The sequence below is a fragment of the Peromyscus maniculatus genome, chromosome 22, assembly GCF_049852395.1.
Source record: "Peromyscus maniculatus bairdii isolate BWxNUB_F1_BW_parent chromosome 22, HU_Pman_BW_mat_3.1, whole genome shotgun sequence".
NCBI classification, from domain to species: domain Eukaryota; kingdom Metazoa; phylum Chordata; class Mammalia; order Rodentia; family Cricetidae; genus Peromyscus; species Peromyscus maniculatus.
The window spans coordinates 36,283,051-36,352,566 of record NC_134873.1 but is presented as its reverse complement, the minus strand read 5'-3'; the positions used below and the strand labels follow the sequence as shown (position 1 = coordinate 36,352,566).

General features: G+C 49.0%; 3 protein-coding genes across 7 annotated transcripts in view; 2 read left to right on the top strand and 1 right to left on the bottom strand.

The window, feature by feature from the left end:
• Nucleotides 1-9,248, bottom strand: part of Rnaseh1 (ribonuclease H1) — an 11,596-nt gene extending 2,348 nt beyond the window's left edge. Inside the window, exons 1-7 of one of the 2 annotated variants that reach the window (XM_006989792.4) lie at nt 9,046-9,248; nt 6,396-6,511; nt 5,360-5,527; nt 3,329-3,428; nt 1,983-2,037; nt 788-872; nt 263-387 (exon numbers count right to left, since the gene is read on the bottom strand). In XM_006989792.4, the coding sequence (XP_006989854.1) occupies nt 263-387; nt 788-872; nt 1,983-2,037; nt 3,329-3,428; nt 5,360-5,527; nt 6,396-6,511; nt 9,046-9,173 (777 nt within the window). In that variant the 5' untranslated portion in view covers nt 9,174-9,248. The remainder of the gene's footprint in view (nt 1-262; nt 388-787; nt 873-1,982; nt 2,038-3,328; nt 3,429-5,359; nt 5,528-6,395; nt 6,512-9,045) is intronic. The other variant, XM_076559678.1, reaches the window with a different exon arrangement.
• A 14,518-nt stretch (nt 9,249-23,766) lies between these two features.
• Nucleotides 23,767-28,449, top strand: Rps7 (ribosomal protein S7). The gene is made up of 7 exons (XM_042267087.2): nt 23,767-23,838; nt 24,040-24,123; nt 24,215-24,286; nt 25,439-25,582; nt 25,942-26,006; nt 27,989-28,139; nt 28,339-28,449. The coding sequence occupies exons 2-7, from the start codon at nt 24,049-24,051 to the stop codon at nt 28,414-28,416; spliced, it is 585 nt and encodes a 194-aa protein (XP_042123021.1). The 5' UTR covers nt 23,767-23,838; nt 24,040-24,048; the 3' UTR covers nt 28,417-28,449.
• Nucleotides 28,450-34,377: 5,928 nt separating this feature from the next.
• Colec11 (collectin subfamily member 11) lies at nt 34,378-68,991 on the top strand. 4 transcript variants are annotated; one of them, XM_042267111.2, is made up of 7 exons: nt 34,378-34,400; nt 42,646-42,801; nt 46,959-47,030; nt 63,534-63,605; nt 66,464-66,517; nt 67,779-67,874; nt 68,048-68,991. In XM_042267111.2, the coding sequence occupies exons 2-7, from the start codon at nt 42,669-42,671 to the stop codon at nt 68,455-68,457; spliced, it is 837 nt and encodes a 278-aa protein (XP_042123045.1). In that variant the 5' UTR covers nt 34,378-34,400; nt 42,646-42,668; the 3' UTR covers nt 68,458-68,991. The 4 variants fall into 4 exon arrangements, with proteins under 4 accessions (XP_042123045.1, XP_006989856.1, XP_006989857.1 ...); XM_006989794.4 differs by lacking the exon at nt 34,378-34,400 and adding an exon at nt 36,304-36,466; XM_006989795.4 differs by lacking the exon at nt 34,378-34,400 and adding an exon at nt 36,305-36,466 and having other exon boundaries at nt 68,066-68,991.
• The last annotated feature ends 525 nt before the right edge of the window (nt 68,992-69,516 follow it).

Here is a 69,516-nt window from a genome sequence, read left to right as displayed (position 1 = left end):
AAACAACCACTCATAATCCTGTAAGCACCCAACTAAACATACTGCATCACAGGAAACAAAACCATGAAAGGAGGGGATGAGGAGGGGGGCAGATATGCCCAAAGTATGGTGTGCACACACATGTGACAATGTCACAATGAAACCCATCCTTGTGTCCAGTTAACACTGCTAACACACACACTGACTTTATGGAAGCTGCTACTTTAACCTTCCCAACTCCATCCTCTAGCTAATTCAGACATGTGATGGAAGTGTGACTCACCCACGTGATGTCCATGCCCTGGGTGAGCTTGTCCAGCTCCATGAAGTCCTCCTTGTTGATCACGTCTTTCCCTGCACTGGTTCTCCAGCCGTTCTTCTTCCAGCCCTGAACCCAGCTGGTTATCCCTAGGGGAACACACGCTCAGACTCATCCACCAGGATGGCCTGGCCTCCCCTGGCCCCTAGCCTCTCCTCGCAATGGCTCCTTTCATTCCGAGTCAAGGCCTGGATGGTTCCCTCCCTTAGGTGCTCTCCCTTGCTTAAGCCTTCAACACAGACCCAAGGCCCCAACCTTTCCTCCCCTGCATCCAATCAGAGGAACAAAGGCCTTTGCTCAGCCACCCCCAGCCCCTGAGCCAGTACACTGTGACCCATGACTAACACCCTGACTTCAGGTGTCATGGAGCCAAGGAGCTCCAATCCCCCAGGAGAGCAGACCCGAAGAGCCCAGTGTTATTCAGGACTGTTACACTACTACCTACTAGGAAGGAAGGCCTGCTCCCTCTCAGTGCCTGGGGAAGCTTACCATTGATGGTGAACATGCTGTCTGTATAAAGAACCAGCTTGCTGATGTTCTGAGCCCTGGCTTGCATGATGGCTTTGCAGGCTGCCTTGAAAAAGTAAGTACACAGTCATGCTATTTAGGAAAGGCTCGGCTCTTTACATTACCGATCCAGTGCTTTAAGCCCACTCAAAGTATAGTGGAATATTTTAAGGTGCGTTACTTTTGTTTATGTAGCATTTGTTTAACTCTGTGAAGCTGAGTTACTGTGCCTGTGTAAAACACCTGATAATAACTGAATGACCAATAGCAAGGCAGGAGAAAGGATAGGTGGGGCTGGCAGGTGGAGAGTATATAGAAGGAGAAAACTGGGAGGAGAGATCTGAGATCAACAGTCAGAGGAGGTCTCCAGGGGCCAGCCACCCAGCTACACAGCAAGCCACGGAGTAAGAGTAAGATTTTTTTTTTTCAAGACAGGGTTTCTCCGTGTAGTTTTGGTGCCTGTCCTGAATCTTTCTCTGTAGACCAGGCTGGCCTCAAACTCAGAGTTCCGCCTGCCTCTGCCTCCCTAGTGCTAGGATTAAAGGTGTGCACCACCACTGCCTGGCTAAGAGTAAGATTTACAGAAGTTAGAGAACAGGAAAAGCCCAGAGGCAAAAGGTAGATGGGATAATTTAAGGAAAGCTGGCTAGAAACAAGCCAAGCTAAGACTGGGCATTCATAAGTAATAATAAGCCTCCGTGTGTGATTTATTTGCGATATTATAATTATTAACGCCAATTCCTGCTCTTGCAAAAAGAGCAAAAACCTTCAACAATACTGAAGCCCTGTTCTTTCTGTACTGCCATGCTGTCTTTATGTGAAGAAGGCTAAGCCAGAGCTGGGCGTTGGTGGCGCACACCTTTAATTCCAGCACTCGGGAGGCAGAGCCAGGTGGATCTCTGTGAGTTCGAGGCTAGCCTGGGCTACCAAGTGAGCTCCAGGAAAGGCGCAAAGCTACACAGAGAAACCCTGTCTCGAAAAACCAAAAAAAAAAAAAGAAGGCTAAGCCCACAAAGCCCCATGACACTGGCAGGAAAGGACTCTAGAGCAGACTGTTGTTAGCCTCAGTGTTTCTTGTGGACTTTCAATTCCTTCAATCTAGGACAACAAAGGAAGGGAACAAGGCTGATCTTGTGGTCACATGCAGAAAGGCACTCACAATTATCTGGGAACTTACATGGATCTCGGCCCTCTGGTTTGTCTGTCGCCCAGGAAGTCTAACACCTACATTTCTGTTTCAAAATGGCAGAAAAAGAAAAAACAAAATTACAATGCTAATTCCCAAATCAATTCTTCTCAATGGATAATAACAAACTAGTGTTCACTTTAAACTGAAACATACAAACAACAGCCTGAAAAAAAAAAAAAAAAACAAGGCTGGGACACAGCTCTGTGCCAAGCATCCACAAAACCCTGGTCCAAATACCAATACCTGCAAACAACAAAAAACTAGAAAATCACACACTTGTAATCCCAGAACTCTGGAGGCAGAAGCAGGAGGATCTCTGTGAGTTGGAGGCCAATCTGGTCTACACAGAGAGCTCCAGGACAACCAGGGCTGCAGAGAGACCCTGTCTCAACAAACAAAAATGAAACAAAAAATATCCAAGATTGAAGACATAAAAAGTTCATTATGCTAGGCTGGACATGGTCATGCACACTTTGACCGGATTTCTTGAAAGGCTTGGGCAACCACTGCCCAGCTCGGTGTACACTTTTAATCCCAGCACTTGAGAGGCTGAGGCAGGAGAATCTCCATGAGTTACAAGCCAGCCAGGGCTACACAGGGAGAATAAAAAACCAGAACAAAAACTCTTATTACCTGAGGTAATTAATATGTTGAATACATGTGAATATTTAAAAAGGAAAAATTAAAACACTTTTAAAATTAATGAATAATTAACAAACTGTGTCTGCCAACAGTTCCCAATGAACCTCACTCAGACCTGGTGTAAGAAAACCTCATAGGTGGCTGACATCCACTACTGTATATCCTTCACTGCAGAGACGGGTCTGTGTGAGCGGTCCAGTTTCACACACCTTGGCTGTGCTTTCTGTCTCTAGGTTAAGCATCTTCAAGTCTAAAAGTCACCAGGTGTGGTGCTACATGCCTTTAATCCCAGCACTTGGGAAGGACAGAGACAGAAGGAGCTCTGAGTGCTAGGCCAGCCTGGTCTCATAGTGAGTCTAGGCCAGCCAAGGCTACATAAGGAGACCCTGTCTCTAGAAGTCTAGTGACGGGATGGGTTCTGAGCTGGCACCCTGTCCCTGAATCACTGTTGGCTGGCTCCTCTACCCATGTCTTGTGAGTTGTATGAACTAGGCCCAGGGAAACAAGACCAAGTCTCAGTATTTGGCACTGTCAAGAACCAAGCTGCCTGGCACTGATATAAATCGAAGTTGCTCTTTTTCTATCCACCACCAACGCTCTTTACCTGGCAGGTTTCACCACGGATATACCAAAGCAAATCCTTCCAAGACTTGGTAAAAATGTGATGTTCACACTTAGCTGTGTTTACTTACAAGGGGTGGCCGGGCCCCCAGTAAACGCCAATTCCTGCTCTCGCCCGCTTCCGCCCGTTACTGGAGCAGCAGCCATCCGTGTAGACAACAACTGACTCTCCTGTAAGAGGGAAGAGTGAGCAACTGTACCAACCCGCTAAACACAGATCCACGGCTACAGTCTTCTGTCCCGGACGACATGGACTCCCCTAAGGGGTGTACCCACTCTTCGATTGTCATGCCAGGTGAGTTAAAGGTAAGACAGAACTTCCCACCGTGAGACCTGCTTATACCTCAAGCTAAAGGGGTCCCTTGTGCCTGGGTCACCTTCACTCTCAAGCTGTCTTCCCAGAGAAAGCACCACTTGGTGCGATGCTGGCCCCACATGCAGAAAGTCAACCTTGCTGGCAAGTGGTCTCATTCTCTCAGCACATTTGCCACTAACTGGAAAGCAGTTCTCATCTCTGCTTCCTCTGTTCAAACACGGTTTGCTAGTGGGAAGGGAAGGCCGGGGGCCACTGACAGGCAGAGTGCAGGGAGAAACCAAGTGGCACGTGTCTGGGGTGGAAGAGGCAGTCAGGGACCACCTGCACACGAGGTCTGTCCAGAGGACAGGGGCCTAGCACAGCGGCTCAGGGGAAGGAGGCATGGGGACCAGTGGCCCTCAGAGAAGCAAGGCAGGGGATGTCTGAGCAGAGGCTGCACAGGCCTCCTGTCAGCTGGGACTTGGTTTCCACCCACACAACTAAACCTTCCTTGAAGCCACCAAAGACACTTGGCACAATGTCCAGACGGCCGGCATGCTGGAAATGGCCCATCGCTTAGGTTCCTATTGATGAGTGCCTGAGTTAGGGTTTCTCTTGCTGTGATGAAACACCATGACCAACAGCAACTTGGAGAGGAAAATGGTTTATCTGACTCACACTTACATATCCTAGCGCATCACAGAAGGAAGTCAGGACAGGAACTCAAACGGGAAGGAGCTGATGCAGAGGCCATGGAGGGCTTGCTTACTGCCTGCTCCCCATGGCTTGTTCAGCCTGCTTTCTTATAGGACCTAAGAAAATGCCCACAGCCTGTTCTTATGGAGGCATTCTCTAACCGAGGTTCCGTCCTCTCAGGTGACTCTAGTCTGTGTCAAGCTGACAGACAACTGTGCAGCTCGATGAGCAGGGACAGCACTTGCTCATCTTAGATAACTGCCAAACCCATCACTCCCGCAGCTCCAGGGTCTTCTGGGGCTTTCCTGCAGGTAAAGTACAGATGGCTCTCTTGATGAAAACTCAGGACACACCAATGCTGATTCATCTTTAAATGCTGCCTCTTTCTGTCCCCATGAATGCAAGATATAAAAGGGAATTTACAAGTAACCACAGTTACTTAGAGCACACAGCTCCTCTTGGAGCTAAACACAGGAAGAGCCTAAGATCTCTTTTCCTCAGGTCACAGTGAGTTCTGAGGGCTGGACAAATGGCCACATGGAGGCACTGCCCAGCTCTAACAGGCAGCTCTGGTTGGGCCCTCCTCCTTTCTCTGCCTCAGCAGTCTGTGGCTATGTAAGGGTTTCCTAAGAATTCCCAAATGATTAATGATTTTGCTCTGCTTGATTAGCTCTAGAACAGTGGCCTCACTGCCAGGCAAAGGACCCAGATGGCTGGGAGGCTAAAGAAAGAAGTTGAAAGCTAACCTGGGCGTCAAAGGGAGGAGTTCAATGCCACCCTGGGTAACGCAGTGAGACCCTGCTGCAAAATAAAAGACCTCAGAAATTTGTAGAGAATATTTATAGAAAAAAATGGGACTAAAAATCAGCTTAAATTTTTAGGATGGCAGCCTACACCCTTAATCCCAGCACTGGGAGGCTGAAGCAGGAGGAGCTCTGAGTTCAAGGCTACCATAGTGACACACTGAGACCCTGTCTCAAAAAAAAAAACCAGAACCCACCACCACCATCAAAACAAAGAGCTTAAATTCCTCTCATTTAGAAAGGAGAAGATTTCATGATTACTGTTGTTCATAACTGTACGAAACACTCTGAGCCCGAGAAAGGCATACCCATATAAGAAAACGTGTCCTTGCTCACTAGGGGAGCCAGCTCTGAGCTCTGTCTGGTGTGCTTTGCCTCTGGCTCCGGCTGTTCTTCCCCTTCCCCTTCACCCGGAGGCTCCCAAGGCCGCTTGCTGGTCTTCACCGGTGATTCTTGCACATGTGCAGTTTCCTGCCCTGAAAGAAGATTCCAACCATGATCTAAAACCACAGAGTGCATGGAAGCTGAGGAACATTTTGAAAGAGCTTTCAACGTTCCAACACCACACTGGGGCACTAGAGACTGTAGCCCCACCAACAGGGAATGACTGAGAACAAACCACCCCAGACTCTGGTGCCCTGCAGGAGCTCCAGAGAGTACAAGGCTCCCACTGAAGATAAATAATAATAGATGAATAAATAAAAAGTTCTTGAAACCACACTTCCCAAGGGAGGTTCAGATATAGTTTTGTTTTGTTTGGTTTGGTCCCATGTTCTAAATTAGAGTCAGCCTGCTGACGTGCATTCTTTGTGTGCTCTAAATCTGACGCCCCTTATAGCAGGCCTTCAGAATCCAATCCTAGGCACCATACACCTGGCTAAACCACACTAGTTCTTTTTAAAGGATTTATTTGTAAGTGTGTGTGTGTGTGTGTGTGTGTGTGTGTGTGTGTGTGTGTGTGTGTGTATTTGTGTTCAAGCATCTATCCTTCCTGAGTTACAAGACATTGTGAGTCACCCAATATGGCTTCTAAGAATCAAACACTCTGGTCCTCTGAGCCACATTTTTTTTTTTTTTTTTTTTTTTTTTGCTTTTTTGAGACAGAATTTCTGTGTAGCCCTGGGTGTCCTGGAACTTGATCTATGGATCAGCCTGGCCTTGAACTCTGAAATCTGCCTGCCTTTGCCTCTCTCCTGCTGAGAGGGCTTGAACCACTGTCCTTAACTCTAGTCTGTACGGGAGACAATAGACAATCATTTCATCTCCTCCAGGAAAGTAGACACAGTGATGTTGGGGATACAGGAGGCTTTTCATAGGTTAAAGTATCACACTAACGTCACATACCTTTTGAACCATCTGGGCTCGGAGAGCTCCTAACAAAGGCCCAAGCTTCATCTTCTGTGGCAAATTTCTTAAACCTGGCAGCAGGGAACCGGTCCACCTGCGCTCTGCACTCACTCCTGGAAGAGCGCACACATCAGCCCAGGCTTCCTTCCCTCTTCAATTGAGGTCCTTACTTACTGTTTTAACCTATTTTTACTTACTGCCCCACCTTATCTATTTACACCAGGGTCAAGTTTTGCATCAGTTTTAGGTTCACATCAAATAGAAACAGAAAACAGAGTTCCTCAAGACCCTGCCGCTAAGGTTCCCAGTCCACTGCTCACACTGGGGCTCACTCTCGGGTTGTAAAGTCTACAGGCATTAGTGATGACAGTGACATGGGTCGACCACCCACCACCCAGAACAGCCTCATGCCTTAGAGACCCCTGCCTTGCCGGGCGGTGCTGGCGCACGCCTTTGATCCCAGCACTCAGGAGGCAGAGACAGGTAGATCTCTGTGAGTTCGAGGCCAGCCTGATCTACACAGAGAGATCCAGGACAGGCACCAAAACTACACAGAGAAACCCTGTCTCGGAAAAAAACAAAACAAAAAATCCCCACCTGGAGGCTGGGGGTGGGGACACACTCTAAAGGCAGAGGCAGGAGGATCACAAGTTCAATGCCACCCAATCTATATAAAGATCTAGGCCAGCCAGTACTACCTAGAAACCCTGTCTCAAAAGCACAACCCAAAACACCTTGGTTTGGGAGTATACAACACCCATAATCCCAGCACTTGGGAAGTGGAGAGAAATGATCAGAAGTTCAAGGTCATCTTTGATTTATAGCTAGTTCAGTTCAAGGCCAGCCTGTCTCCAAACAAACAAAACCTGTCTGTCTCTCATTGTCATCCCTCTCTTGGTTCTAACCCCTAAAAACCACTGGCTTGTTTTGCAATCTCTGGATTTGTTCCAGATGTCATATAGTTGGAATCACTCACTGTAGACCATTTCAAATTGGCTTTTTTCTTAGTATGTTATAGTTAGTGTTCTTTCATACTATTTCATCTTTAATAACTCATTTTAGCCGGGCGGTGGTGGTGCACGCCTTTAATCCCAGTACTCGGGAGGCAGAGGCAGGCGGATCTCTGTGAGTTTGAGGCCAGCCTGGGCTACAGAGCGAGTTCCAGGACAGGCTTCAAAGCTACACGGAGAAACCCTGTCTCGAAAAAACAAAACAAAACAAAACAAAACAAAAAAAAAAAAAAAACACTCATTTTACGTCTGTATAATATACCTCCCAATTTAGCTTCATTTCCATGTTAAGACTAGCCAGCCCATTCTGCTAAATGACATTCAGGTGGTACACTAATACCATAAGATCTTCCACAACTCCAGTGCATACTAAAATTTCGTTATCTTTAAGAATCAATTGCTGGGAGGTAGTGGTGCACGCCTTTGATCCCAGCACTCAGAAGGCAGAGGCAGGTGAATCTCTGAGTTTGAGGCCAGCCTGGTCTACAAAGTGAGGTACAGGACAGGTTCCAAAAGCTACCCAGGCACCAAAACTACATGGAGAAACCCTGTCTCCAAAAAAGAAAAAAAAAAAAAAATCAATCAAGCTGGGCAGTGGTGGCACTCACCCTTAATCTCAGAGGCAGAGGAAGATAGGTATCTCTGAGTTCAAGGCCAGCCTGGTCTACATAGTTAGTTCCAGGACAGCCAGGCTACAAAATGAAACGCTGTCTCAAAAAACCAAAAACCAAAACAAACCAACAAACAAAAAATCAATCACAGAAAAAAGGGCTGGCACCAGAGATATTTCTTCCTCAATATTGTCGTCGCTGAGCCTAGGAAAACATACAGGTGCACAGGGACATCAAACCTTGATAACAGAAGCTTTCTGTCACATAGGCCCAAACCTGGGTTCAAGCCCTGATTCTGCCATTTACCCGACCCATGAAACTGAAAACACCATCTGCCTTCAAGGGCTGCTACAAGGATCGAAAAGCAAAGACTAGTTTCTAGCCTGAGACTCTCCATCTTTCTCTTCCCCTTCCCCCTCTCCTCTCGAGGTCTCCTTCCATAATCCATAGGCCATGCTGACCTGAAACGTGTGATCCTCCTGCCTCAGACTCACCAGTACTGGGATTACAAACATGCGCCGCCATACCTGGCAACGATTAGCCTTTTTAAAAACAGGAGGGGCTGGGCGCACGCCTTTAATCCCAGCACTCGGGAGGCAGAGGCAGGCGGATCTCTGTGAGTTCGAGGCCAGCCTGGGCTACCAAGTGAGTTCCAGGAAAGGCGCAAAGCTACACAGAGAAACCCTGTCTCGGAAAGAAAAAAAAAAAAAAACCAGGAGGGGCGGAGAATGTAGCTCAGCTGCTTATCTATAGCATGCACTGAGCCCTGGGTTCGAGTCCCCGGTACTGCATAAACCGAGCATATCGGTGCCTATGTGCAACCCCTGAATTTGGGAAGCGAACGCAGAAAGACCGTTAGTTCAAGCTGGTGCAGGGGGTCCTGTCTCACAAGCAGAACACCCCCGGGGACGATCAGATCATGGGGATCCTTGTGTGAATTCTGGCCTGCCACGTCTCTTTAGGAGTCTTGGACTGCAACACACAAGGACGACCCAGGCTGTTCGGTGCTTAGAATGAAGGGCTCACCAGCTCAGGAAGACGCCGGTCCTGCGGCCCCTCCTCACCGCATAGTACATCCCGAGTCCGCAGACGCCTCGCCGCACGCGCACGACGGCCAGTGTCACTGTGTGGGACAGCGGCAGCAGCCAGCGCATCGCTCACGCCGGCGAGGAGACCTACATGGTGGTCCGCCGGCCTCCCGCCGGCCGCCTGACACAGTTCCGGCGCAGGGAGGTGACGTAAGGCGCGCGGAGGGGGCGGGGCGGGGCGGGGCCTAGGATTGTGAGCCCGCCCTGGGCGGTGTTTATCAGACGTTAGTGAGACTGGCGGGTGCGCTGCCGCGCCTCGTCCAATCCCAGCACCTCAAATCTGATTGGCGTGGGGAGGGAGGGAAGGCGGACTGGAAGGATGATGGACGGATGGATGAGCGAATGGACGCGATGGCGGTGGGACGCCCTGGGAAGCCACACCCCCTGTCTAGGATGCCCACCTCTGCAGGTCATGCTTCCCCTGTCCTCGTCCCGCGGATACTGGGCCACGGAAAAATGAACGAGGGATGGCGTGAATACACATCATTTTGGCCATGTGATTAAGGGAATGAAGCAAGGCCCTGTCCCTGTAGAACAACGGGAATTCCTTTTTTTTATAATGCCAAAGCAACTGGAATTTAAAAATACACTCCTTGAGGGGCTAGCCAGATGTCTTCAAAAGTAGATACCTGCCACCAAACTTGACCACTCGAGTTCCAGGCTCAGGCCCTGCACAGTAGCTGGAGAGAACTGACTCCCGGGAAAGATGTCCCCTGACCTCCACACATGTGCTATGATGCAAGCACAGGTGTGCACACACATAAATGAATGTAATTTTATTTTTTATTTAATTTTATATTTTTGGTTTTTCGAGACAGGGTCTCTTTGTGTAGCTTTGCGCCTGTCCTGGCAGTCATTCTGCAGCCCAGGCTGGCCTTGAACTCACAGAGATCCGCCTGCCTGTCTCCCGAGTGCTGGGATTAAAGGCGTATGCGCCACCACTGCCTGGCTATAAATGTAATTTTAAAATTAAAAATGTTAAAAATGGGGGTTGCGGATTTAGGTCAGTGGTACCTGGGTTCGGTCCTCAGCTCTGGAAAAAAAAAGACAAAATAAAATTAATAATGTATACTACTTGAAGATACATGGATATACAAAAAGTGCTAAATATAGAGGAAAAGTATGGATGGGAAAATTCCCTGTAATGGTTGCCTCTGGTTTGTGAAGTGTAAAGCAATTCTACATTTCTTTTTGATCTAGAAACCAGTTATTTATCTTATTTTGTTTTATTTCTTGTATATGGGTTTTCACTTGCATGTATGTCTGCACCACATGCATGCTTCAGGCCCACAGATGCCAGGAGAGGGCATTGGATTCCCTGGAATTTGGAACCAAGCCCAGGTCCTTTGCAAGGGCAGCCACGACTCTTAATGAGTGAGCCATCTCTCCAGAACCACCAGGCATGGTGGCACCTACCTACATAATCCCAGTACTGTGTAGACTGAGGCAGGAGCATTACAGCAAGTTCAAGAACAGCTTCAATTATACAGTGAATTATAGCACTGGGGACTGAAGGTCTCACACATGTTAGGCATAGTCCCTGCCAGAGCTTCCTCTCAGCCCTTCGTTTTATTTTTATATAGCAAGAATTGATAGATATCAACTAAAATAAAACTTCAAAGTTCCAAAAAATATTTTAAATTTTAAAGAGAGGGTATGGGTGCTACAGTCCTGCAGAAACCAGGTGTGGTGTGACACACGCCTGCCATCCCAGCCTGAGGAGGGGGAAGGTAAGAGGATCAATACAAGGTCCTCTTTGGCTCCATAGCAATCTCAGGATCAGGCTGGGGTTTGAGAGACACTGTTCCAAAGAATTTGAAAATAATAAGTCTTGAGACCAAAATTCTTGAGAACGGCTGGCTTTGGGCTAGATGGCTCAGTTGGTAAAGCTATGCAGGCCTGGTGTTCTGAATTAGATCTCCAGAATTCACATAAAAGTGAATGGAAACTTGGGCATGGTGCGACATGCCTTTACTCCCAGCCCTCAGGAGGCAGAAGTAGGAGGATCTCTGGAAGTTCAAGGCCAGTCTGGTCTACACATAGATCTGCAAGACAGCCAGGACTACATAGAAAGACCCTGTCTCAAAAAAAAAAAAAAAAAAAAAAAGAAAAAAAAAAGAAAATAGAAAAGGAGATGGAGAAAACCGACTTTATAAAATTGTCCTCTGAAATCTACAGGAATGTTGTGGCATGTGCTCCCATGCCAGCACACACTAATTTTAAAAATGCTAACCTTAGGCCTGGAGATATGACTCAGAGGTTAAGAGCACCGACTGCTCTTCCAGAGGTCCTGAGTTCAATTCCCAGCAACCACATGGTGGCTCACAACCATCTGTAATGAGATCTGAGTGCCCTCTTCTGTATACATAATAAATAAATCTTTTAAAAAAAATGCTAACCTTAGCCAGGTGTGGTGGTGCACACCTTTAATTAATCCCAGCACTCAGGAGGCAGAGACAGTCGGATCTCTGAGTTCAAAGTCAGTTTGGCCTACAAAGTGAGTTCGAGGACAGTCAAGGAAACACAGAGAAACCCTGTCTCAGAAAAAAAATGCTGACCTTGAAAATAATGAAAAAATCAACATAAGAACTTAATATAAAAATAATGTATTCCAACTTTTAATTTATAACTTCAACTTACATTTTCTTGCAAATTACATTTTTCATAAAAACTGGTAACATTTAATATCATGTTTCTGTAAAAACACTTTAGTGTTTCCTAATATGTGCAGTTTTTAAAAAAATATTTATTTATTTATTTATTTGTTTATTTATTTGTTTATTTATTTATTTATTTATTATGTACACAAAAGAGGGTGCCAGATCTTACTACAGATGGTTGTGAGCCACCATGTGGGTGCTAGGAACTGAACTCAGGACCTCTGGAAGAACAGTCAGTGCTCTTAACCTCTGAGCCATATGTGCAGTTTTGAAGAGAAAACTCCTTGGCAGGACTAGAGAGAGAGAGTTCAGTAATTAAGAATGCATGCCATAGGTGGATCTCTGTGAGTTCGAGGCCAGCCTGGTCTACAGAGTGAGCTCCAAGACAGGCTGGGCTACACTATTGTTGGTTGTTTTTTACTCTTTTGAGGGGCCTGCCACACTGCTCCCAATAAATCATACACAGAGGCTTTTTTTTCTCTGTGTAGTTTTGGTGTCTGTCCTGGAACTCACTCTATAGCCCAGGCTGGCTTCATACTCACAGAGATCCACCTGGCTCTGCCTCCCGAGTGCTGGGATTAAAGGCGTGTGCCACCACTGCCCGATGGAAGGACTATTTTTAATTATGAATGCCTGGTCTTAGCTTGGCTTGTTTCTAGCCAGATTTCCTTAAATTATCCCACCTACCTTTTAAAGCCTCTGAGCTTTTCCTGTTCTCTTACTTCTGTAAATCTTACTCTTACTCTGTGGCTTAGTGTGTAGCTGGGTGGCTGGCCCCTGGAGCCCTCCTCTTTCTCTGGCTACTTCTTTTTCTCCCAGATTTCTCCTATATATTCTCTCTGCCTGCCAGCCCTGCCGGTTTCTCTCTCCTGCCTTGCTATTGGCCATTTAGCTCTTTGTTAGACCACCAGGTGTTTTAGACAGACACAGTAACACAGCTTCACAGAGTTTAACAAATGCAAAATAAACAAAAGTTACATGGCTTTAAATACTATTTCCCAGAGAAACCTGTCTTGGGGGGAGGTGGGAAGAATGCTTGCCTTGAAATCATGAGGAGTTTGGCTCCCTGAACCCTTGTAAAAATGCCTATGATCTCATCTCTGAGTGGGGTAGAGACAGGATTGCTTTTTTTTTTTTTTTAAGATTTATTTATTTAGAAGAGGGCATCAGATCTCATTACAGATGGTTGTGAGCCACCATGTGGTTGCTGGGAATCGAACTCAGGACCTCTGAAAGAGCAGCCAGTGTTCTTAACCTCTGAGCCATCTCTCCAGCCTGAGACAGGATTGCTAAGACTTCCTAGTCTCAGCCTAGCCAATAAAACTTGAGCTCTGGGTTCAGGGAGAGATCCTGGCTCAAATGAAGAGGTAGGAATGAGCCCTAGACTGTGTGGGTGTAGAGAATGGTTTGGACAGGAGCAATTGACATGCATTCAGGTTCTGTCTTCTGGACTGGGGACTGTTTCAAGTTCCTGCCTTGATTCTCCTACAATGACTGACTGTAACCTAGAGCTTTGAGCTAAAATAAAATCTTTTCTCCCCTAAATTGATTTCAGGCAGGGTGTTCTATCATGACAATAGAAACCAAGCACCTCTTCTGGCCTTTGTGGTTAGCAAACACCACATGCATACAGGAATATATGCTATACACTCATACACAGACTCACACTCCATGCATATATCTCTGGGATCATTTCTTTCTTTAAAAAAGAATGTATGTGGCTGGCTGTAAGACCAGCATTTATGAGACTGCATCAGGAAGACTGGGCTACATTGGAAGACTCTGTCTGAAATAAAAGAAACCAAAAAATAGTAAGATGACCTGGTATCGTGTATATACTGAATGTGAAAGCTGATTTTGGTGGCAAATGCCTTTAATCCCCAGCACTCAGGAAGCAGAGGCAGGTGGATCTCTGTGAGTTTCAGAACAGCCTAGGCTACAGAGCGAGCTCCATGACAGCCATGGATAGATAGAGAGACACCTCCTCCCAACTCTTTTTTGTTTGTTTGTTTGTTTTTTCTTTTTTTGAGACAGGGTTTCTCTGTGTAGTTTTGGTGCCCATTGGATCTCACTCTGTAGACCAGGCTTGCCTTGAACTCACAGAGATCCACCTGGCTCTGCCTCCCGAGTTTTGGGATTGAAGGCATGTGCCACCACTGCCAGGCCGTTGCCCTCCCAATTCTTACACCCAGCCCCCGCTCCATAGTGCCTTTCTGTGAAGCCAAGGCTGTTCTTAAACTTGAAATCCCTCTAAGTTGGCCTCCTGAGTACTTGGATTACTAGTGTGTGCTATTTTGACCGGCTTAGACCATATTTACAGTGAGACTACCATTCATTTATTAACCTGTGCTATACCCCAGATTCTGTGAAAGCTGGGAATTATAAACCTTGGCCTTGGCTCTTGGAGCAAAGGCCTCAGTGAGAAGTGAAGTGTCTCTAAAAACTCTAGACATAGGAATTCCAAGCCACACCCCAGACCATACCACAGGCTGTCAGAGATTGCAAGGAACCTCTGTTTGGGAAGAAACTGAGGTAACGGGGAATTGTGGCTCCCCAAAGTAGCTTTGGCCCAGAGGGCTGATGTCATCTTTCCAGTTCTAAGCTGCAGTGGTGAATAGATCATGGCTTTGCATTGGTCTAGATCAATGATTCTCAACCTGTGGGGCCTGACCCCCTTGGGTTGACTATCAGATATATATTAAAGGGTCACAGCACTAGGAAGGCTGAGAATCACTGGTCTAAATGGATGGTGCCTGGGAATGGCTCTCTGGAGGTTGGCTCAGCACAGTCCTTCTCTCCTAAAGCCATTTTCAGGGCACAGGATTGGACGGACTCCTCCTGAGACTCAACACCCCACACTGAGAACCAGTCATTGCCATAAAAACTAAGGCCAGACAAGACCTAGGGGTGGATGCCATCTTCCTTGTGCATCCACGTTGCAGCCTCACCCTCCTACTGTTCCATCCATCACACACACTTCCCACCTCTCACCATGACCCAGGGGCTAGGTGGTGGGAGAGTCTCCATGGTGCACACACGCACCTAAACAAACAAACAAAACACACACACCTAAACAAACAAACAAAAACACACACACACACACCTAAACAAATAAAACACACACACCTAAACAAACAAAAAAACCACACACACACACACCTAAACAAACAAACAAACAAACAAAAAACACACCTTAAACATGAATACTGAGAAAAAGCAGAGAAAGGAGATTTAATCATGTTTAAATAAGGAAAAACAGATAAAAGGGGTCTAATGATCCCAAAGTACATCTTCAGGGTACCACCACAAGCTTTAGCCAGAGAGGAACAAGATGGAGTTAGTCGGGCCGGCACCTAGGGCTTTTGCAGTGTGTGTGTGTGTGTGTGTGTGTGTGTGTGTGTGTGTGTGTGTGTGTGTGTGTCGGGGGTGGTGGTGGTGGTGGTGGTGGTGGTGTAATATGTGTTGCAGTAACACAACAGGTATCCAGATCCTTCCATGCCTACTCCCCCTGGAGTCCACTGTGCAGGAGACCTATTCACCTACCTTCTCAGACTCTCTCCATAATGCCCCCTTGCAGAGGAAGGACACACACACTGTTATGTTAATGATAATTTAATTTCAGTTTTCCCAATACTTTTGTCACTATTAAGTGACACACTCCAAGGGTAAGCTGTGAACAGGGCCTCGCTCCCCAGAGCTCAAGACTCCTTTCAGTGGGACCTGTCAAGGGACTTATCATGGCAGCTTTTTGTGACTGGAGAAATGAGGATCAGGTGTCCCATAGACCACATCATTGGGACTGCTGTGGAACCATTTGTGCCAACCCCTGGAGAACGGCATGGTAGAAACACAGGGCTCATTTCTCACCCGGTCTCCTCCGCTCTGCTGTCCCTGAGCTCTGAAGTTCATAAGCATCAACTTCAATTCCCAGCATCACATTTCGACAGCTCTGTAAATCTAATGAGTTGCTCATGATTCTCCCGTGAAAGATGGAGATAATAATGTCGACAGTGACCAAATATTAACCAAGATATTGTGTGCAATGCCTGGATCTGATGCCTGGGTGCCACATTCCTTCTCATCTTACACTCCATGAAAATCCATGCTGAGAATACATTTTTGGTGGAATATATTAGTGATCAGCAGATTCTCAGTTTATGACACAAAAGTAAAGAGTGATTGCCCTCCATCCTCCTGATGGCTCTGGTGTCTGATGATCATGAACTGTTGTTCAGAACGAGTGACCTTGCTTCACAGAACAGGCCGGTGACCTCCCTGTAACTAAGCACCTGCTACCCCATGGTTTCCATCTTCATTCCAAGCTGATAAGATCATGATGAAAGCCCCCGCCAGCCTAAGTGGAGGGAGAGAAGGGACCTTCAGTGAAACTCAGTCCATTAACTTTTGATCAAAGTCGGGCGCATAAATCCATCTCCTGCGCAAGGATTCAATCACCGCATCTCTGAAGTTCCTTATGATATGAGGCTTTGGAGGGGAAGGGGTGACTTTTAAACTCCTCTGGACCTTTTGCTTTTTAGACCCTGAGGTGACACATTACCAACACAGGGCATTTTAAAGTTGTTGTTACATTTGCCGTGTGTGTGTGTGTGTGTGTGTGTGTGTGTGTGTGTGTGTGTGTGTGTAGACGAGATGATAACTTGTGGAAGTCAGTTCTCTTCTACCACGTGAGTCCGAGGAACTGAACTCAGGTCCTGTGTTTGGAGTCAAGCACCTTTACCTAGTGAGCCATCTCACTGGCCATGCAGGGAACTTTTTGTTGTTGTTGTTTTGATTTTTGTTTTCCGAGACAGGGTTTCTCTGTATAGTTTTTGTGCCTGTCCTGGCCTCGAACTCACCGAGATCCTCCTGCCTCTGCCTCCCCAGTGCTGGGATTAAAGGCGTGCGCCACCACCGCCTGGCTTTTTTTTTTTTTTTTAAAGATTAGTTTATTTTCGTTTTATGTGCATTGGTGTTTGTGTGAAGGTGTCAGACCTCTAGAGCTGGAGTTAGAGACAGCTGTGAACTGCCATGTGGGTGCTGGGAATTGAACCCAGATCACCTAGAAGAGCAGCCAGTGGTCTTAACGGCTGAGCCATCTCTCCAGCCCCATGTAGGGAACTTTTTAATAGTATTTCACACACTAAAGAACAATTTTTTTTTTTTTTTTTTTTTTTTTTTTTTTTTTTTTTTTTGGTTTTTCGAGACAGGGTTTCTCTGTGTAGCTTTGCGCCTTTCCTGGAACTCACTTTGGAGACCAGGCTGGCCTCGAACTCACAGAGATCCACCTGCCTCTGCCTACTGAGTGCTGGGATTAAAGGCGTGTGCCACCACCGCCCCGTAAAGAACAATTTTTAAAAAGTGCAGACAGGGTTTCATGTTTCCCAAGCTGGCTCAAATTTGGTAAGTAGCTGAAGATGACCTTGAACTCCTAATCTTTCTGGTTCTTCCTCTCCAGTACTGGGATTAGATGTGAATTACCACATTGTGTGTGTGTGTGTATGTGTGTGTGTGTGTGTGTGTGTGTGTGTAGCAGGCTGGGGTGGGGGGTGGCCGGGTGGGCGGGATTCTGGCAATGGAACCTCGGGCCTCATGCATGCCGAGCAGGTATCCTACCAACTGAGCTCCTTCCCCAGTCCCTAAGAAGTAATTTGCTTTAATGGTGAACGGTTTTGGATTTGTGGCTGTCTACCCTAGTGGGTCTCTTTGACAAACTCATTGTTCGGAGTCTCTGGGCCCCTGCAGACACTGTAATGGGATTCCTTAAACTGGAAAGAAATCTTTTTTTTGTTTTTTTCCTTTGAGACAGAGTTTCTCTGTGTAGCCCTGGCTGTCCTGAAACTCCTGATTTGTAGATCAGGCTGGTCTCGAACTCACAAAGCTCTGCCTGCTTAGGCCTCCCTAATGCTAGGATTAAAGACTTGCACCGCTACTGCTGACTAGAAAAAAAAACTTAGTTCTCTGTGAGTGTGGATTCCTTTCTTCACTCACCTGCTCCCTTTCTCCGTGGTATGTCCCCTAGACCAGCACAACAGCCTTAGGAAGTTAGTTGGAAATGTAAGGTACCCAGGCCTCCTGTAGTAGGCTAAATGTTCCTGCCCACCCCAAATTGCAGAAGTTAGCACCCCCACTGGTGGTGGGGTTTTTGGGGAGTGGTGAGATCTTGAGGGCAGAGCCCTCATGCTGGGATTCATGGCTGTATAAAGAGCTCCCAGTGAGCCTGCTTGCCTCTTCCCAAAGTGATCAGGCTGAGTCCTTTTCTAAGTGGCTCTCTATTGTTTGAAACAGTGCCTTTCAGGGTGCCTTGCCCAGGCAACTCCATTTTACAAACAACACTTGGCTCCATTTTAGTTTAAATGAGAGACACTTCCTGCGCATGTTGACACCACCCACGAGGCCCAGCTGACAGCTTATTACTAAAAGCATGAAGTAGAGCGTGACTCCACCATATGAGCACAAAGGCACATTAAAACTGCATCATCGGCCAGGCGGTGGTGCAGGCCTTTAATCCCAACACTTGAGAGCCAGACGCAGGCACATCTTTGTGAGTTCTAGGTCAGACAGCCAGAGACACATAGAGAAACCCTGTCTTGAAAAACCAAAAAACCAAAACAAACAAACAAACAAAAAAACTACATCAGCAAAGTAGGACTCAAAAATGATTGAACACACCAGACAAGGATGCCACACCTCACCTGGACCCCAAGAGGAGGACACCAGCACTCAGTGGCGATGGCCCTCCCTCACCTGTCATCTAGCCCCCTGCTGTGTGCATTAAAGGATAAAAAGATTTCCATCTGCCCTCCAGGCTCCAGATCAGCCTGGCCCCACTGCTGATTTGATCTGCTTGAACTGCTGACTTGTTTTGTGTGCCAACTTGGCACAAGCTAGAGTCATCATACGAAGGAGCCTAGGTTGAGAAAAGGCCTCCATTCCATCCAGCTGTACGGCATTTTTCTCAATTAGTGATCAATGGGGGAGGGCCCAGCCCACGGTGGGTGGTGCCATCCCTGGGCTGGTGGTCCTGGGTTCTGTAAGAAAGCAGGGTGAGCAAGCCATGGGGAGCAAGCCAATAAGCAGCACCCCTCCACGTCCTCTGCATCAGCTCCTGCCTCCAGGTTCCTGCCCTGCTTGAGTTCCTGTCCTGACTTCCTTCAATGATGAACAGTGGTATGGAAGTGTAAGACAAATAAACTCTTTCCTCTCCAACTTGCTTTTTGGTCATGGTGTTTCACTGCAGTAATGGAAACTCTAAGACAGTCATCCATCATCTCTTTGACCCAGTCTTGCACAGTCTTGCCTCCACAGTCCTGTGGTCTTGTACCTCACATTCATGGCTTCACATGGAGTGGAAATAAAGTAGTGGCTTGTCTCTTTGTGATAGGTACTCAAGATATATCTGGAGAGATGGCTCAGTAGTTAAGAGCACTTGCTGAGATTGTAAAACATCAGTACTGAACTTCTGCCCTCCAGGGTTCTCCCATTGTGCTGTAAGCCTGTATTTAAGGCCTCCTCCCTCCTTCAATAAATGGCATTCGGCATTCAAAAAAAAAAAAAAAAAAAAGAGCACTTGCTGCTCTTGCAGGGGAGTGGGTTCAGTTCCCAGCAACCATATGGTGGCTCACAGTGGTCTATAACTCCAGTTATAGGGTATCCAGTGCCTTCTTCTGTGCACCATGGATACCAGGCTTGCACATGGTGCACATCCATACAGGCACGCAAGATCACACAATACATTTAAAACATTTTTTAAGCTGTATCTTTAAATTTTATGAACATTAGGATGAAAAGGGGATACTATCAACCACTCCACACACATAAATCTAATAATATATATGGTATACATTATACATATATACGTTATATATAATAGATCAATATCTTAAAAAACATAAGCTACCAAATCTTAACCAATATAAAATAGGTAACTTAATGTTTTTTATATTTTTTTATTTTATGCACATTACTGTTTTACCTGATGTGTGTCTGTGCACTGTGCGAGTGCCTGGTGCCCAGTGAGGCCAGAAGAAAGCATTAGATCCCCTAGAACTGGAGTAACAGATGGCTTGTGAGCCATATGAGGGCTGGGTACTGAATTCCAGTCCTCTGGAAGAGCAGCCAGTGCTCTTAACCACTGAGAAATCTCTCCAGCCCTAAAACTGATGATTTGAAGAGTCATATGATTATTAAAAAACAAACCCCTAAAACTGTCCCCCCAGTGTGGTAGCACACATCTGTGGCCCCAGCCTTGGGAAGAGAAGGCAGGAGGATCAGGGGTTCCTGACCATCCTCAGCTACATAGTGAGTTGTTGGCCATTTTGGGCTATATGAGATCGCTCAAACAAACAAACAAAAAACAAAACAGAATAGAGCTTGTCTCAAACAAACAAAAAACAAAACAAAATAGAGCTTGTTATTTTAAAAACACCTTAGGAAAAAAAATCTTCAGGCCCTGCTGATTTCACAGGAGAATTCAACCAAATGCTTAATTAGAATTAATACCCATTCTACACAATGTTTTCCAGTAAACAGAAGACAAGGAACATTTTGTAACTCACTCTATGATGCTGGAATTAACCTGATCTTGAAACCAAAACAGTAAGAAAGAAAAACCAAATGAACAGAACAAGTAATCAGCCAGATGTTGTGGTACATACTTGTAATCCCAGCACTTGGGGTCAGAATTACAACTTGAAGGCCAGTCTAGTTTATATATTAAGTTCCAGGTCAGGGGATACCAAGTGGAACTCAGTCTCAAGGTAGCAAACAAAGAGAAGGAGAGAGAAAATGTGGATTATAGACCAATGTCTTTCACAAGCATGGGTATAATAAAGCGATATGAAAACAATGTTGCTTCATGATTACACTGGGTTTTTCTAGAGATGGAAAACTGGTCCAATACTCATAAATCAATCACTGTTGCCTACCATATTAACACAAGCTACAAAGAAATCCTACATGATAGTACTAATTGATCATTAAAGTATGTGACATCATCCAGCACCCATTCATGCCAAAACTTTTTGGAAAAAAAATGGGAACAGGAAGGAACTTCCCCAACTTGATAACAAATATCCATCTATTTGTTTATCCATCCATCTATCTATAAACCTTTCAATCAATAATACCATCCTTAGATAACCTTAGAGACCAAGTGTTTCCCCCAAAAGCCTCTGTTACCAATCCCACTCAACAAAGTATTGGAAAACCAGTGGAACTTTGCTGGGATGAATTCTAGGTTATTCATTCCGCATAATAGCAGAGACAAAAGCCAGGCTGAGAAGAATGTAGAGTAAGGGAATGGACACAGTTCTTCCACAGGTCACAAGAACTGGTCAAATGGGATTATAGATTCAGATACACCTTTCTTCCTGTCATTTATACCTCTGGGAGAGGGAAAATCAATCTTCTCCAATAGAGTGACATTGGATTTATCAACCACTTCAGGGCAGGCTTCATGTTCAGGAGTAGTTGACCAACATATAATAGACTCATAGTTTATGCGTATGTATGCTTGTGCTTTTATTTAGTTATAGTTTGGTAATTTTTTTTCCTTTTTAAGTGGTGTTTTATTTTCTTGGTTTTGGGGGCTTTGTTGTTGTATTGGGTTTTTGGTTTTGGTTTTTCGAGACAGGGTTTCTCTGTGTAGTTTTGGTGCCTGTCCTGGATCTTGCTCTGTAGACCAGGCTGGTCTTGAACTCACAGAGATCTGCCAAGTGCTGAGATTAAAGGCGTGCGCCACCACCGTCTGGCTGACTCTTAATTTTTCAAAGAGCCCTAGACATTTCGATCTCAACTATGTATACCAGGGTGGCTTCAAAATCACAGGGATCCACCTGCCTCTGTATCCTGAATGCTGGGTCTAAAAGTGAGCGCCACCATTCCCTGCCTGTAGGTTTAACTCTGAAAGAGTGGGAGTTTCAGACAGCTCCTATTGTGACTTTTGCACCATTTTCTACAGTACCTGGCACATAGTAGGTAACAATTTCCCACTAACCTTGACACAGAGTAAAACTCAAAAGGCTGGACAATCTGGTGTAAGGGGTGACGTGTAACTGTTACCAAGTGCCTAGGTCCTAACTGTTCTTTTATGTGCAAGGTACTGTCTGTCACAGACTTCCCTAACTCCCTAAAGCGTATGTCTCTCCTCCTTGCCCTTTCTCTCATCTTACCTTACCTAAGTCATTACATCATCCTTACCAAAATGCATTCTCCATGAAAGCAAAGATTCAGTTGGTTTTAGTAACCAGTGTCTTGTCTAAAACAGGCATATTCAATTACATGTGAATCTGTTGTGCTTGTATTTCCTGTGTAGAGCAGAGACTCCCTGGACACATGAATTTAAAGTGACATCAGAGGTGGACACTTCTTCAATAAATTCAATTTTCCATCCTCAGATTTATCAGACAATTGCTCCTGACCTGTCTTTTCTTTTTTCTTTTTCTGATCACAGACACAGTCAGAAGTTGTTGAGTTTTAGCAAGTCCTTTCCAAGCATTGTCTTCATTCTGTCTTTTGTTTGTTTTTGCCCCAGCTGTCTTGGAACTTGTTCTGTAGACTAGGCTGACCTCGAACTCAGATCTGCCTGCCACTGCCTCCCAAGTGTTGGGGTTAAAGGCTCATTCTGTCTTAGTACTTCTCACTGTAAGTGCTCTCTCACTGACCTAGCGTTCCTGCTTTCCCTACCTTTTAGGACATAACTGTCCCAGTTTTCTGAGTAGCCCCGGTAGGCAGAGGCCTGGACTTCTAGATCTAACCCGATGTCGGCTCTATGAGCTCTTTCAGTAAATGTTTTGTTGCTGTTTTCTAGATAAGGTTTCTTGGTGTAGCCCTGACTGTCCTGAAACTCGCTCTGTAAAACAGGCTAGCCTCATACTCAGCGATCTGTTTGCCTCTGCCTCCCAGGGGCTGAGACAAAAGGCATGCACCACCACCGCCCAGCATGTAGAAGGGTTTTCGCTGCTGTTTTGTTTTTTGAGACCAGATCTGCAGAGTTCTGGGTAGAGCAGGCTGGCCTTCAAGTCACAGTGATCCTCCGCCTCTGCGTCCTGATGCGCCACCACACCCAGCATTTTTCATAAATGTTAAACTCAACAGGGCAGCTTCATATTTTTGAGGACAAGGGGTTCCGGGAGATGTTCCAGAATCTTCCTCTGCACCAAACAATAGGTGTTAAAAATAGGAATTTATAGCTTGGTGATGGCAGCGCACACCTTTAATCTTGAAAAACCAAAAAACAATATAAATAGCAAGTTATGACAAATATTCAAACACTATCTCATTGATTTGATTCCCTATAGGGAGAACTCGAACACCATCAGAATTCCTTTTTCTTTTTTGCTTTTTTTCGAGACAGAGTTTCTCTATGTAGCCCTGGCTATCCTGGAACTCTCTTTGTAGACAAGGCTGGCCTCGAACTCAGGGAGATCCGCCTGCCTCTGCCTCCCAAGTGCTGGGATTAAAGGTGTGCACCAATGCCAGGCTAGTGTGCCTTTAATCCCAGCACTCGAGAAGCAGAGGCAGGTGGATCTCTGTGAGCTCGAGGCCAGCCTGAGCTACAGAGTGAGCTCCAGGTCAGACTCCAAAACTACACAGAGAAACCCTGTCTCGAAAAACAAACACAAAAGGCATGCGCCACCGTGCCAGGCTAGTCTGACTCCTTTTCACTGAGTCAGCGGGAACAGTAGAGTGAGTTCGGGACTAATCGGGCATTTCAAACGTTCCATCTTCGCGGCGAATGAAACTGTCCGTCCGCCCTTACCCCGTCCGCGAACACCGGAAAGACTACAACTACGGAAGCCGAGAGCTTCCCCACACGGAACCAAATGCCGACTCCTACGGGGCGGGGGTGTGTGTGTGTGTGTGTGTGTGTGTGTGGAGAACGAGTGATACCGCGACACTTGCCCTCCGGAAACACTTCCGGGGACCTTCTAGACGGCCTCCCACGTTTCAGCAGAGCTTCCGCGTTCCCGCCCCTCCACTTCCGCTGTCCCGCCTCTTTTTCCCTCCCCCGCCACCGGATATGAGCTGCTCTCGCGAGAGCGGGCCCTCTTTCGAAGCCGGCACTCGGTGAGGTAGGTTGGCGGCGGGCGGCGCGGCCGTGGGGTTTTCGCGGAGTCCGGGCGGGAAGGACCCTCGGGCGCCCTCGGGGGCGGCGGGCCGGGTGCCCCGGGTGGGGATGCGGCGGATTCCCCGGTCTGCGCCCGTCGATGGCCCCGGCCGGCCGTCCCGCGCGCGACCCGGGTGACTGGTGACCCCTCCCTCCCTCCCCGCAGGGACGAGCCATGTTCAGCTCGAGCGCCAAGATCGTGAAGCCCAATGGCGAGAAGCCGGACGAGTTCGAGTCCGGCATCTCCCAGGTGAGTTGGTCTCCGGGGTCCCCCTGGTCCTGGGCCCCCCCCCCGACTCCCCGGTCCCCCGGCCTGGCACCCACGGTCTCCCCGTCCGCAGGCGCTGCTCGAGCTGGAGATGAACTCCGATCTCAAGGCGCAGCTGCGGGAACTGAACATCACCGCGGCCAAGGTGAGTGGGGACCCCCGCTCCCCCTTCCCCGGGACGCGCCCACGGCCCCGGTGTGTGTGGCTGTGGCCGGAGTCCGCCCTTCTTCCTCCCCGGGGTGAGAGAACGTAGAAGCAGTGGACGCGCGAACTTCCCAGTGCAGGTCACTCTCTCTCCACGTTCCTGCATCTTGCCACATCTGTCTGATGTTAGCATTTCTTGTCTGCTTACTGACTTGAAACTTGGACTTCCCGGAAGTGTCTAGACCCAGTGTGGCTCCCAACGGGACAGTCAGGATTACTGGGTTTTTTTTCTAAGCTCTTGGTATGGCAGGGTTTTGTCTAAGATTGATTTTGTGAGTGTTAGTGGTTTGCCTGTGTGCATGTTTCTGCACCACGTGTGTCCCTGGGACTGGATGGTTGTGAGTGCTGGGAATTGATCCTGGGTCCTTTGAAAGCACAGTATGTGCTGTGCGCTCGCGGCCGAGTCGACCCTAGCCCTGCGATTAGTGTTCCATGGAGTTCTTGTCAAATTCCTACTGTGTTTGGACGGTTTACAGTGTGGAGAAGAGGCTTAACCCCGAGGACACCCAGGCCATGGTGATTTAGTTTACCCTTGTGGACGGTTCCATCATGCTGGGGCCAGAGTCCTGGGTGGTGTGCCTCTCACTGGTGAGCCAGGATCTCTTGTAACCTAGACTGGCCCCCCCACTTGACTTTGAAGCTGAGGCTGGTGGCCTTGTGCCTCCACCTCTCCAGTGCTGGGGCGGTGGGCACATGTGGTCATTCGGGGTTCTTTGGAAAGTCTCCCACATTCATTCTGGGATTACAGTTTAGTGACTTCCACCTCTGGGCCCTAACCCCACTGTCAGTGCCTCAAAATGAGGGTTAGGTTTTAACTCGTGGACTTCAGGGACGTGTAGGATGTTGTTTGGAAGGGGGGGCTGGCTGTTGGTTGTTGTGGAGCATGACATTAATCCCATTTGTGAGGCAGGTGTGTCTGGGTTAAAGGCCAGTCAGGTTTACGTAGACTCTGTCTCAGAAGGGGGCGGTATTGGATTCAGGCATTTGACCATGTGTATTCACAAGAGTGGTGCTACCTGAGTGGGGCGGGGCGGGGAGGGGGTGGGAATGGAGGTGAAGGACTTATACATGACATGGACTTTTTTCCTCTTAGGAAATTGAAGTTGGTGGTGGCCGGAAAGCTATCATAATTTTTGTACCAGTTCCTCAGCTGAAGTCTTTTCAGAAAATCCAAGTCCGGCTGGTTCGTGAATTGGAGAAAAAGTTCAGTGGGAAGCACGTGGTCTTCATTGCTCAGGTATCTGCTCAGCTCCCTGTGCTCTGAACTACTTGTGTTTAGGTTTCCATGGGGAGACTGGTGACACCCCTGTTAGTGTAAAGCTTGGTGCTGGGGTGAGAACACAAGTGTGTTCACTCTGGGAGGCAGCAGTCTGAAGTGTCTGGTAAGTGATGGCGCTGTCAGTTTAGCATTGGATTTGGTGCTGTGTGGTGGATGTAGTGTGAGGGCTGTTTAGGAAACGGAATGCCGTTGAGGCATGTTAGTGTCCTGGGTAGTGGGCTGAATGTGGAGACAGGTATTTTTGCCTTTAAAGCAGTGGGACATTTCTTAGCTTTACATCCGCTCACTCACTGTTTTTGTGTTTGTTTTCATAAAAGAGGAGGATTCTGCCCAAGCCAACTCGGAAAAGCCGCACGAAAAATAAGCAGAAGCGCCCCAGAAGGTGAGTGTCGCCTGCCTCACTCGGGCTGGTGGTTGGTGTAGGCGTTGAGTGCACACATTGACGTGGAGTCCTCCTTGGGTGGCAGTCTCTGGTTACATGTGGTCTGTTGGAGTACTTTCTAGACACAAAAGTTTCAGGGGTTCCCAGAGGCACAGTGTTGTCTGTCCAACAGGTGAGGCTTGTTCCTCGTAACGAGTCTGTTGGGTGTAGCTCGGGCTGGGGTGATTTTGTGTGTTAGAGACAGAACATGGGTGGGTTCCATTTGCCGTTGACAGTGCTGATGGTCACTTCCCTCATTAGCCTTTAGACTTGGGCCTTGTGGTGGTGGTGTTGTTGCTGTAATTATATCAGATTTGCATTGTAGATCCCTGCAGACTTGGACCAGATTGGGGGTGAAAAGTGTAGTTTCCCCTCATAACTGCTGTAGGCAGTCTACTCATGAGACATAGAGTTTGTATTGTGTGTTGTGTGGTAGCACTTTTGAGACAGGGTGTTGAAGTCCAGATTCGCCTTGAACTTCCTGTTTTAGCTCCTGCCCCTACTGCTCAAGTGCTGGGATTACAGGTGCACACCACCATGCTCTGTGGGTGTTGTATTGCAGTTAGATTACAGTGCAGTTAACCTAAGAATTTCTTAATCCAGTCTTGTTTTGAAGCCTTGGAAAATAGATGGGAATTTGGTGTGTGAATAAATGCTGTCTGTTGGAGGGAGGAGGGGTAATGGTCACGGCTAAGGCCATAGTGTTTTGTGGGCACTTGGAATAGTAGGATTTTTGCCATAATACTTAGTGGGGTTTGCAGTTAGAGTCCTTGGAGCCTGGTCATAATTGTAGATTAAGTAGCTCGTGCATAGCAGAGCTAAGATTGCCTGCCATGGCTGTAGTGTTCCTAGTGACCTTAGCAACTTCTACTCTTGACTGCCAGGTCATTAGCAGGGTGTGGTAGCCCTATACTTCTGTCTCCAGACAGACCCCCTCCGAGTGTGATGTGCTTTAAAGAGGAGCAGTGAGCAGCCATCTGATTACTGCATGGTACTGCTGTGTGAACATACGGAGAGGGTGAAGTCTGCTACTTGGTGTGTGCTATTTGAGACTACAGCCATAACACCAATCCCCCAGAGTTTGGAATTGCAGACGGTTCCTCACTAGTGTAGGGTGGTTTTATAATAGTGAGGACTCAGGAGAAATAAGTTGGGATTCTGAATTAGTGCTTTTCCTAGGCTAATGGTGTGCCATGAGCTTTGATGCTGGCCAGCAGCTGTGGCTCTCAGGTACCATGTGATCGATCACCTTGTAACACTGGGCACCCACGGTCATCTCTTGTAAGCTGGGGTCCTTGCTAGGGTAGGTGTGGTAAATGTCTGGCTAGGCTATTTCCACCTGTGCTTGTAAGTCAGGGAGCTATTTTGCAGCTTGCCAGGCCTTGGGGTTGGGATGCTCTGAGAAGCAAGGGTCCACTGGAGGTCACCTAATGGCAGTGCCAGGAGGTGGAATGTTGTCTTGTTTGTTCATGGAAAATGAGTTAGTGGCATCTGGGAGGCCAAGGAAAAAGCCAGGGGTTTTTGATTGGGTGAATTACATGGCCAGGTTAAACTACTTAGCTGTGCATGGAATGAAGAGGAGCTTGCTGCACGTGAGAACAGCAGCATGTGCAAGGCTCTGTCCCCAGATGCAGTACTCTTGCCATGTGTAGGCTGCCAGGGTGTCCTCAGCGCATACAGCTTTGGACACAAATCCTGGCTTGCTTGTCACTGGGACAGAAGCTTTAGTCTTGGGTGCTTGCTGAATAACCAGCCTCTTTAGGAGCCAAATGTGTTGTTTTGAGACATGGACTCCTGGTGGCCCTGAACTCAGGTTGTCACAGGTGTGAGCCACCACCCTCAGCTCCAGTGCTGATTTGGTTTCAGGAATCTGGACCTGGCTGTTTCTCCCTTTATTCCAAGGGTGCCTTCTGCCATGTTGCTTACCTTTTCCATTCTTTCAGCCGCACCCTCACTGCAGTGCACGACGCCATCCTCGAGGATTTGGTCTTCCCAAGTGAGATTGTGGGGAAGAGGATCCGCGTGAAACTGGATGGCAGCCGGCTCATAAAGGTTCATTTAGACAAAGCCCAGCAGAACAACGTGGAGCACAAGGTAAGGCCTTCACATTCATGGGAAGGTCCAGCCACTGGGAACATGGAGATACGGAAGGCAGCAGGCGCTGGGTCTCCAGTTTCAGGGAGGGCAGATAGATAATAGGACAACTTGGGTGGGTGGTATATTAGAATGAGGAATGGGGTGCTGTCTTGATGCTTGCTGCCCCATTAGTGATGAATTCTGTCCTCTTTTTCAGGTTGAAACTTTTTCTGGTGTGTATAAGAAGCTCACAGGCAAAGATGTTAATTTTGAATTCCCGGAGTTTCAGTTGTGAAGAAAATGACTGAATAAAGTGTCATTCATAGTATTTGGTTGTATCTTTTTTAAAATCTCAGGGCCATAGATACATGACAGTGGTAGCCTCCTGAATGAACTGAAGGTTTGAAGGGAAGCCTGGAAGTGTGTCATGTGTCTGTCCTTAGAGCCTGGTTTCACTGTAGCACAGGCTGGTGTAAACACGTCTCCTGGTTTTCCCTCTCATGACCACATCAGGTTAAATGGAGACAGCATTGTCCACAAAAATCAAGACCTGGAGTGGCAAGGGAGCTCCTGGTGTGGATCATGTGCAGGTGGAGCAGGCGTCCTTTGCTAAACCTTAGGCTAGAGAAACTCTCAGGAGGCCCCGTGTGCTGTGCTTCTGTGGAGTAGCTCCTGTTGCTTCCGGCCTGCTAAAAGCTGACAGGCACTGTTGCAGAGGGAGGGGATGCAGGTGTGGGTGTGACTTCACTGGTGCCCTGGCCTTGGCAGATGTGAGTGAGCAAAGCATCAGTCTCCGCAGGAGTGCTGTGTTCCTGCTGCCCGCCCTCTTCATAGGAGCTGTAGCTGTGGTGTTGCTCCCTCCGTCCTGAAGCAGCACTTGCCCAGCTCACCTTAGCACAGCTGCCGGCTGCTCACAGCTCTGCACTGGACTCCACCTCAGTTTAGTGCAGCGTGGTGGTACACTCTGGTGGCTGAAAGGGGGTGGTGAATTTGGGGCTAACCTGGGTTACATGCAAGGCTTCAAGCCAAAAGGGCTGCTCTTCAGAGGACCTGGGTTTGATTCCTGGTGCTCACATGGTGGCTCACAACCGTGAGTCAGGGGATCTGACAGTTTTCTGGACTCTGGGCATCAGGCACATAACGTGCACAAACAGCATGCAGACAAACACCAGTACACAAAATAGTTCTTAAAAATAGAAATTACCGGCTGGAGAGATGGCTCAGCAGTTAAGAACACAGGCTGTTCTTCCAGAGGTCCTGAGTTCAATTCCCAGCAACCACATTGTGACTCAAAACCATTTGTAATGAGATCTGGCGCCCTCTTCTGTCAGGCAGAACACTGTATAAACAATAAATAAATAAATAAATCTTTTTTAAAAATAGAAATTACCAATCAGAACATGCCTGATGAAATGTCGTGGAGGACTTGGTGTTGCTCCAAGCCTAGAGCTGAGGTGAGCAATGTGTTTAGCCGAACATAATCTTGGGACCAGCCTGATGATAGGGCAGATACACTCTAACTTTAGAAGGTGACCAGTTATCCAGGGCTTGGCTAATGCAGATTCTCTTTCCTCAAATTTAGGGAGTATTGCAGTTTCAAGCAGTTGTGAGGCTGTTTGGGTTAAGTGGGAATTTTTAGTAAGGACAGAATGTGATTGTAGAACTTGAACAATTTATGAGCCTCCCAAGAATGTGGCTGATGCAAAGTCAGCAACAGATGGATCAGTGGGAGGGCCTGTGTACCTTGTTCTTCATGTGAACCCTTCAGTTTCATCCTCTCACACCTTACAGAGCTTCCTCCATCCCTAATGGAGCCCAGGCTGGGCTGGACCTCACTGGCCTGCCACTGCACCCCACAAACTCCCAAGTTTTGGAACCGTCTCACTAGTTTGGGCTGGCCTCTTTACCTCCCTGCTGCTAGGATTAAAAGCGTGAGCCACCAAGCCCAGTTCTGCTTATAAGTATCACTATAGCTGATGCTGGCCTTGGTTTTTGTTTTGTTTTGTTTTTCAAGACAGGGTTTCTCTGTGTAGCTTTGCATCTTTCCTGGAACTCACTGTAGCCCAGGCTGGCCTTGAATTTACAGAGATCCGCCTGCCTCTGCCTCCCAAGTGCTGGGATTAAAGGCTGGGGTTACAGTTAGGGGGCAGTATAGGCTTTACAGCCCTTTAATGCCTGTAGTTCCAGTGTGTGAGAGGTAGAGGCAGGAACACCAGTTCAAGACATAAATTTGAGACTGGTTTAGATTACGTGAGACCTCAAAAAACAAAGCTATCCTTGTGTGGTAGCACACACATTGAATCCCATCACTCTGGAGGCAGAGGCAGAGATCCTTGGAGACCAGCCTGTTCTACACATGAGTTCTAAGCACCATAGTGGGACCCTATATCAAAAGCAAGAATGCTCTTCCAGCTGTGGTGATTTGAGATCAATAAAATAATTAGCTTTTTAACTGCTAGTCATTAAGTTGCTGTTAATTTTTCAAAGCTAATTATGTTAACATTACGACCAGTATCTAAATCTTAGCACTTGGGAGAGGAGAGGCAGAGGCAGGCAGATCTCTGGGTTTGAGGACAGCTGGAGCTGCATAGTGAGACTATCCCAACCAAAACAAAAAAAACCAACCAAACAAAATTAGTATCTTATCAAAAAAGCTTGGTGCTATTACTACTTTTATCCATTTTTAAATCCAAATTTAAAAAGCCAGGTGTGGTGGCACATGTCTTTAATCCCAGCATTTAGGAGGCAGAGGCAGGCAGATCTGAGTTCACCTGGTCTATACAGAGAAACCGTGTCTCAACACCCCCACCCCCCACCCCCCACCCCGCACCCTCAGCCCCCACCCTGCCATTGTCTTGCTTGTGATGTGATCGTGCCATATGGCTTGTGTGGAGTCAGGGCAACTGTGGACTGATCCTTTGTTCTCACATGGTCAGCTAGCCTTACCCAAAACCGTGTTTGATTGTTGGGCCATCCTCATCCTTATGGCTTATAATTTTTTGTTTTGTTTGAGGCAAGGACTCGATAAATGAAGCTGGCCTTGAAGTCCCGTAGATCCTTGTCCACAGCACCGAGAGTAACTTTTATTATTGGTTAATGTTACTATAAACCACAGGTTTAGAATTTGCAAAACCCGAGGTTTGATTCCCAGCATACCTTCCCCACAACCAAGGGTTGAAATGCCACAAATAGTTACAGGAGTTATATGTGAACAAATCTAATGGAAGTTTTGACCAAAAAAAAAAAAAAAAAAAAAAAAAGTGTGTGTGAGGGTGTGCAGAGGACGCACATTCAATTCCCCACACCTAAAGGGTGGCTCACAACTGTCTAGTTTCAGGGATCTGATTCCTAGCTTCTGGGGCCACCAGTCATACATGTCAGGGGCACATACATGCTTGAAGGCAAACAATCTTTAGAAAAGACATTACTAAAGGCTGGTGAAGCTGATTGAGCTGCTTGCATGCATCCTTTACTGCACGGTGAGGACCTCACGAGACACTTTGGAAAGTAATACGAAGTGCAGTTATCACCATTGGGTTTCTGGCGGTGAGCAGCTGGGTATGGGGAGGTTGCTGGGTACAGGGAGGCATTATCTTCAGTTCTGGAGCCACTAGTAAGTTATCCAGCCCAACCCATGCTCACTCATGCAAGCAACCATAATTAAACTCTACGTTTAGAAACAGAGATCAGAGAGACGGTGCCCTGGCTGGTTTTATGTCAACTTGACACAAGCTAGGGTCATCTGATAGGAGGAAATACGAAAATGCCTCCGTAAGATCCAGCTATAGGTCATTTTCTTAGTGATGGATCGGGGAGGGCCCAGCCCCTTGTGGGTGATGCCATCCCTGGGCTGTTGGTCCTGGGTTCTATACAAAAACAGACTGAGCAAGCCATGGGGAGCAAGCCAGTAAGCAGCACCCCTCCATGGCCTCTGCATCAGCTCCTGCCTCCAGGTTCCTGCCCTGTTTTAAGTTCCTATCTGACTTCCTTCAGTGATGGACTATTAAGTGTAAGTGTAAGCCAAATAAGCCCTTTCCAACTTGCTTTTGGTCATGGTGTTTTCATCACAGAAATAGTAACCCAAACTAAGACAGATGGCTCAGAGGTAAAAGCACTGGCTGCTCTTGCAGAGGGTGGAGGCTCACTTCCCAGCACCCACATGCAGACCACAGCTGTCTGTAACTCCAGCTCAAGGGGACCCGACGCCCTCTTCTGGCCTCAGGCACTGTAACACACGGTGTACAGACTTACATGCAGGCGAAATACCTGTATCAGTTTTTTAAAAGGTCTTTAAGAAGCTGTGGGACATTTGTTGGGAAGAAGGGGCTCTGCAGGAGGGAGAAGAGTAAGGGGGTCTGGCGTGGTGAATGTGACTGAAACCCGTAAGCCTGGTGTGCAGAGCTACCCTCCTTAGCGAGGCTGCCACTGGCATCAGAGTCGCTGTGACTAACAAGGGACCGGAGGATCAGGCCTGTTGATGCTCCTTCACAGAAGGGGGCTGAGCGGTTCTTCCCTGGTCTCCGTCACTCAGGTAGGCTCTCCCAGCCAGCTGTCTGTAATTCTACCCTAATCGCACGCTGCAGCATGGCCTGGAACCGGGCCACAGTGTTATAGACCTTGGGAGGTTATCGGACAGGGGCTCCACCTAGGCCCCCATGGGAGGCTGCCATCCATGCCGGTGTGACGTTCAGACACTATGATGGCTTTGTTACCCACACTACCTCATGCTCTAATTTAATCAGTAAGCCTAATAAACTCATTGGTCCCTTAGGCTGGGCTTTGGGGTTTGTCTTTGGAGCCTGGTGAGAAAGGGGTAGATGTTTGTTTAGAGTTCCTGAAACAACAGAATTGTCAAAGAAGAAATTAAAAATATTAAAAAAAAAAGTCTACCAATTACTGAACACACTTTTGGAAGTGACTTAAATCACTGATTTTCTAACTGCCTTGAGAAGGCTCACTTTGTTTACCTCACTTGATGTCCAAACTCTCTCAGAGACGGCTTGGAGGGACAGTAAAAGGACTCCCATGTAGAGTCTGCGTCTGACAATGTTCACTTTACAGTTGCCCTCCGTGCTCATTTTAGTCTGACTTTCTGGCCGTATGAGGAAGCCACGCTGATTTTTGTCATGGCTGTGTTCACTCAGGCATGTTCATACGACTGTCCTTTATTCCCAGTGGTCACTGTTTGAGAGGTGGTTCTGCCAAGACAGTCACTATACCCAGCGGGTCCTCTCTTCTGTCCCATCAGTCTGTTGGTTCACCCCAGGGCTGTACAGCAGCTTGAGGAGTAGGCTAGCATGGCTGGCCCTTGAGGGTTGAGGTATAAGGCCAGTCACAGCCGATAAGGGGCTGCTGACACACTGGGGTAGATGCTCAGCCATGTCCTGACACCCACTGTGAGGCTGGCAGTGGCTTCCTAAGCGTCTCTGACCCAGCCACCTCAGCCGTGAGAACTTACTACAAAGGAGCATTCTGGGATCCCTACACTCAAACTATCAGTTCAGAAACCCTAGGGACTAGAGCTGGAGAGATGGCTCAGTGGTTAAGAGCATTTGATACTCTGCAGGAGACTGAGCTTGGTTCCAGCACCCACATGGCAGCTCACAACATTGTGTATCTCCAGTTCCAGGGGATCTGATACCCTCATTCTGGCTTCTGTAGGCACCACCAGTGCAGGCTCATTGTGAGAACCTCTGGGCAGGCCCTCTGAACATCCGATGATGACCTGTCATGGCCACTTTACCATGAAAATGGTGCAATCCAGAATCTTAACACTGGGTAAATGTGTTAAATGGTTAAGTATTCAAGACCTTTTAACTACTTGGCAAGAAGAGGTTTTCAATGCTTGCATCCGGGTCTTTCTGCTCCACATCCCAGGGTGACTAGGCTTAGGATAGGGTAGTGGCAAAGTACTGTGCATTCTCCGGAAGCCCAGGCACTCTCAGTGAGGGATGAGGGCCTTTAGGGAGGTGCCGTGGTGAATGTCCTTATGGACAAAATGTCCCACAGATACAGCAGCACGTCCGGTGTGACCCCCAGGAAAGTTTCCCATCCAGAGCAGAGTGGGTTTCATGTGACTCTTGTATCCAAACTCCATAGTTATCTTAGAGAGATGTAAACACTCACTGGATGTGGGCCAGTCATGTTCTGGCCGGGAATGGGATGGTCTGTGGGGTCAGAGCTCCCAGGCAAGTGGCTCTAACCCTGGGCCTGTGCCGTCAGGGCAGAGAAGAGGAAAGCAGTGGAGGAGTGGCCAGTGTTTCCTTTTGTGACTCCAGGGTAAGCTTAGAACACAAAAGTTCTAACTCACAATCTACTCAACATAGGCAAGTTAAATTACCACTGTTTTTGAAATGGGGAGTATTTTGTTGGCACTGTTTTAAAAGCCCTCAGGATGGGATGGGGAAATAGAGCAGTTGACAGAGCATCTGCCTGGTATGTGCAGGGTCCTGAGTTCAAGCCCCAGTACCAGGGGTAGGGCTGAAGATTTGGAAGTGGTGGCTCATGTTATTCCAGCACTAAGAGGCCTCAGCAGGAGGATTGCTTCCAGTTTGAGGCTAGCCTGAGCTATGGAATATATTGGGGAAAAAAAAAGTCTTCTAGCAGGGTGTGGTGGAGCATGACTTTAATTCCAGCACTTGGGAAGCAGAGGCAAGCAGATCTCTGAGTCTGAAGCTAGCTTGGTCTATACAGTGAGTTCCAGAACATCCAAAGCTACACAGAGAAACTGTCTTGAACCCTCCTCCCTCCCCCGCAGAAAAGGTTCTTATGCTTTCTGGGCCCCCTGGCACCTTGAGGCAGGAGGGGGTATCTGACAGTTTGCTTGGGCAGGTTTTAGGAGGGACTCTTGGGCTTGCTCTGTGTACTTCTGTGAACTTTAGAGATGTGAACAGAGTCATTTCTATTAAGATTGAGGACAGTTTGAGCTACATGAGACCCTGTCTCAGAAACAACAACAACAAAAAAAGTTAAGCTTTATTTGGAGGTGATTATAAATTTGCATACAGTTGTAGAAAATAATTCAGAGAGCTTTCCTGAACCCAATCTTCCCTGTGGAAAGTCTGGCACAGTACTACAACCCAGATTCCAACATGAGCAGGCCAACTCATATCACTGCTGAGACACAGTGCTCTGGCCAACCACTGATCTGTCCTTGATTTTTACAGTTTTACCACTTTATTTATTTATTTATTTATTTATTTATTTATTTATTTATTTATTTATTTATTTATTGTTGTCGTTTTGGAGACAGAGTTTCTCTGTGTAGCCCTGGCTGTTCTGGAACTCTCTCTGTAGACCTGGTTGGCCTTGAACTCAGATCTGCCTGTCTCTGGAATTAGAAGTATGTGCCACCACCACCAGGCTAGTTTTATCACTTTAAGACTGTTATATGAATGGGATGAGAGGGCAATATGGCGGTAACATCATTCACCCCAGTGATCATGAAGTTGGTTTGGCTGATCTGGCTTCCTCCCTCATGGATCCATGCATCTATCCTGAAGCTGCATGTCAGCAGGAGACCTTCCCTGATGGAGGAGGACTGCTGTTCCTTTGAGGGTCTTTGAGTGGCTGTGCTGAACCTCCAAGCAGGCTCCTAATAGTATTTTATAGATGGAACAGTGGGTAACTCACGGAGTCTGTTTTGTCACTGCACAGAACTCTTGACCATCTCTCCAAGTTGCTGTGTGGTAATATCTTGTATTACTGTGTGTCTGTAAACAGGTGCTTGTGTGTGCAGAGATTCATGTCAGGTGTCTTCTGTCTCCCTCACTATCCACCTTGGTTTTTTTTTTGTTTTTATTTTTGTTTATTGTTTATTTGTTTGTTTTTGTTGCTGTTGTTGATTTATTTGATTTGGGACACAATCTCACTATGTACTCCTGGCTGGCCTGGAACTTGCTACATAGTGCAAGCCGCCTTCTAACTCACAGCAATCCTCCTGCTTCAGTCTTCAGAGTGCAGATTGCTGGTATGCACCACCATGTTCAGCATATGTACTTAGGAGAAAAAGAAGAGAGAGGAAAACAGGAAAGAAAACCAAAAACTGGACAGAATGTTTGGGGTGGGGGTTGGCTAGCATCTCCAGGCACCCCAGCCTGGCGGCAGGGGCTGTGTTCCCACACTCCTCAGGGCCCTGCAGGACAGCTGATGGTTTCAGGCAGGAAGCTCTTAACAGATAAGGCAGCAGCCTCCAGCAGATCCGCTGGGCTGTCTGACAGGCACGGGTTCCCTCTGAGTTGGACTGCAGCTGGTCTCTGTAAATAAGCAGCCATGAGGCTCCTTGGAGCAGTATCTCTGCTAGCCGGGGACCGTCAGGACAGCACTTTCGCCTAGTGTGCATCCAGGTAGGCGATGCTGCCCCAGGAAACTGGGCCAGGATTGGACAGGCGTCGAGGCATGGACAGGAGGGCAAATTTCCAAACAGGGCTGGAGGGTAGACTCGGGCTTTGGAATTTGGCAAGGTGGGACACAGTCTCAGATCCAAACATCCTGGAGTTGGTCCATAAGCCAGACACTACAGCTTCAGAGTTTGTTTAGCTCCATAGTTAGTGGAGGAATCTTTGAGAAGCCCAAAGAGGCAAATTCTGGTCAATCAGTTGAGACATGATGTAATTGCAGGCATTTGGGTTAGTGCCCAGAGGTTTGAATGAACACTTCTAACTCCAACGGGGGAGAAACGTACCCCAGACTCCTGCTGAGCAGCGTTTATGGGGTGACGGCTGAGCAAGCCCTGTTCAGAGACCTACAGCTCAAAGGCACGCTCAGCAGTGGATCTCAGGTGGAGGGCAGTGGCAGGGAGGGCGGGAGGGACATTGCCCTCAGGGGGGGGCATCTACCAGCCGGCATCCAGTCTCCCAACATTGGGAAGGGGAGCATCTCGAAAGGGCAGTTGCTTGTGCCCGGACACCAGGCTTCGGGACCGGCTGTTGTGTTGGAGTGGCTCCGGGTGAGGGCTCCCAAATGGTTACGTTTGAAGGCCACTGCACGGCATAATGGGGCTCAGTTTGAGGAGTAACCCTGCCTGGGAGAGCAGAGCTCGGAACCTCCACGTTTAGTGTCATCCCCAATTTTGAGACATCTGTGCCAGAGAAGAAAGAGAACAGACAGATCTCTCCTCACCATGGTGTTGGTAAGATCCTCTCTGAAGCCTCGTGGTGGGGGTGGGTCACTCTAGGACAGAGGAGGCTTCCAAATGGTGGGGCTGTTTCCAGCAGACAGTTCCGAGTCTGTGAGATCCAGGGATCCTCGGTGGGTGTTTAACGGACGTGTCAACTTGTGTGTTTGGCAGCACGATTCATGTTTCCCCCTGACCTGCTCCCAGTTCATTCTTACGTGTTTCTTTTGTGAATTCCACATTTAAACTCTCCCCCAGAAAGCTGTCTCTTTGATGGAAGTGGGTGGGGCCTTAGTCTTTGGGCCCTGGCTGAGAGATAAGGATGTTGTTTTTAAAAAGATTTCAGGATTGCTGCATCGTCTCCGTTTATAAAACCAAATTCCTTTCCTGAGCGGCAACTGCCCAGGACACAGACTAGCTTCCTGGTGGGCATGGCGCCTCCCCGTGTGCCCACCACCTCCCCGTGTGTCCACCACCTCCCCATGTGTCCACCTGCCCTGTTCTGGAGCAGGTCTGGGGCAGGAATCAACTGGAGGACAGTGCCCTACCACATCCACTAGCTCAGATGAAAACTGACAGGAAAGACACACAGGCAGGAGAGTCAGTGAGAGAGTAGATGATGGACGGATGAGGAGCCAGCCCTGAAATGTTCTGCATTTCTGCTCTCCCTACTGGCCTGCTGTGGCCTGACCTTTGTAAAGCCACACTTAAGGCTTTCACAGGAGAGAAAGTGATGAGTGTCCTGCTGGACACCTGCTGTCTCTGGAGGAGCAATTTTGTTGTTGTTTTTTCTGAAACAGGGTCTCTCTGTGTAGCCCTGGCTGTCCTGAAACTCACTCTGTAGACCAGGCTGGCCTCGAACTCACAGAGATCCACCTGCCTCTGCCTCCTGTGCCACCACCATCTGGCAATGTTTGTTTCTGTGGGATACATTACTGTGCCCTCTTGGGAGCTCCCAAGAAACACCTGAACAGTTTTTAATCCAGCAAATTGGGTGCAGCAAAAAGTATTTTCTCCCCCACCAAAACCCTTTTCCTTAAAAAAATATTATTATTTTGAATTTTTGGGATAGGGTATTATTATGTAGCCTTGACTGGTCTCAAACTCGCAGGAATCCTCTCTGCCTCCCACGTATTTGGATTAAAACCATGGGCCTCCATATCCAGCCTTTTAAATCATTTAAAAACTATGTATATGTGTCTGTGTCTGTCTGTGTGAGTGTGTGCAGGTGCCAGTGGAGACCAGAGGCCTCAGATCTTCCTAGAGATGGAATCGTAGGCAGTTGTGAGCATGTGAGTGCTGGGGAACAAACCCAGGTCCTCTGGAAGAGCAGTATGTGTTCTTTTTTTCTTTTTTATTGCCTGTATGTTTGTCTGTGTGAGGGTGTCAAATCCTGGAGTGACAGACAGTTGTTAGCTGCCATGTGGGTGCTGGGAATTGAACCCAGGTCCTCTGGAAGAGCAGTCGGTGTTCTTAACCACTGAGCCATCTCCAGCCCCGCAGTATGTGTTCCTAACCATTGAGCCACCTCTTTAATGCCCTCTGCAACTCTCCTTTTTTGTTTGATGAAGGGGAATCTTACTATGTAGCCCTGGCTAGCTGCTGGGCCTGGAACTCACTGCTGGAGCCCAGGCTGGCCTTGACCTCATGAACTTCATCATTCTGCCTCCCAAAGTGCTGGGATGACAGGTGTGCATCACCATACATGGTCTCGTGTTCCAGAAGATGGAACCAAACACTTGCTGCTTAGGTTTAACAGCTGAGTGTGGAGAGTGAAGAGCACTGTGGGGGAGCACGCTCACCCACAGGTTTTACAGTTCCCTGTTTCTTAAATTGCTGGAAATTTCAGGAAAACGACAGCAGAGCAATCATCCAAGCGTGACGAGAGTTCCGTGTAAGCTTAGCATCACATTTCTCATACATTTATGAACCTGTCCATGCATAAGTAACTCTTAAAAATGAGAAGCCGGGAGTCTAAACAACGCCCCCAGCATGCAAATCCCTGCTGAAGCCTAGATACCCAGGCCTCACTGGAGAGTGCTTAGGTTCGCTGATTCCTGTCCATGGTGATTTTCCGTGTGTGTGTGTGTGTGTGTGTGTGTGTGTGTGTGTGTGTGTGTGTATGTGTGTGTCTGTATATGTGTGTCTGTGTGTATCTGTGTGTCTGTGTGTCTGTATGTGTGTGTATGTGTGTGTCTGTGTGTGTGTATGTGTGTGTGTGTCTGTGTGTGTCTGTGTCTGTGTGTATGTGTCTCTGTGTGTGTGTGTCTGTATGTATATGTCTGTGTGTCTATGTGTGTGTGTGTCTGTGTGTATGTGTCTGTGTCTGTGTGTCTATGTGTGTGTGTGTCTGTGTGTATCTGTGTGTCTATGTGTGTATGTGTGTGTGTGTGTCTGTGTGTCTGTGTCTGTGTGTATGTATCTGTGTGTGTGTGTGTCTGTATGTATGTGTGTGTGTGTCTGTGTGTGTGTCTGTGTGTATGTGTCTGTGTGTCTGTGTGTGTGTCTGTGTGTATGTGTCTGTGTCTGTGTCTGTGTCTGTGTGTCTATGTGTGTGTGTCTGTGTGTCATGTGTTCCTTCCTCTGCTCCCATTCCTGATTTTTGCAGTCTGCCTTGATTTGTTTTTCTTCTTAATAAAAGCAGAAACTTGGTGGGACCACGGTGCTTTCCCAGCCCACCATTTCTCCTAAGCCCTTCTTCCGCATGTGATCAAGGTCTCTCTGCTGTTGTCTGCTCACGGTTTTTGATCATTCGACTATTTCAGGAGTGGGCACCTCATTAATTAGCTTCCCCTCTCTCCCCCCACCCTGCAAGCATGGATGTACATTCAGAGGACTGGCAACCTTGTCAATCGCCAACAGCTCAGAGCCCAGAGACCTAGAGTGTGGGAGGGCGGGGAGTGTGAGCTGGGCCTCAGACCCCAACCTCCTAAGGACAGACCAGTGTTGAGGTCAGCAGAGTCCATGCTCTGCAGGCTCAAGACTTGGTCTTCGTGGTTTGAGCTATGCAGGGTGTCTTCAGATGATGGAGTTGGCTTTCCATTTTATACCTCTGGACTTCCAGCAAAGTCCTAAGGTCAAGGTCAGTGAGTCAATCCTCTTGGTTTATACCCTCAGTGCTATGCCCTTCAATCCTGTGCTCCCTCATCCTTGAGTCCCCTTTGCTTAGGTGGGAAGTCAACATCTAGTGTCAGCAAACCGTTCTTCTCTTGTCTCTTGTGGGTACTTGAGCTGAAAGAGGAGTTTCAGATGGCTTCCCTTCACACAGCGGGGACAGTAGATTCTGATCACCAGATGCACCTTTCTGTTGTCGGACATGATAGAGGCAGTATGTCTGGACATCGTGACTTCGCCACACATTTTGAGGAGAATCCTTCCCTGGAAGCAAGTGTAGCAGGGGCTTGGTACTGCTCCAGTGAGTGTCAGCACAGCCAGATAGTGGGTCTGCAGACTATAAAGGCTCCTGGGACATGGTCTGTGCCCTCACTCTCCGGACTTCTCTGTGGAGAGACTCAACAGGATGATCTCACTGGCTGGGTATGTGGGTCCCTCGCCTCTGAGGGCTAGATGGCTGGAGTCAGGGAGGGATGCAGTGTCTTGATCTTTGAGTTGGGCAAGTTAAACCATTGCTCCTCCACCCAGGTTCACAGGCTTCTTTGACTGTCAACTATAGCCCCTCCCCCTCCCCCATGCCTGCTCTCAGTAACCCCAGCACTGTTCTCCAGGGCCTGTAGCTGGCCATTCCCTCGAATTTCCATAGAATCAGTGAAAACCAATCAGCCTTGCCTCCACAACACATCCCAGCTGCTCCTCTCTTCTCCGCCTCTGCCATGGTGTCCTCACAACTTCTCACTACTGCACACCGAGGTCTCCTCTGTCTGATCTCTTCACCTCCTTTCTTTTTGTTGCTGTTGTTTTATTTTTTTTTTGGGACAGGGTCTCACTATGTAGCTCTGGCTGGTCTGGAACTAACTTTATAGACCAGGCTGGTCTCGGGCTCATGCCTGCCTCTACCTCTCAAGTGCTGGGATTAAAGGCGTGAGCCACCACTGCCCGGCCTTCACTTCCATTCTTATTCCAATAAATATAGTCTCCAAGAAGAGCCAAGTGGCCCTCTTATAAAGCCATGCCCTGATCAAAAGCCTCCACCTTGCTTTGCGGGGAACCCCCGTCCCCCGCGCCCCCCCCCCCCACATAAGGTTTCCCAGTGGCACTAGACCTGAGCCTTCACTCTGTTCAGGGCTTTTTCTCCTCTGTGCTCACCAGGCCAGGCAACTTCTCCCCACTCCCCAAGCTCCGTTCAAGAGGCTATGCTGAGTGTTGCTTCACCAGGGAGGCCATCCCTGACAGGTCTCTAGATTGCAGCTGCATGACCAGGTCATCTTGCCCTGCCTCTCCTGCCAGGGGAAGATCACTCTTCTCTGCTGCTTCCGGGATTATCTGTCCATCCTTTTGTCTTTTTTAAAAAAGTTTTTTTTTTTTTTTATTTTGGTATGTGCGCATGCCTGCCTGTGTGTGTGGATGCGCACCAGGGGTGTACAGTGCCCACAGAAGCTGGAAGAGGGCACTGGGTCCCACTGGAACCGGGATTACAGGTAGTTGTGCGCCACCACGGGGGTCCTGAGAACTAAACCCACATCCCCTGCAAGTGCAGCAAATACTCTTAACCACTGGACCGTCTCTCCCGTCCTTGGCTGTCTTCTTTGACTGGAGTTTAGTTCTTTAGTTCTTTCTCCACCCTCGGAACCTGGAACTGTGCCTGGCAGAAGGTTGGCATCTGGAAATATTGCTGAGGAGTTGACTGACCCAGCTTATAGGTGCCAGGAAGCATCAGAGGCCTTCTGAGGTGAATAGTTGTGTAGTTGTTGCTATAATTGTTATTGTGTGGTTCTGATGCCCCAAGGGGAACCCCCTACCGCAGCTTTCAGGCCCGGCTTTCCTTCTTGCTTTTTATATATCTTTCTCCCTTTCTTCTTGCCACTACTGTTGGCCTTTCTTATTTCCTCTCTCCCTTCTCTGCTTTCAAGCCATCTAGTGTGGATCTCTGTTTGTACAGGGCTATCCCCTCTCAGACATGCTCCAAGCTCTGCAGGAGGGTCATGTCTTGCATAGGGGCCTTTGTCTTCTTGGAGCCTGAGTCTCTGCCATTAGGATGAGTTGAGCCTCCTGGGCTGGCCTTGTACTCAGCAAGGCTGGACAGTGCAAGTGACCTTCAGCAAAGGCTTAGGGAAAGCATTCCGGGCACACATGGTGCCCTAGCTGCCGGGAAACTTCAGAGACTCTCAGTGGAGGTTGGTAATTGGTATGTAAGCGAGCCAGCGAGAGAGGGGAGTCCACGAGTGTGGCCTGCTGTTCGCAAAGCCCTGTCTGTGTCAGATCCTGTCACTGTTTATGCCTTCCTCCTTCCAGGAGTCAGCGTCCTGCCTGCACTCATGATGACGAGGGACCTGGCTCTTGCAGGCATGCTGATTAGCCTGGCTTTCCTGTCACTGCTACCATCTGGATGTCCTCAGCAGACCACAGAGGACGCCTGCTCTGTGCAGATTCTTGTCCCCGGCCTCAAAGGTAATGGCTCTTCTGCCGCTCTGGTCATGCCTCTGGGTGTCTCAGTTTCCTGCATGGCCTGGTACTTCGGCACACACTCAGAAAGAAGGGCTCTGGTCCAGGTGCATCCTGGGAAATCTGCCCATCTGCTGGATTTGGGATTCCCTGACTATGAGACCAAGGTTCCATGACATTTAAACATTTTCTAGCCAAGGAATTGCGGATTTCTCATTAGTGATGTATATGCAACACAGCCTTCTCAGGAGCCTTGTGTGAAGGTCTGGCTTATTTGATCTTCTCTGGCATGAGCCGGAGGGCTGGGGTCAACCAGCCTCTTTCCTGATGTATGATGCTACAGTGTTTACATCCCATGGCCTGTAGGGATGAAGCCTGCTTGCAAGACACATTTGCAAATAGAACAACAGTCCAGGGATGTCTGTGGCTTTTCTTCAACTGACAATGAGTATATCAAAGTGTGCTGTGTTCTGCATGAAAATGATGGACACACACCTTCCTTGTTGGGTCAGACATTATCAAAGTGTGACCTGGATGAAAGCGCCGTGTTCACAGATTTAGATCTGACTTGAGAGGGCACAAGCGGTAAATTATTTCTAGGAGCAAAGAGAAAGCAATGCTAGTGGCAGTGGGAAATGAGATGGCAGCTGAAATGTCAACCTGTCCTGATAGACAGACGTCTGGTCAGAACACCATGGGGGGGCGGCCTGTAGCTGGGATCTCTGTGGCTTGTTTATCGCCACCGATAAGGAGTCCCTCCCACCCCACTGAGCTTTGAGCAGTGCTGGGGAACATCTTTGGTCTTGATGACCACTTAGGGTTGTACTCCAAGGTCCCTAGGAACAGCTAGACTTATTGTCAAGCTTCCAGGGAAGGTCTCCGCCGACTTGGGTGTGGCCCTTTAGAGGCGGAGGTCAGACATGTTTTTGAGACAAAGGGTTTCACCATGAAATCCTGGCTTGCTGGGAACTCCCTATGTAGAGTAGCCTGGATTAAATTTACGGGACTCTACCTGCTTCTGTCCCCCAAGTGCTGAGATCAAAGGCGTGCACCACCACAGCTAGCAAAAACAACTTTTTAAAACAAAGTAGTTTCAGGACATAACGTAATCATGGATAGAGCTGAGGAACTGCGTGGGGGAAGCTTCAGAGTCTGGGCATCAAGGTGGTTTTTTTTGGGAGATCAGCAGTGGGAAGAAGCTCAGGGTCTTGTCCCCTTCTTCCCACTGTGGGTGAAATGGGAAGATTATCCGAGAGAATGACATTTAAATGAAAAGGCTTTTCTGATTGTTTGAGAGATAAAATATTCTTCATTCAGGTCTTGTGTGTGTGTGTGTGTGTGTGTGTGTGTGTGTGTGTATACAAATATGTGTGCTTGTGTGTGGAGGCCAGAGGTCAACCTTCTGGCATTGATCCAGGTGATACCAACTTTGGATTTTGAGATAGGTTCTCTCATTGACCTAGTGCTAACCAATTAGTCTAGTCTGGCTAGCCAGGGAGCCCTGGGGATCCTCTTCACTCTATCTCCCCAGCACTGGGATTACAAGTGTGTGCTACTATGCTTGGCTTTTTATTTTTGGTTTTTTATTTTTGAGACAGGGTTTCTCTGTATAGCTTTGCACCTTTCTTGGAGCTCACTTGATAGTCCAGGCTGGCCTCGAACTCACAGAATTCCGCCTGGCTCTGCTTCCCGAGTGCTGGATTAAAGGCATGTGCCACCAATGCCCGGCTGCTTGGCTTTTTATATGGAGCTTGGTCATCGACTCCAGTAACTGTGTTTGCTGTGGCAAACACATTACTAACAGTCGTTACTCCAGCCCCAGGCACCATGTTCTAAAACGTTTTTATTGGTGCATTATATCTCATTCCTGCTGTAGTATGTAAAGTGCTGTTTCAGGGTCTTATGGTGAGTTGGGATCAATATGAACAGTTTTTCAATAAAATTAGAGACAGACAGACACAGGATGCTTGCAAGGGGAGGCCAGGTGGAAGTTGTGTGGTGGCCTTAGTGTCCTTCTTGCCTTCTTTTTAAAAGGGAGGGGCCATCTGGTAAGTGTCAGTGCAGTGGATGATGGTCTGGTTCACTCAGCCTTACCCTAATCCAGGTTCTGATGCCCAAAGAAGCTGTGGTCAGGCCCAGAGCCTGCGCTTGGCTTGTCCACTCAGCTATCATGGCTCGTGTCTTCATCAACGCACATCCCCCTCCGTCAAATAAGTGAGAGCCATGTGTGTAAACTCTAGGAGCTGTCCAGAAAACATCTAGAAAAGCTGGAAGGGGTGCTTATGGTTACCTCTCAGTGAGTGCCGCCAGTGCCACTGCTGTGTGGAGGCCTTCCTTCAGGTGCTCTGGGAGAGATTTCAGCCCCATGAAGAGAAGAGTCACGGTAGCTGCTTACTGTGATGCACACAGTGATGCACGCAGTAATAAAGAATCCTGTCCCCACCCTCGCCCATCTTTGGTGGGCCTCTGCACTGGTGGGTTTTGCTGTTGCCCCTCTGTGGGTGATCCTGTTGTCCTCTGCGGTCCAGCCCCTCAGCTTAGCCTTGGAAGGCTCATCTGGAGAGCCTTCGATGCCCTTCAGTCTGTGTGCCTTTCCTCAGAGCACTGCTCTGCTCTGGATGGCTGCATCCTGCTCACTCACTGCACAGCTTCAGCTCAAAAGCCGCTTCGCTGGGAGACGTCTGATCTGACGCATCCTGTGTCACTTTTGCTGAAGCTAGTACCTCGTTCTACCCTGTACCCTGTGTGGCTAATGAGAATCCTCGCGTCAATCTGACTTAAAATATTTCTCCTCCCGGATGGCTCACAGAACGCTCGCTTTGTTGCTGACGTTAGTTTGGCACGGCCGCCTGACACATCTTTGCTGTTCAGCCCTGATTTTCCCCGTGTGGTTCTCTGCAGGCTTTTTATTGTATTCCTGCTTTCATGCGCCCACCCCTACCCCCAGTGCCAGGAAGTGTATCTGGCAGCTCTTTATAGGCTCTCTCTTCCCCTCTCTGTCTCTCTGGAATTCTTGTGAGATGGGTTTGGGCATGTATGAATTGGTTTTTGTTTTTGTTTTTCTCTCTCCCATCTCAACTTGATAACTTCAAAACAAAACCATCACGGCTTCACTGTTGAGTGTCTCCCAGAGAAAAGAACTCCTGGTCCTAATGTTTTGTCTCATGGGGAAGGAGGGAGTGTTCATCCTGCCACTGCTTTCTAGCTGGGAGGGTGGATTTCAGGCAGAAGGTCCCCAGTGGGATCGCTGTCACACTCACTGCCATGCACAACCATATCTCCTGTCTCTTTTTCTTTTTCTTTTTCTGACAGGGTTTCACTGTGTAGCCCTGGATAGCCTGGAATTAGATTTATAAACCAGCATGTATAGAGCAAGAAGCAGAGGCATGTGGATCTCTGTAAGTTTGAGGCCAGGCTGGTGTATGACTCAGTGCAGCCTTTGGTGAGCTTCTGTCTTCTAGGGAGGGAAAAGCAGAATCAGATCTGTGGTGTAGGAAGGTCATTCGATCAGGACTAGGTTGAGGTTGAGGCTAGAGAGTGGGTCCCCCGGTTCCCTGTGACTCAGCTCCTCTCCACACACCGGTGTCCTCATCCTGTCAGATATCCTGACTGCTTATTTTCTCCTCTGTCTCCTGTCCCTGGCCACTGAACCCCGGAACATGGAGGGCACACTTTACTGGTCCCATGAAGCCCACATGGAGGGCCACCATGTGTGCTCCGTGGGTCATGCTGAGAGGATGAGGAAATGCTGGCGGACACCCCAGTCTGCTCTCCCCAGCATGTCGCCAGGCCACAGGGTGTTTCTCTGGGGGTCCCCTGGCAGTGACACCCCTCCTTACTTCTCCTTACTGTTAGAGCAATGTGGAGAGCCCTGTGGTGGGAAGACAGACCGGAAACCAGCCCAGCAGGGACAGTGCCTGGAGGGAAAGATCTGTTCCCTGAAAAATAAAGCAGTGTAGGGAAAGCTCATCCTGAGCTTAGACCCGGGCACCCAGCGCTCGCCCTGGCGATGCTGGTTGCAGTCTGGAGTGGGGTGGGCAGGGAGTAGGACCAGAGTAGCTGCACCATGTGCGAGAGCCTTTCTAATTCTTCTGTATGGATGCATAACACCATAGTCCTGTCCTAGCCAGACAGTGCCTAAACAGATGTAACTTCTTCCACAGGAGATGCAGGAGAAAAGGGAGACAAAGGAGCCCCTGGACGGCCAGGAAGAGTCGGTCCTACAGGAGAAAAAGGTACTCACGATGCTGGCCTCCATGGGGACAAGGAGGGTGGGAGGTGGAGGGGACAGAGCTCTCCTGAGACAGAGAGAGTTTAGGGAAGGAAGGCATGGTGCTGGCCATCAGGGCCCTGATGAAAAGCTGTGCCCTTGAAACACAGTGGTGACTTTCTGGGAGTGCCAAGGTTCAGGATCACGCGTAGGCTTTGTATAAGGAGAATGCTGTCATGAAGATAGCCTGACGGAGGAGCACAGCACAGTCCAAGGCACTGGAACAGTAGCTGCCCCACCTACCGAATGGAAGGGGTTGTATGGAAGCAGTTGTATGCTGCCTGATGTGGTGCTGGGAATGCAGCTCAGGTCCTCCGGAAGAGCAGTCTGTGCTCTTAACTACCGACTGGTTTCTGCTTTAATAAAACAATGCGATTCTGCCTGTGGGTGGTTGATGAGGCCAAACTGCACATTCAAAGGCGCTAGAGCCTGTGTGTAAAGGGACCAGAACACACGCACAGGGATGAGAACACAGATGGACAGGGATGAGAGTACCCATGTAGAGAACCAGGCTGTGGATATTGGGTGGCGACATCACAGCACAAAAGGGAGGATGTCCAAGGGGAGGGTCTGGAGGGCAGGGGTGGGGTGGGGTGCTCCAGTTCACATACATGTAATGGACTTTGAATATGCATGAGAACGAAGGTGGCCACACATGTGAGGAGCCACCGTAATCGCAGGTGCCTGGTGTGTGTGGCTACCATCTAGAGGATGACATCATCTTTACTATTTCATATTTTAAAATGTTTTATTATTGTCAAAAGATTACGTGTATGTGTGTGTGTGTGTGGCGGGGAGGGGGGGGGGCGGGGGTTTGTGGGTTTGTGCATGTGAGGGCAGTGTCTGTGCAGATCAGAAGGGGGTGTTGGGCTCCCTGGAGCTGGAGGCACCTGCTATGGCTACTGGGACCCCTTGAGGAGCAGAGCTCACTCGTTCTCTTAAAAGATTGACTTCTAGTATTTAATTATGTGTGTGTGTGTGTGTGTGTGTGTGTGTGTGTGTGTGTGTGTGTGTGTTGGTATGTGTACATGAATGTGAGTGCCCACAGAGGTCAGAGGCGCCAGAACACCCTGGAGCTGGGGTTACAGGAAGCTGTATGCTACCTGATGTTGTGCGTGAATACAACTCAGGTCCTCAGGGAGAGCAGTATGTGCTCTTAACCACTGAGCCAACACTCCAGCCTCAAAGTTTTGTTGCTTTTTAAAATTTTTTTTGAGACAAGGTCTCACTATGTAGTCCTGGCTGGCCTGGTTGCTATATAGACCAGGCTGGCTTTGAACTCACAGAGAGCTCTGCCTGCCTCTGCCTGCCTCTGCCTACTTTATATTTTTTAAAAATTGTTATTAATAGATATATAGAAAAGCATTTTCAAGCCAGTCATGGTGGTGTATGCTTTTAATCCCAGCACTCTGGATGAGAGGCGGATGGATCTCTACGTGTTACAGGCCATCCTAGTCTACATAGCTGGAGACCCTGCCTTAAAAAACAAAGCGAGCTGGTTATAGTGGCACATGCTGGTAGGATTTGCTGAAGGAGGCAGAGGCAGGAGGGTCATGAGTTTGAGGATAGGCTGGGCTACATATTTGCTGGGTGGTGGTGTCGCATACCTTTAATCCCTGTGCTCAGGAGCCAGAAGCAGGCAGATCTCTGAGTTCAAGGCCATTCTGGTTTACAGAGTGAGTTCTAGGACAGCTAGGACTACACAGAGAAACCCTATCTTGAAAAACAAAACAAAACCCAACTTGAACCAAACCAAAAAACTCAACAAACAGAAAGAAAAAGGAGAACATTTTCACCATTTATGCCCCATCTATGATAATATGTACTAGACAACACCACAGCTGATCTTGTGGCATTGGAAAGTTGTTTTCTGTTCAGAAAAAAAGAGAGACTAAATTAAAAAAATATGTGAAGACTGTCTTAAAATGTTTTCAAGTTTGTTCTCTAATTTCCCCATTGTTCACTTCAAGCCCTATGAGCTGCACTTGTATCAGAAGTGGGAGAGGCCAGGCCTGGAGGCACACACCTTAAGGCCAGCAGGTGGATCTCTGAGAGTTTGAGGACAGCCTGGTCTACATAGTGAGTTTCAGGCCTGTGGTGGTACTGTGTTCCCCAAAATATTGTGCACGCTAATAAACTTATCTGGGGTCAGAGAAGAGAACAGCCACAAAATTAAACATAGAGGATAGGCAGTGGTAGCACACGCCTTTTTTTTTTTTTTTTTTTTTTTTTTGGTTTTTTGAGACAGGGTTTCTCTGTGTAGCTTTGCGCCTTTCCTGGAGCTCACTTGGTAGCCCAGGCTGGCCTCGAACTCACAGAGATCCGCCTGGCTCTGCCTCCCGAGTGCTGGGATTAAAGGCGTGCGCCACCAACGCCCGGCAGCACACGCCTTTAATCCTAGCATTCCAGAGGCAGAAATCCTTCTGGATCTTTGTGAGTTCAAGGCCACATAGGATACGGCCAAGCATGGTGACTCACGCTTTTAATCCCAGAAAGTGAGCTTTTTTTTTTTCCCCATGTAGTTCAGGCTAGCCTTGAACATGCTGTGTACAGCAAAACTGGTCTTGAACTTTTTTTTTTTCTTTAAGATTTTTTTCTTTATTATGTTTACAATGTTCTGCCTGCATGTATCCCTGCACACCAGAAGAGGGCACCAGATCTCATTATAGATGGTTGTGAGCCACCATGTGATTGCTGGGAATTGAACTCAGGACCTCTGGAAGAGCAGTCAGTGCTCTTAACCTCTGAGCCATCTCACCAGCCCCCAGAAAGTGAGCTTTTAATCCCAGGAAGTGATGGCAGATAGCAGAAAGGTATATAAGGCATGAAAACCAGGAACTAGAGCTGGGTTAAGCTTTTTGGCTTTTGAGCAGCAGTTCAGCTGAGATTCATTCTGGATGAGGACTCAGAGGCTTCCAGTCTGAGGAAACAGGATCAGCTGAGGAACTGGCAAGGTGAGGTTAACTGTGGCTTGTTCTGCTTCTCTGATCTTCCAGCATTCACTCCAATAACTGGCCCCAGGTTTGATTTTATTAATAAGACCTTTTAAGATTCATGCTACACAGGCCAACCAGGGCTATGCAGTGAGACCCCAACTTAAAAAAAATGTAGGCTTCCCAGGAATCTGATTCAGGTCCAGGAGTGTGGTCGGGTGGGGGTGGCTCACAGTCACAGGTCCCATGAGTTCTGGACACAGGCTAGCACATGCAGCTGTAGCAGGGTGGGTGGGGTGCCTGGTGAGCTATCGGAGCACAGTAGAGATATCCTAGGCTACAGCTATTCGTCCTCTTGGAGAACATAACTCCAGGCCCTGTAGACTCTGGCCTCATGTCATCTCTGGAAGGAGACTGGGTACCTGCAACAGTGCTAGATTCCTTCTAGAAAGCTCTGTCCACTCATCCTTCACTTCCAACTGTTGTTGGGCTGTGGATGCAAAGCCCTGGTCCACAAGGTGGTGGACTTTCCCTGTCCTGTGTAGAGGCAGCGTTAACCGTTCTGTTCCTCAGAGTATTCTGGAGGCCGCCCAGAGCCCTCTGCAGCCTCTGGCTTTAGGTCTCCACTGCAAACACGGTAGCTGGGTTTCACCTTCAACTTTTGCCAGCATCCTTTTATATTCTCTGCAGCATTGGCTTCTGAGTGTTCTGGTAGCCTCACCAGGACCTTCTGTTCTTCTAGAACATTCTCCTATGATTCCTTTCTCTCTGTCACTTGTAATGTAGATGCTTTCCTCAGCTAACCTGAAACTGATTCTCACTATGTCCAAATCGGGCACTGTTCAGAAAGTCCAGGAGCTGATGGACCCGAGCCTCCTCTGCGTCATCCAGGCTCCGTTCTCCTCCTCACATCTCAAATAGACTCAGTTGCCAAGCAGCAAACCAGGCAGCAGGAACCAAGTACCAGGCCTTGCTGCCCCCACCTTCGGTCTGGCTCACGTCCAGGCCCACTCTGCGGTGTGAGCTGCCTTCCCCACCAGGCTGCCAGCCTTACATGTCTACTCAGGGCAGGTGCTGTGGGCAGGCCCTCCTGGGCCTCCGGCTCCATCTTTTGGGGATAGCTCAGATCTTCCCTATTGCCTCCTGGAGGCCAGAGCAATCTCTCTGGAGTGTGGGTGTGGTACTCTGGCTTTCCCATGGTTTGAGAATTCTTCTTGGGGATTAAGGTTCCTGGCATTGGGCTGGAGAGATGGCTTAGTGGTTGGGAGCAGGGGATGCTCTTCTGGTCAGACCCAGGTTCAATTCCCAGCACCCACACGACAGCTCACAACCTCACAACTGTCCCATTTCCAAGGGAAAAAAGACTACAGAGTTATTTCTCTCTAGTTCACTAAAAAAAAAAAAAAAAAAAAAGATCCCTGGCATTTTGCTCTTCTAGTACCTGAAAGTAGGGCCCGGGCATGTGCCTCTGCCCCATTGTCCCCTTGAAGAGGCCCACGTATAACCCCCAGCCCACGAGTGCCCTCCCTGCTTGGTGCCACCCTCACATTGGTTGGCACGTTAGTACTGAATTTTGCCTCTCTAAGGAATGTGACTCCCTCTCTTTCTTCCTCCACATCTATTGTTTTCCTGCTGTATCCAAAGTATAATAAATGTGGTCATGCATTCCTACGATCCAGTACTCAGAAGGCTGATGCAGAAGGGTGGTAAGTTTGAGGCCAGCCTGGGCTACATAGTGAGATATTTTTCCAAAAACAAAACGAAACAAACAAAACAATATAAAAACAAAACCTTCGAAAATAAAGCCAAAACAAAATATAATGCATGACATTTCAACCAAGGCAGCAAATTCTAGACAGAGATAATAATGATAGTAATGTGCCAGAAATGAAGGCATGGGGTGGTGGGGAAGCATTGACCAGAGTAGAACAGGTACAGGGAGGTTTAATGATGAAACACACCACAGGAGACAGATGCAGGGGCTGAATTCTGAGAGAGAGAGAGAGAGAGAGAGAGAGAGAGAGAGAGAGAGAGAGAGAGAGAGAGAGAGAGAGAGAGAGAGCCCCGAGAAGGAGTTCTTTATAAGGGTTAAGGGGAGCTACGTGGTCTGACGTCTGTCCAGGCATGGGTCCAAGCAGGCACCTCACTATCTTGTTAAGCAGTAAATTACAGCATGGGTCATCATTCCTAACTGGAGTCATGTGGGATGAGGTTCAGAGGCGATGTCTCAGGCCACTGGGGTTGGGTCCCAAGTGGTTGGAGTCTCATTGTTAGCGTGGGATTTTCCGATTCCCCGTTTTGAGGCATGGTCTCGTGTATCACAGGCTGGCCTTGAACTTACTCTGCAGCTGAGGATGGCTTTGAAATCATCCTCTTGATTCAGCCTCCTGAGTGCTGGGGTCCCAGGTGAGCACCCCCACACCAGGTGTATGGCTGCCTTTCCTGTTGTGGTAATAGGATACCTGGACAAAACCAAATCCAAGAAGGGTTTGACTCACAGTTTGAGATGAAAGTCTGTCGTCTCTCTCATTGGCAGAACTTGAAGCCACCTTTTAGGTAACCTACCACTCCATTAATAGCCTGATCTTATGTAAATAAAATCTACTGGAGACCCCAGGGGCCGCACCTGTGGCTTGTGAGGTGGGTGGCTGTTAGTGACTGGCATCTTCAAAGGATGCCGTGATGGGTGCTCAGTGCGTGCCACAGTTGAGAGCACCTCATAACCATTTCTTTTTATACTGGACACTCCTGCAGCAAGCGAGCAATGGGGACAGGTCTACACCGCCTTCAGTGTTCTGTCTCTGAGGCTCAGCCTGACGCTGGTGGTCTGAGACCTCTCCATCCATTGTTTGAAATAGATCTTGAGATGTAATATCTTTAAATATCTTTGAAGTCTCTGGGTGATCTCAGCCCTGGCTGAGCTCTGGGTCTGTGTACTCCACTCTCCTCCAGGTGAGTGAACTGCCCTTCCTGAGTCCAGGGAGGTCTGCCAGTAGAGACACCCAAGTTCTCATGCTGGGCTGCTGTCTCTATGGAGTGTGATGGCCCTTGGCAGGCTGTAAAGCACCACCACCACCCCATCCCACCCCACCCAGCCTCCACCACCACCCCATCCCACCCCACCCAGCCTCCACCACCACCCCACCCCACCCCACCCAGCCTCCGGAAGGCCCCGAGGTTGGCTTGTGTTAACAGGCCTAGGTGCTGCTGCAGTCTGTGTTTCCCAGGGCGGTGGGCTCCCCACCCTGGGTCTGGACAGCCCAGCCTCCACCAGATGTAACTGGTGTCCACCTGGGACTGCTCTGGAGGAGGCAGCTGACTTGCAGGGTAAGCAGCGGCCCTGCCAGGAAGAGAGACGTGTCTGCTGGTGAGTTGCCTTTACTGAAACAAAGCCAGGCAGCACGGAGCCCCGGAACTGCCTGCTGTCATCTGCTGTTTACTCAGACAAGAGCAGCATCTACATTTCTGGATTGTGTGCTGTGTGGCAGGCGCAGGGTGGCTCTGCTGATGTGACCCGATACGTGTGCGCTGTCCCAGATTTTCCCGTCTGGTCCCCAGACTTAAGCAGTGACGGGAGGGGGTGGCTGCCTTGTTCCCTGCGGTAGGAGCTGGGGCCCCTCCTGGCACAGGCAGCAGAGGGCAGCTGCGCCAGCACCGGGCTGTCATGAGCTGTAATGCGCACACCATCCTTCGTAAAAATCGCTAAGGAGGCTGAATTGCGCGTGCCCCCTTTGCCCCGTCTCCTCTTCAAAGGGCTCTGATATCTTCATTAAAATTAATACGAATCACGCACCTGCTGCCAGCTGCCCACCCTCTCCACTCCTCCTGCGTGTCTGGAGAACAAATGGGAACCGCCCCACTTCTCGTTAGAGTAATGGGCTGTAAGGGCAGCCGCAGCGGCGGCGGGTCACAATGGCTCCCAGCGTTTGGAGGGCCTCCTTCAAGCTTCTCCACTTAAAGGCACAGCCTCTCAACGCACAACTGAGCCCGTGTGCACATCCCAGAAAGCCCATTGTCCTGCTTTAGCCTTGTAACCACGCCGCCGGTCTCCCCATGGGGCTAAAACAAGCCTGTGACCAGAAAGGGAGCGTGAGCAGACAGTCTGGATGTCCCCGCGCCTTCCATCCTTTCTTCTTGCTATCGCAGCCGAACAATAGCATGTTCCTGTCAGCAGCTGCCAATCCTGTGCGCAGCTATTACCATAGAGGGCCAGAAAGCAAGGGGTCTCCCCTGGTGCTTTGAGTAAACTGGGTTCTCAACCATCTCTGTGCTAATTAACTTTACCACCCTGGGTTGGGTGAGGGTCAACTCTATGCTTATACACATGTGCTTGCACACATGTATAGCATGTATGCTCCCACACATGCATGCATATTGTGTACATGTATACGCTTATATGTAGATATGCATACACACAAAAATGCATGTAAATTACTGTTTGGATGCTTATGTATAAGTATGCACATCTAAAATATCATGTGTTTTTGTGTCCACATTGTGCACGTGTGTGTGTGTGTGTGTGTGTGTACACAAATACTCTGTGTATATGTGTTTGCATTCACATGAATATATGTGTCTGTATGGTATATGGTACACGTTATCTTTGTATGCACATATATCCATGTGAATGCATTCACATGTCTGTATTTTATATATGTGCACACATATTTGCAATGCATGTGTGAATATAGGTTTGTAATTATATATATATATATATATATATATATATATATATATATATACATACATAATCACGTGTATGTATTATGATTGTGAAGCACCTAGTTGTATTTGTACACTCACGTTTATGTGTGGTGCATATGCATACACCATGTATGCATATGTGGATATATGTGTTCTAGTTAGATTTGCTACCCTAGGAGTGATAAAACATTTTAACCAGCAGTAACTTAGAAAAGAGGGTTTATTTCAGCATCCATGTTACAGTCCATCATTGAGGAAGTCAGAGCAGGGACCTGGAGGCAGGGACCATGGAGGCATTCTGTATGCTGGCTTGTTCTCACACTCATTCACAGGCTCACGCTTAGCCGGCTTCTTCATAGCCCAGGAGTGGAGTAGGACAGCGTGCACATGTCCGTGTGTCTATAGCATATGCACGCTAGTGTGTGTGTGTGTGTGTGTGTGTATGTTCATGTGTATGTGCACATGTGTCTAATATGCATATGTGCTATGTGTGTGTATGTTTGTGATGCTCAGCTCCAGACCCTGGCAGATGTTCTATTTACAGCAGCTGCTCTCATTCTGCTGGGTCAGAGCAGGACTAGGGCAGCGCCAGAGCTGTTAACGGGAAGGCAATGGCTCCCTCTGGCTAGCCCAGCCTGTCCCCACAAAGGCCTTCTTGTGAGTGTGCCCAAGTCTTCTCACGCTTCAGGTGCTATGGACTGGTGCCTAGTGGTCAGGCTGAAGGTTTGGGGCAGAAGGGATGGGGTGATAGACAGGAGAGATAGAACTGTCTGTCTGCCACCCTGACTCCCACTGGCCAGTGGCCCTCACTCATAGCAGTCACAGAAGGACCCCAGGAGGCCGTTGCTTGCCTGAAAGACCATGAGCCTGCACAAGCCCCTCAGCCCTGGTCCGTGTAGCCCTCCAGCACTTCCTGAGCCAGTGGGCGTGGGGCACTCTGTGGGTACCGGTGCAGAGGCTGGGTCTCAGGTAAGGCCGCTGTCCTACAGCTGAGGCACTGGGTTTGGAGCCCTGATGTGGAGTCAGGTGACATTGGCCTTGGTGGCATCTAGTCACTTGGTACCTGTCTATGCTCTGTGCATGACGCCCTGGCTTCCTGATACAGTGACCTGGGGTTCTGGGGACATTTAGGACATTTGCAGGAGAGGAAAGAGAGGTTTAAAGATGATTAAAACTGTCCAAGGCTGGTGAATGTGAAGCAGAATGTGATGGCTCACATCTTTAATCCCAGCACTTGGGAGGCAGAGGCAGGTAAATCTCCGTGAATTCAAGGCCAGCCTGGTCTACGTGTTGAGTTCTAAGCCAGCCAGAACTCTTGTGAATGGAGACCTGGGATTTGGGGGTCTGGGTCTGTCTGAGTGTAGTTTGTGCTTGGAGCCACTGGACAGCTGTGTTTACTGTGTGGCCTGTGGAATTCATCTCCCTTCTGGGCCTTGCTTCTTTGTGGGTGCACAAGATGGCGGGGTCTGTCAGCTGAGCCACCAACCAGGACTTGATTTGTTTCTTTGAGCTCTGGGGGCTGGAAGTCCAAGATGCAGGTGGGACGGGGATGTTTTCTCCATGGCTTGCTGACAGCTGCCCTTTTCCTGTATCCTCACATGGCCTGTACTCTGCATACCTGGTATCTTCTCTTATAAGGCCACCAGTGCTGTTGGATCAGGGGCCAACATGTGACCTATGACCCCAGTGAGCATCCATGGCTCACTTGAGCACAGATGTTTTTTTTTTTTAGATGGACTGTTCAGCTCATCAAAAGATAGAAATGACAGGCTGGGGATGTGGCTCAGTCAGTAAAGTGCCTGCCATGCAAGTATGAAAACCTGAGTTCAATCCCCCAGAACCCATGTGAAAAAGTCAGGCACAGTGGCACATACCTGTCACCCCAGCACTGAGGAGGCAGAGCCAGCCTAGCCAAATTGGCAGGTTTCAGGTCAGTGAGAGACCTTGTTTTAATAAACAGCTGGCCTTTGGCCTTCGCATGCATGCACACAAATGAACACATATGTATTCACACCTCATGGCTGTGAGAACGATGTGATGTTGAGCTCAGTCGAGTCACATGAATGAATGTACTGTCCTGACTCAACATACCAGACGTGTCTGTGCTTGTCCCTTGATGATGGGGAAGGGAGCAGGCCTACCCCTCGCTCTTGCTGTCTTCAAGGACCAGGTGATGGTGGAACCTCAGGCAGATTGAAAGAAGCAGGGACCAAGCCAGTCCTGGCTGGCTTTGGTGCCCATCCATCACCTGGGACTGTGTTAAGGTGCAGGTGCACATCCACCTGGCCCCTGGGGCTGTCTGTGTGGCTTGTCACCATTCCAGGCTCTCGAGTGCCTCCTCCGGTGATGATGAATGACTGTTGCTGGGGACACGTGTGTCCCACCTGCTATGTGCCAGGTGCAATTCTGGGTGGTGTGCCTGTTTCTCCAGCATCCAACGAGGGGCACACTGCCAACCCTGTTTCATAGGTGCAGACCCAGCACTGGGGCCACTGAGCCAAGCTCTGAGCCCGTTTTGCCGACAAGGATGCCAGGCTGCTCTGTTTGAGGTGGCACAGAGCCACACCGAGCAAGGCCATCAGGCAGTGGGAAGGGGTGAAGACAGACAGCTTGATTATGGGGATTTTCTTTCAAAAGCCTTTACTACAGGATTTCAGCTTCTTGTTATTTTAAAAATGTATTATTCCCTGTGTATGAGTATTTTGCCTGCATACATATTTATATTCAATGTTCTGCCTGTGTGCCTGGTTCCAGAAGAAGGCATCAGATTACTTGGAATGGGAGTTGTAGATGGTTGTGAGCTGCCATGTGGGTGCTGGGGACTGAACCCCAGTCCTCTGAAAGAGCAACCATTGCTCTTAACCACTGAGTCATCTCTTCAGCTCCTTATCTTATATATTTTTTGGGATAGGGTATTTTTCTAGCTCATTCTATAGCTCTGGCTGGCTTGAAACTACATAGACCAGGCTGGCCTTGAATTCACAGGAATTTACCTGCCTCTGTCTCTCGAGTGCTGGGATTATAATATGAGCCACCACATCCAGCTTATATTTTTACTTTTTTGAGTTAGGGTCTCATGTAGCGCAGGCTGGCCCTGAAATTACTATATAGTTGAGGATGACCTTTAAACTTCTGGTCTTCTTACATGTATCTCCTGAGTGCTAGGATTACAAACATGTACTGCCATGCCCAGTTGCATGCTGGGAATTGAATTTGGAACTCAGTGCATGCTAGCAAGCACTCTCCCAACTAAGCTGTACCCCAGGCTCAGATTCCAGGTCTACAGAGGTGAAAACAGAGGCTCAGAGAATGTGGTGGTTTGAATAGGTGTGGTCCCCATGGACTCTGTGTTGAGTGCTTGGCCCATAGGGAGTGACACTATTAGGAGGTGTGGCCTTGTTGGAGGAAGTGTGTCACTGTGGAGGTGAGTTTTGAAGTGATATATGCTCAAGCTAGGTCTGGTACAGAGTCTTCTCTTCTGCTGCCTGAGGATCCAGATGTAGAACTCTCAGCTCCTTCTCCAGCACCATGTCTGCCTGCATGCTGCCATGCTTCCTACCATGATGATAATGGACTAAACCTCTGAACTGTAAGCCAGCCTCAATGAAGTGTTTTCCTTTGTAAGAGTGGCCGTAGTCATGGTGTCTCTTCACAGCAATAAAAACCCTGAGAAAGAGAGATTAATAAACACACCCAGGGTTGCTGACTAACCCAGGCTACTCAGCTCCATAAGGGTAGAGAGGATGCACAGACTCAGAGCTGTCTCAGTCCTTGTGGGGCTCCTTCTCCTGTCTCCCCAGATCTTGGCACATCTTAAACCAATGGCATCAATATTCTGTGGGAACTTGATAGCACTGTCCAGCACTCAGGGACCCAAGAGGCCCCCCCAAAGGCCGCAAGCTGCTGCCTACGCAGGCCAGCTGGCAGTGTTTGCTTTCTGGAGCTCGAGGCTCAGATTTTGCCTCCCCTGTGTCCTTCACATCCTCTGCGCCGAGTTGCTGCTGTCTCCACCGTGTCTTGTTTTCCACACTTGCTCTTGGTTCCCGGGTACCCCGATGGCAGGGCTTGGCACCCATGCTTCTCCAAGGACAGGAGCGGAGTGTGGTGCCAGCTGGTACCACGAGCCAAGTGTCAGCAACAGCTTTGAATTCCTGTTCCTGTTGGGCTCTAAGAGTTAGGGATGGGTCGGAGCCAAGTGTTCTCAGATCAGCCTCAGGTGGTGGCTGATTTATGACAGCCGGACTCCCACTTGCAGGCCCTCAGCCCAGTGGACTGAATTGAACAATGGAGTGCTAATTGATTGTTCTGGTTGAGGTGGGAATTTCTTTCTCAGGAAAGAAAAAAAAAAAAAAAAAAAAAAAAAAAAAAAAAAAAAAAACACCCTGAGGCATTTGTGTTGCAAATGTGTTTCCTCCAGCGACTTTTGAGCCTGTCTGCCTGGCACCTCAGGGACCTGATCTTCTACCTGATGTGGCCAGAAGGCTGAGAAGGCAGAGCTGTGGGGTGACTTTTCCTCGACAATAGCCTCGAACCAGTTAGACATTTCTCAAAGGGAAGCAGCCCCACAGTGGACAGAGACCTCTGGGTCCCTTCCTGTCCTTTCCTCCACACCACACAGCAGACGACACACACACTCAGGACCCTCATTCCCACCTGCTGTGTGGTAACAGGCAACTGATCTCAAGGTTTGGGGCATTTAGTGGGAACTGGCCTTTTCAGGGTAAGATCTGTGGTTTTTATTTTCTAGGACCCAGCTACCCAGCCTCTGTCCATATGGGAATGTGGTAAGCCTGGGTATCGGGATGACCCATCTGTCCGTTCTTGAGCAGTGCAGGGGGGTGGGTGTACCCAGCTGTCAGATGGACAAGCTGAACCTTATGTCCTCCAAACACGTGACATGAACTTGGGCTGGGCAGGCATGCTCACTGGCTGGCGTGGGGGAACAGTGGGCTTGGACTCCTGTATGTGGGGAACTGTTGAGCTCCCATCTCCACTGTGGGGCTTCAGTGGGTTGTTTTGACTTGTCCAATCTGCAGCATCCAGGCTGCGTGCAGCCAAAGACAGCTTCGATTACAGCTCAACACGAAATTACAAACTTACTTGATCCGTGAGATATTTTTGTGATTTCTTTAAAAACTCAGTTGCATGGCCTAGCATGAACTATGCAGATGTCAAGGGGAATGTTTTGATTTCAAAAGGTTGGAGAGGATTGCCACTGCCTGGCCTGGTCTCAGCCCCTCTCCCTCGGAACACTCCCCCCCCCCCCCTTCTGGCTCCCTTGAATCCCTCTGGATTCTTTCTTTATCCATGTCAAGCCTACTCTGTCCCCATCTTACATCACGGCCTTTCTTCCTGTTTGTCTCTGGGGTGTTGGAGCCCAGTACCCTCTCTGACTTAGGATGGCCCACTCTGCACACAGGCGTCCAGGCCACAAGCCTCGACCTCACCTTGCATCCCGTCGCTGAGTTGTTGTTAACTCGAGGCTTCTTTTCGTTCTCTGAGCTGCCGTCTGGCTAAGCCACCCACTGGCCTCTGTGCCTGCCTTGCCCACTTCTCAAGTGTGGCCGGGTTTCCCAAGCAGGAATCTGACCTCCCCGTCGTCTCCTCTTCCTGACTCTGCAGTGGCTCCCACTGCTTTGGGGATGCACTGTGCCCTCTCAAATGCCCTCCCTCCCCCGTCCCCAGCCTCCACATGGGTCAGGGCCCCTTCCGTGGACCACTCAGTGCCTCCTTCCTCTCTCCTACAGTTGCTCTGGGTTTCCATTGCCAGACTGCCCCCTGTGTCCTCAGCTCGCACTCTGTACCCGGCTGGACCACGGACTTGCTTTGCCCTTTCACCCGCACAGACTTCACCCATCTCCGTCTCCCCCACAGCAGGACAGAAGAACAGCTTTCAAGTCAGTGGGTCGTGGCACTTGACCTGGTTCTGTGGGGCTTTCAGGGTCCAACCTGGTCAAGTCACTTAATCCTAGAACTCCCTGTGTGCAGCTGACCAGTTTTAGAGGCCATACAGGGGACCATGCCTGTATGAACGCACTGCGTGAGCAAGCACTTTGTGCTCATGCTCTTTCCATGGACGGTGTGTGTTCAGCCAGGGCTCTGTCCTTTGGGCTCCATCTGCTTTGCGTTGAGAGAGCATTCCATCCACTCCCGCACTGGGAGACCCTTTGGAAAGTGCCACGCTGTGAGGTGTTTCATCAGTACATGGGGTGGGTAGAGTCCTCCCTCCCGCCTGTCTTGAGAGCTGCCTACATCAAGCTTCTGTTTATCCTCTGTAACCCTAGGGGCAATAGAAGAACAAAAGGTCATGGCATCATGACCACACATGAGCCTGCCCATGGTGAACTTGGTGCCCAGGGCTTCTCTGTATGTTTGCTTGCTATTTGTGCTTTGGTCTCTCATCAGTGGGGATCCCAAAAGATTACCTGGGAAGGACATGGCATTGAGAAATGTCCTCTGCTTTGACTTGTTATGGATCTGGGAGAGGACAGCTAGTCACAGCTTTATTCCAGTGCTCAGTGTTCTCTGGGGCAAGCAAGGCCACCCACTGCTCCCTCTTACAATGCATGAGAGAGAGCAGAGGGCTGGCGGCCTTATGCAACTAGACCGAATGCTTGCTGATGGGAGACACAGCAGGCACTGTGCTACAGACCTGCCGTAAGGCATGCCAGAGCTTTCTGGGCTCCTCTCCCCAGCCCTCTGTCTCCTGCAGAGCCACCTTCAAATGCAACCAGAAGGGTTGCCCAGGGCTTTGCTGTTCCCAAGAGCGTCTAGCTGTGTCTGTATTCCAGGGTGATGCTTTTGGTTTGGGTGTGAGAAGAAGCTTGGGAGACACGGTTGAGCTAAGATACAGGTCAGGGACCTGGCCTCCCTGACCCAGGCTCAGAGGAGAGCCAGCTTTGGCTGTGTGACTCAGGAGTGCTGGCCTGTTCTCCTCCCTTCTGCCATCTGTGTGACTCAGATCCTTCGTTAGAAACAACACCAGTGGGCTACCTGTGATGAATCATCCTGTGACAGTCATGTATGTGCCCTTGAAGAGCTGTTCTTTATGCAGTCTCTTCCGGTGTGCATGTGTGCACATGTGTGATGGTGAGGAGGGGGTGTGTCAGATCACCTGTGCATGTGTGATGGTGAGGAGGGGTATGTCAGATCACCTGTGCATGTGTGATGGTGAGGAAGGGGTGTGTCAGATCACCTGTGTATTATGTGATGGTGAGGAGGGGTGTGTCAGATCACCTGTGTATTATGTGATGGTGAGGAGGGTGTGTCAGATCACCTGTGTATTATGTGATGGTGAGGAGGGGGTGTGTCAGATCACCTGTGTATTATGTGATGGTGAGGAGGGGGTGTGTCAGATCACCTGTGCATGTGTGATGGTGAGGAGGGGTGTGTCAGATCACCTGTGCATGTGTGATGGTGAGGAGGGGTGTGTCAGATGACCTGTGCATGTGTGATGGTGAGGAGGGGTGTGTCAGATCACCTGTGCATGTGTGATGGAGAGGAAGGGGTGTGTCAGATCACCTGTGTATTATGTGATGGTGAGGAGGGGTGTGTCAGATCACCTGTGTATTATGTGATAGTGAGGAGGGGTGTGTCAGATCACCTGTGCATGTGTGATGATGAGGAGGGGTGTGTCAGATGACCTGTGCATGTGTGATAGTGAGGAGGGGTGTGTCAGATCACCTGTGCATGTGTGATGGTAAGGAGGGTGTGTCAGATCTCCTGTGCATGTGTGATGGTGAGGAGGGGTGTGTCAGATGACCTGTGCATGTGTGATGGTGAGGAGGGTGTGTCAGATCACCTGTGCATGTGTGATGGTGAGGAGGGTGTGTCAGATCACCTGTGTATTATGTGATGGTGAGGAGGGGTGTGTCAGATCACCTGTGCATGTGTGATGGTGAGGAGGGTGTGTCAGATCACCTGTGCATGTGTGATGGTGAGGAGGGTGTGTCAGATCACCTGTGCATGTGTGATGGTGAGGAGGGGTGTGTCAGATCACCTGTGTATTATGTGATAGTGAGGAGGGGTGTGTCAGATCACCTGTGCATGTGTGATGATGAGGAGGGGTGTGTCAGATGACCTGTGCATGTGTGATAGTGAGGAGGGGTGTGTCAGATCACCTGTGCATGTGTGATGGTAAGGAGGGTGTGTCAGATCTCCTGTGCATGTGTGATGGTGAGGAGGGGTGTGTCAGATGACCTGTGCATGTGTGATGGTGAGGAGGGTGTGTCAGATCACCTGTGCATGTGTGATGGTGAGGAGGGGTGTGTCAGATGACCTGTGCATGTGTGATAGTGAGGAGGGGTGTGTCAGATCACCTGTGCATGTGTGATGGTAAGGAGGGTGTGTCAGATCTCCTGTGCATGTGTGATGGTGAGGAGGGGTGTGTCAGATGACCTGTGCATGTGTGATGGTGAGGAGGGTGTGTCAGATCACCTGTGCATGTGTGATGGTGAGGAGGGGTGTGTCAGATCACCTGTGCATGTGTGATGGTGAGGAGGGGTGTGTCAGATCACCTGTGCATGTGTGATGGTGAGGAGGGTATGACAGATGACCTGTGCATGTGTGATGGTGAGGAGGGGTGTGACAGATCACCTGTGCATGTGTGATGGTGAGGAGGGTGTGTCAGATGACCTGTGCATGTGTGATGGTGAGGAGGGGTGTGTCAGATGACCTGTGCATGTGTGATGGTGAGGAGGGTGTGTCAGATGACCTGTGCATGTGTGATGGTGAGGAGGGTATGACAGATGACCTGTGCATGTGTGATGGTGAGGAGGGGTGTGACAGATCACCTGTGCATCAATCAATTTTGGCCTTATTGTTTTCTACAGGAGACATGGGGGACAAAGGACAGAAAGGCACTGTGGGCCGCCATGGAAAAATTGGTCCCATTGGCGCGAAAGGTATTGGTGACACACTTCTTGCCCTACATTCCTCGATAGGCTCGGAACAGCTGCTGCCTGGGCCACTTTGCCTGGATCTCCTGTTTTCATGTGCCACTCTGATAAACTCTGCTGCGGGATTCTCGCTATGGCGATACCAAAGGAGATGCATCTCTGTGAGCATCAGGGTGGGTGGAGTCACGCCAGCCTGCAGCGCTTAACGAGCATTTAACCTCCTGGATGCAGGATCCAGAGCGCGTGCTTGAGCCAGAGCCCGGATCCTCAGCACACCTTCTTTATTAACAAGCATGATGAAATGATGAGGGACCCGCGTGGTCAGGATGGGTTGTGTCATGAATTACTGTGTCTTCACCCCCACCTCCAGCTTCATCTTCCATCAGACGTGTTCTGAGCACCCGGACCTGGCCGGGGGGAGGACACAGGGGTCATGTAGCTCTCTGCGTGATCTCACTGAAGTCTCCTGTGCTCCTGTGTGGGTTGGCCATGGGGGAGACTGAGCCTGGGTGGCCAGTGGCTGGCCAAGAGCTGTACTGGATATCAGAGGCAAGGGGGGGAATTTGGCCATGGTCTCCCCAGCTGTCTCCTGGGTTCTTACACTGGAGCAGGTTGACTTGACCCGGAGATGTCCTGGTTCAAAGTCCGATCTGTGACTTGGTTTGGGTTTGCGGCAGCCCTGTGCTGTTCTTGCAGAGAGAGACCATTGACCAGGAGTGTTGGGGAGGTGGGCACTCTGCTCGGCTGTCTCTTCTCTGGGAAGAACCTGCTGTCAGACATCATCCTGATGGGCATGGGGTGCTGAGGGACGTTTAGGCTACAAAACCTTCACAGAACGGCGATGAAGCATCGATCTCATAAAAGCTGCCATTTCAACTGTGCCAGCTGCAGTTCAGTGGCGCCAACACATCCGCAATGTGATGCAACCATGCCCACTGTTTCCAAAAGCTTTTTATCCACCCTCAGAGACACAGCACCATTAAGGAGTAACTCCCTCCCCTTCCCAGCCCCTGACAACCCGGAGTCTGCTTTTTGCCTCTGTGAATTTGCCCATTCTTTAAATCATATAACAGGATTTGCCCTTTGTGGTGGTCTCTTTCCTTTAGTACAATGCTCTCAGAGTTCATCATGGAGCAGGTGTCAAAAGTCCCCCTTTTTAAGGACAAATGACACCTATTACACAGATAAACCATGCTTTGTTTATCTAAGTATTGTGAAAATTCCTTCCCTGAGGAAACATAAATGGTGTCTACCTCTTCCTCCTGAGGTCCCAACAACAAACCAAAGTACTATTCCACCAAAGTTCAACCTAGAGAACAACTGGATTTATTGGCTTACATACAGAACACGGATGAGGGATTACTTGCATAATTGTGGGGGACCCCACAGCAGTGATATCGGAAAGTCACATTGTTGGCATCTCCCTTTCTATGGGAAGTTAACCTTCCCTAGCATACATGCTCTGGTACTCAGAGACTCCAAGACTCCAAGGTCACATGCCATCAGGGCAGAACTTCGTGTAAACGGCTGGCAGGACTGGCTGGAATCTCAGGTAAAAGGGTTCAGTGACCCTCCACATTCCCCTTTTCTCTGATGAGACATCGACAGTCGTGATCTGATGGCATCTTGCAAGTAGGCACAACTGTCATGATGAAAAGTGTGGCTGCTCTGCTCTGAGGACTGAGTTATCCGCTACAATCTCTCAGTCTGTGGGCACTCAGGCCATCTGTCCCCACTGGCTGCTGTGGCCAACGCTGTAATGAGCGAGGGGAAGACAGAAGGAATGCATATTCTTTTCTACACAGCATGTGTGCTGGGCAGCTTTCCAAGTCTCATGTGGAGACCAGGACCACCCTTATTTGGCTTTGATTATTCGATTGGCTTTGTCTCCAAGGCTGTCCTCTTGGGTCCTGGCCAGGCTGAGATTCTGGAGGTCTTCAAACACCTGACAGAACACAGGGGAATGAGTTGGGCAGGGGCTGCTTAAATGCTTCCCTCCTTATGTGAACAGACTGTGAATCTGCAGATGTGGAACTCACAGTCCTTCACGGAGATGGCTCTGTCCTCTGAGCAAGAGGCACGATACAGTGGGGCTTCTAAGATGACTGATGTAGACACACACACACACACACACACACACACACACACACACACCCCATGGCTTGATCTCACAGAGGCTGTCATTGTGTTCTCTCTCTCTCTCTCTCTGTATATATATGTATATAAATAGTGTATATGTGTGTGTATGTGCGCGCGTGCGCGTGTGCGTGTGCGTGTGTGTGTGTGTGTGTGTGTGTGTGTGTGTGTGTGTGTGTGTTGAGATTGAAGGCAAGGGGTTAGGAGGCTGGGCAGGGTCCTGGTGTCTGGGCCCTTCTGTGACACTATACTACCTGGAACAGACTCAGAGGAACTAGGGTTACAGCTTGGGATTATTTTGCTGTCTACACTTCCTGGATCGGGCTTTCCCTAAACTCACCCCATCTCCCATTTTATGTTCACCCGGATGTTCCTGTTGAGCTGCTCTACTGTCATCTGCTCTGGGTGTTAGGTAATCTACACAATGTCGCCTGTAAAACATTCCCTGAAGGGCACTGTACTCCCCAGAGCTGACTTCAAGTATGCCATTGGATGCTCCCCCAAAGCCCACGGAACGCAAATGGCCGTGTTTGTAAGCAGCCTGAAGAGCTGAACAGCCTGTAGAGCTCGGTGATGGGGAGCGATGGGGATTGAACCCAGGGTCTCATACATGCTACCACCGAACGACTTCCCAGCTTCAATAAATAAGATGTTTAACTTGACACATTTGAATTCCAGCGACATCTCCCCTCTGAATGGTAACTTTAATTTTTCTTTTCATCACCCAGGTGAAAAAGGAGACTCTGGTGACATTGGACCCCCTGGTCCCAGTGGAGAACCTGGTATGACAAATAATAAACCATGGGGCTGGAGTGATGGTCCAGAGGTTAAGAACACTGGCTGCTCTTCCAGAAGACCTGGGTTCAATTCCCAGCATCCACATAGGAACCACATAGCAGATCACAATTTGTAACTACAGTTCTAAGAGATCCGATGCCCTCTTCTGGCCTCTGGGGTCACTGTAGACACACACATGGTGCACAGACATACATGTAGGCAAAACACCCATATACATTAAATTAAACAATTATAAGGCCGGGCAGTGGTGGCGCACGCCTTTAATCCCAGCACTCGGGAGGCAGAGCCAGGCAGATCTCTGTGAGTTCGAGGCCAGCCTGGGCTACCAAGTGAGTTCCAGGAAAGGCGCAAAGCTACACAGAGAAACCCTGTCTCCAAAAACCAATATGTATATATATATATATATATATATATATATATATATATATATATATATATGAAGTTTGAAAGAAAAAAAGAGCTACATGTGGCTGCATGGAGCCCTGGGCTCCAAAACTGGGAATGGTGGTGCGTGCCTATAATCCTCTCATCAGCCATTAGGTAAAGGCAGGGGGATCTGAAGTTCAAGGTCATCTTTGGCTACAGAGCTGTGCTACATGGGATCCCATCTCACAACAGACAAACAGTTGCCCATGCTACCCTTGTGTACAACCCTAGTGAAACTCATTGGGGCACACAAGTGCACACACACACACACATATACACACACACCACACAGAAACACACACACACACACACACACACACACACACACACACACACACACACCACGGACATGGTGTTGGAAGGAGGAAGGGGTCCAGTTGGAAGGGGCAGGAGGGGGCAAGCGAAGGTAACAGGATGAGTATGATCAAGATACATTGTGGACACGTACGGGAAGGTCACAGTGAAGCCCATTATTGTGCATAATCAATACGCACGCATGAAAACATTTAAGAATCACAAACTGGAACCGCAGTGGGCAGGGAGCTCGAGTAGCTGAAAGCTTCTTGTGAGGCTGGTCCCGCTATGGGGTATTCCTGTCTCTGGTTCCTCTACCGTTTTAATCTTCTCCGTGTTGCGGTCTGTGTGCAAGGCATCGCTTTGTCTGTGTAGAAGGCTCAGCTACACCTGCCCTAGAGGTCAGGCTGCTCGTTTCCTGATCCTTTTCTCTGCGGCATACGCATTTGGGGTGTGCGCGCGCGCGTGCGCACACACCCTTCTTTTCCAAAACCAGTCCCCTGTGTAAGAGGCTGCCTCTTGCAGGCATCCCGTGTGAGTGCAGCCAGCTGAGGAAGGCTATCGGGGAGATGGACAACCAGGTCACTCAACTGACGACTGAGCTGAAGTTCATAAAAAATGGTACGTCGGGCTGAGGCCTTCCCCTCCCCTCTTCCTCCCTGCCCCCTTCACCCCGAAGCTGGACAGCGTGGGCTCCCATTTGCTGCTCAGCGCCCACCGCTGCCGTGCCCGTGGCCGTGGTGTGGTGGCGTGCGCTGAGTTTGTTTATAGAAATGCAAGGGCTGGCTTTTCAGCGCTGCCCTCCCCTGCAGCTGTTGCCGGTGTGCGTGAGACCGAGAGCAAGATCTACCTGCTGGTGAAGGAGGAGAAGCGGTACGCAGACGCCCAGCTGTCCTGCCAAGGCCGGGGAGGCACACTGAGCATGCCCAAGGACGAGGCAGCCAATGGCCTGATGGCTTCGTACCTGGCACAGGCCGGCCTGGCCCGTGTCTTCATAGGCATCAATGACCTGGAGAGAGAGGGCACCTTCGTGTACTCGGACCGCTCCCCCATGCAGACTTTCAACAAGTGGCGTAGCGGAGAACCCAATAACGCCTATGATGAGGAGGACTGTGTAGAGATGGTGGCCTCAGGGGGCTGGAACGATGTGGCCTGTCACATCACCATGTACTTCATGTGCGAGTTTGACAAGGAAAACTTGTAAGTGGCTGGCAGGCTGCAGCTCAGGGGAGACAGCCCTCCGAACCCCATCTTCTATAGACACTCAGCCTTCCAGACACCAGTGGCCACAAGCTACCCCTGGGCTTCAGTCACCATGTCTGCCAGTTCCTTTCCGTAAGGAAGTTCTGAGCCTCATTGACAGAAGGGCTGTTTGAACTACAGGAGGGGGAACCCCTGTTTCCCAGTGCTGTTTTGAATGGGCGAAGTTTTACCACCCTTGTCCAGCCGAGACGCTCATTATGGAGTCACCACTCAGAAGGATGCGGTGAAGCTCTGGTCTTGGTCCAGCCACAAAGCGCTGTGAATGTGGTGGCAGTCATGTGCAAACAGTGGCCATGGGGGCAGGAGTTGCCACCCACCTTTTAAACTACACAAAGAGCACCATTCTGTGGTGACCAGTGTTTCTATAAGTTACTCTAACACATAGGTTCCTTTCACTATTATCCACGTCGGAACACAGCTGCTCTGCTTCAAACCCATACTCCAGGAACACAAATAAATCCTCTGAATTTCGCTATGGGATGCGTGGTGCTCTCTGTTCTAGTTTCTTCAGTAGCTGTGTTATCTATCGCTATGGATTAAGCAAATCACCCCGGAATATGGTGACCTAGAGTATTTATTAGCATGAGGGGGCTGAAGGTCAGAGGGATTCAGGTGAGGCTCGACAAGTCCGTCCCAGTGAGAACCTGGTTACTCACCATGGTTCCACGCCTCTGAGGCCATACGGAATACAGAGCCTTGGTTTTTCACTGCCTGGCGGGGTGCAGACGTTACCACAGTTCTTGCTAATGGAAGGTCCCTCTAAGGTACAGATCAAATGTGGCTGTAGCTTCATCAGAGAAGTCGGGGAGAGGCCTGAGGGAGCCCCAGAGACCAAAGCCACACCCTTCCTAACCCGGCCTTGGGGCTGTGTTCTCTTCTTTAGGGCTGTCACCAGCTCCAGCCTACACAGAGGACACTAGGGACTGGAGCTCGGGGGAGCTTGCAGTAACAACCTTCACTTTCCCCCTTCTGTATGTCAGAGTCTTTGGTAAAGAGGAAT

Excerpts from the sequence above, each read along its gene's own strand:
- Colec11 (XM_042267111.2), top strand. The coding sequence starts at position 42,669 with ATGATGACGAGGGACCTGGCTCTTGCAGGCATGCTGATTAGCCTGGCT. Across the intron at positions 63,606-66,463 it reads TGGTCCCATTGGCGCGAAAG|GTGAAAAAGGAGACTCTGGT; the intron begins GTATTGGTGACA and ends TTCATCACCCAG. Across the intron at positions 66,518-67,778 it reads TGGTCCCAGTGGAGAACCTG|GCATCCCGTGTGAGTGCAGC; the intron begins GTATGACAAATA and ends TGCCTCTTGCAG.
- Rps7 (XM_042267087.2), top strand. The coding sequence starts at position 24,049 with ATGTTCAGCTCGAGCGCCAAGATCGTGAAGCCCAATGGCGAGAAGCCG. Across the intron at positions 24,124-24,214 it reads TCGAGTCCGGCATCTCCCAG|GCGCTGCTCGAGCTGGAGAT; the intron begins GTGAGTTGGTCT and ends CCCCGTCCGCAG. Across the intron at positions 28,140-28,338 it reads AGAACAACGTGGAGCACAAG|GTTGAAACTTTTTCTGGTGT; the intron begins GTAAGGCCTTCA and ends CCTCTTTTTCAG.